At 36.8% G+C, this 72,089-nt stretch overlaps 1 pseudogene; it reads left to right on the forward strand.

The window, feature by feature from the left end:
• The first annotated feature begins 16,272 nt into the window (after positions 1-16,272).
• Positions 16,273-57,376, forward strand: LOC140497107 (cytochrome P450 3A12-like; annotated as a pseudogene).
• Positions 57,377-72,089: the final 14,713 nt, after the last annotated feature.

A 72,089-nucleotide genomic window follows, 5' to 3' on the forward strand; every position in this document is an offset into this window, starting at 1 on the left:
CCACCCAAGATAATGTGTATTCTTATTACCCCTTGACCCAATCTGCCCTCCCTTCTCTTATCCCCATCGTCTCTATTTTCTTGTAGGGCAATGTAGATTTCTATACCCCATTGCCTGTATGTCTTATTTCCCATTTGTATGTCTCATTCACTTGTCCCATTTTACATGCAACAAAGTTGTATGTAAAAACAATTTTTAAATTTAATTTTTAAAACCTTAGGTCCAATTTTCCCCCCTTTCTTCCTCCCCATTCATCCCCACTGAGAATGAAGCAATTTGATATAAATTATACATGCAAAACACTTCCATAACAGTCATATTGTGAAAGACTACATTTCCTTCCATCCTATACTGCCCTCCATTCACTCTATTCTCTCTTTTGACTCTGTCCCTCCTAAAAAGTGTTTACTTATAATTATCTTATCCTCCCATTTGCCTCCCCTTCTATCACCCCCACTCCTCCAGCTCCTGCTTGTTGCCTTCCCCCTCTTTTCCTGTAGTGTAAGGTAGATTTTCATACCAAATTGAGTGTGCACGCTATTCCCTCCTTAAGCCAAATCCAGTGACAGTAAGGGTCACTCTTTCCCTCTCACCTCCCTCCTCATCCTCTCCATTGAAAAAGCTTTTTCTTGATTCTTTTGTGTGAGAGATAATATACCCCATTCTATTTTTCCCTTTTTTGATTTCCTAATATATTCCTCTGTTACTCCTTACTTTTATTTCTTCAGATATCATTCCTTTATATTCAACTCACCCTGTGCCCTCTTTCTATATATATAATCCCTCTAACTATCCTAATACTGAGAAAAGTCTCACGACTTACAAATATCATCTTTTCATGGAGGAATGTAAGCAGTTCACCTTTAGTTACATCCCTTATGATTTTTCTTTCCTGTTTACCTATTCATGCTTTTCTTGATTCTTGTATTTGGAAGTCAAATTATCTATCCAGCTCTGGTCTTTTTAAAATTTTTTTTATCATAAGTTCTTGAAAGTCCTCTATTTTATTGAATGACTATTTCCCCCCCTGAAGTATTATACCCAGTTTTGCTGAGTAGGTGATTCTTGGTTTTAATCCTAGCTCCTTTGACTTCTGGAATATCATATTCCAAGTCCTCTGATGCCTTAATGTAGAAGCTCCTAGATCTGGTGTTATCCTGATTCTGCTTCCACAGTACTTGATTTGTTTCTTTCTTGATGCGTGCAATATTTTCTCCTTGAACTGGGAACTCTGAATTTTTGCAGCAATATTCCTAGGAGTTTTCCTTTGGGAATCTCTTTCAGCAGGTGATTGGTGGGCTTTTAAAATTTCTATTTTGACTTGTGGTTCTAGAATATTAAGGCAGTTTTCCTTGATAATTTCTTTTTTTTTTTATTTAACTTTTAAGATTTATTTTCACAAAGTTTTGGGTTACAAATTTTCTCCCCTTTTCTCCCCTCCCCCCCCAAACCCAAGCATTCTAATTGCCCCTGTGACCAATCTGCTCTCTCTTCTATCCTCCCTCTCTGCCCTTGTCTCCGTCTTCTCTTTTGTCCTGTAGGGCCAGATAGCTTTCTTTACCCCTTAACCTGTATTTCTTATTTCCTGGTGGTAAGAACATTACAGTTGATCCTAACACTTTGAGTTCCAACTTCTTTAGCTCCCTCCCTCACCACCCCTTCCCTTTGGAGGACAAGCAATTCAATATAGGCCAAATCTGTGTAGTTTTGCAAATGATTTCCATACTAGTTGTGTTGTATAGGACTAACTATATTTCCCTCCATCCTATCCTGTCCCCCATTACTTCTATTCTCTTATGATCCTTTCCCTCCCCATGAGTGTCGACCTCGGATTGCATTCTCCTCCCCATGCCCTCCCCTCTATCCTCCCCCCCACCCTGCTTGTGCCTTTGTCCCCCACTCTCCTGTGTTGTGAGATAGGTTTTCCTATCAAAATGAGTGTGCATTTTGTTCTTTTCTTTAGTGGAATGTGATGAGAGCAGACCTCACGATTTTCTCTTGCCTCCCCTCTTTGTCCCTCCACTAAAAAGTCTTTTGCTTGCCTCTTTTATGAGAGATAATTTGCCCCATTCCATTTCTCCCTTTCTCCTCCCAATATTTCTCTCTCACTGCTTGATTTCATTTTTTTTTGAGATATAATCCCATCCTCTTCAATTCACTCTGTGCACTCTGTCTCTATGTATATGTGCATGTGTGCATGTGTGTGTGCGTGTGTACTCCCACCCAGTACCCAGATACTAAAATGATTCAAGAGTTACAAATATTATCTTTCCATGTAGGAATGTAAACAGTTCAACTTTAGTAAGTCCCTTATAACTTCTCTTTGCTGTTCACCTTTTCATGGTTCTCTTCATTCTTGTGTTTGAAAGTCAAATTTTCTTTTCAGCTCTGGTCTTTTCATCAAGAAAACCTGAAAATCCCCCATTTCATTGAAAGACCATTTTTTTCTCCTGAAGTATTATACTCAGTTTTGCTGGGTAGGTGATTCTTGGTTTTAGTCCTAGTTCCTTTGACTTCTGGAATATCCTATTCCATTCCCTTCGATCCCTTAATGTAGAGGGTGCTAGATCTTGTGTTATCCTGATTGTATTTCCACAATACTTGAATTGTTTCTTTCTAGCTGCTTGCAATATTTTCTCTTTCACCTGGGAATTCTGGAATTTGGCCACAATGTTCCTAGGAGTTTCTCTTTTTGGATCTCTTTCATGCGGTGTTCTGTGGATTCCTTGAATATTTATTTTGCCCTCTGGTTCTAGAATCTCAGGGCAGTTTTCCTTGATAATTTCATGGAAGATGATGTCTAGGCTCTTCTTTTGATCATGGTTTTCAGGTAGTCCCAGAATTTTTAAATTCTGTCTCCTGGATCTATTTTCCAGGTCAGTTGTTTTTCCAATAAGATATTTCACATTATCTTCCATTTTTCGAATCTTCCCGCTATGTTCTGTGATATCTGTCTTTCTCATAAAGTCCTTAGCTTCCATCTGTACCATTCTAGTTTTGAAAGAACTATTTTCTTCAGTGAGCTTCTGAATCTCCTTTTCCATTTGTCTAATTCTGCTTTTGAAAGCATTCTTCTCCTCATTGGCTTTTTGAACCTCTTTTGCCAATTGAGTTAGGCTGGTTTTCAAGGTGTTAATTTCTTCAACATTTTTTTGGTTCTCTTTTAGCAGGGAGCTGATCTGCTTTTCTTGCTTCTCTTTCATCCCTCTCATTTCTCTTTCCAGTTTTTCCTCCACCTCTCTAACTTGATTTTCAAAATTCTTTTTGAGCTCTTCCATGGCCTGAGCCCATTGGGTGGGCTGGGACACAGAATCCTTGATTTCTGTGTCTTTGTCTGATGGTAAGCATTGTCCTTCCTCATCAGGAAGGAAGGGAGGAAATGTCTGTTCTCCCAGAAAGTAGCCATCAATAGTTTTATTTCTTTTCCCTTTTCTGGGCATTCTCCCCAGCCAGTGGCTTGACCTCTGAATATTCTCCTCACACCCACCTTGCCTCCTGGTCCTCCCAGCCAGCATTTGGGGACTGGGATTCAAATGCTGCTTCCCACCTTAGGGCTTTTGGCGGGGGTAGGGCTGCTATTCAGTGTGAGAATTAAGTTCAGATGGTCAGGTCAGGGCAGGGCCACCTCTGAGGCTCAGTTCCCTCAGGAGGTTTATGCACAGACCTTCCACAATGGATCCAGGCTCCCGCCCGCTTGGGGAGCCCCTGTCTGCAGCCACCTCTCAGCTTCTATCTCCTGGGGTGGCCTGAGCCATGGGCGCACCCCACTCCCCTCTTGACCCGCCAAAGAGACTCTCTCACCGACCCCCATCATCTGTGGGTGGAGGGGCTTGTGCCGCCACTGGAGATCCTGTCCCTGAAGCCTGCTCGGATCTGTACCTCTCGGAGCCGCGGCCACTGCAGGTGTGGGCTCGGCTCCGTGCCTGCAGCGCGACGGACCTTTTGCGAGAGGTTTGTAGGTCCCTCTGTGGGTGGAGGGACCCGCGTGGCCGCTGGAGATCCCGTCCCCGTAGCCCGCTCAGATCTTTTCCTCACGGTGTCGCAGCCGCTGCAGGGCAGCACTCAGCTCCCAGTCCCAGCGCCCAGTCCACAGCTCGAAGGACCCCCCACGAGAGGTTTGCAGGTCTCTCCGGAACAGAAATCTCCCTCGCTCCAATATTCCATGGCCTCTGGGTGCAGAATTTACCGTGAGTTAGTCCCCTCTAGCCGTTCTGTGGGTTGTGGGTTCGGAGCTATGTTTATGTGCGTCTTTCTACTCCGCCATCTTGGCTTCGCCCCCCGATAATTTCTTGAAAGATGATGTCTAAGCTGTTTTTTTGATCATGACTTTCAGGTAGTCTCATAATTTTTAAATGGTCTTTCCTGGATCTATTTTGCAGACCAGTTGTTTTTCCAACAAGATATTTCACATTATCTGCTGTTTTTTCTTTTCTTTGGTTTTGTTTCATAATTTTCTGATTTTTCATAAGGCCATTAGCTTCCAACTGCTCCATAATAATTTGGAAGGAATTATTTTCTTCGGTGAGATTTTGGACCTTCTTTTCCATCTGCCCAATTCTACTTTTGAAGGCATCCTCCTCATTGACTTTTTGCTTTTGCCATTTGGGTTAGTCTAATTTTTAAGGTCTTATTTTCTTCAGGATATTCATGATTTTCTTGAATCACTTTTATTTCTTTTTCCAGTTTTTCCTCTACTTCTCTTGCTTGATTTTCAAAATCCTTTTTGAGCTCTTCCATGGCATGAAACCAATACATCTTTGTCTTAGAGGCTTTGGATGTAGGAGCCTTGATTTTGACTTCTGTTTGTATATTTTGGTCTGACTTGTCACTAAAGTAAGATTCTATACTCTGATTCTTTTTCTTGTTTTTGCTCATTCCCCCAGCCATTTACTTGGCTTTTGAGTTCTTTGGCAAGGTAGTTCTCTGCTTCAAGTGAATGTGTGGAGTATACTGTAAGCTGCTTGATTCCCCCCTCAATCCCTAGACCTAGAGCTCCAGAAACAGCTACTTCCAGTGCCCCTGCTGCTGCTGTGTCTGACACAGGCTCCTCCACCTCCTCTGCTGCCTAGGACTGGGGTTGGACCACTCTACTCTGTCAAACAAGTCCAACAGGTTTTTGCCACTGACCTTCCAATTTGTCCTTGGCATTTTAAGGTTGTAAAGTCTGTATACAGCCATAGGTACCATAGGTTCAGTCCCTTGAGGACCGCTTAGATTCCATCTCTGCTGGCACAACCCAGGCTGGACTGTGCTCTGCACCCAGCACAGCATGATAGATGCTTCCTCTTAACCTTCCAGGCTGTGTTGGGCTGGAGATTTACTTTACTCCATCATTCTGTGGGTTTTGCAGCTCCAGCAGTTTTTAGTCATTTTTATAGGTATTTCATTGGATTTTGGAAGAGAGATCTAAGAAGTCCCTGTTTTTACTCCACCATTGTGGATCCATTGCCCTGATACAAAATTTTGTAAAGGAAATACTATCAAGGCAATAGTATATCCCAAAGATGGTACATTATAAGCAGTTGGGATTTACATCAGAATGCAGGGCAGGTGCAACATTAAAAATAAACAACAGTTATAATAAACCAACTAAAATATATGATTATTTAAATAAATCCAGAAGATACTTACGCAATGCAGACATTCGTGTTAAAAATATTATCAACATAAGTGAATCTTTCCCTAAGTAAATAAGTGGTACTCATCTAAAATGAAGAGCAAGTTTCATCTGTTGTAGGGAAAAGCCAAAAACCTTTCCAACAGGATGAAGAGGGAAGAAAGGATGTCCATTAACACTGTCCTTATTCAATATTATATTAGATTTGCCAGCTATAGCAAAAAGAAAAAGAAATGAATGGAATAGGCATTGGCATAGAGAAAGCAAGTTATCACTTTTTGCAGATGATATGATGGTTTACTTGTATAACCCTAGTAAAAGAAAATAATTTAAACTATTAACAATTTAGGCACAAATTCTACACTTAGGTCCACAAAAAATAGAAAATGACAACATTAATATTGTGGGTTATAATCTTAGTTATTGGGAGAAGATCTCACTATTTGACAAAACTGCTTGGAAAGAAATCTGGCAGACACTGGGTATAGAACAAAATCTCCTACAATGAACCAAAATAAGCTTGAAAATTGGTACATGACTTAGACATGAAAGATAATATCTTAAAGAATTTAGTGGAGCATAGGAGAAAGAACTTATCAGATCTATGGGCATTGGAAGAGTCCATGACCAAGCAAGAAATAGTTTCACGGGAGGTAAAATGAATAATTTTGAACATATAAAATTAAATGAGCTTTTACATAAACAAAGCAAATACTGCCAAAATTAGAAGAAAATCAGAAAACAGGGAAAAACATCTTTGTAGTAAGTCTCTCTGATAGAAATCTCTTTTTCTAGGCATATGAAGAACTAAGTCAAATGTATAAGAATTAAAATGGCTACCAAATTGAGATGTGTTCAAGGGATATAAATGGGTAGTTTTCAAAGGAAGAAATCAAAGCTAACAGTAGTCAACTGGAAATGCTTAAAAACATTAATAATTAGAGAAATGCAAATTAAAATCATTTTGAGACATTGTCCTCTAGTAAAAGCAATATTGTAATGATGGTCAAGTGTAAAGTTCTTAGTTACTTAATTTAAAAAAGTGATCGAAGACAATTTGAGGAAAAATGTTCTTTATTTCCAGAAGAGAGAGAGAGAGAGAGAGAGAGAGAGAGAGAGAGAGAGAGAGAGAGAGAGAGAGAGAAAGAGAGAGAGAGAGACTTACAGATATAGACAGAGAGAAGTGATGAACCATGAATGCAGATTGAAGAATACATTTTCATTTCATTTTTTCTTATTTTTACTGTCTATTTTTTTTTGCCATATAGCTAATATGGAAAATATTTTGCATGACTTAACATCAGTAATTGATATCATATTATTTGCCTTCTGAAAAGGCAGAAGAAGGCCAGGGGGAAAGATTAAAACTGGAAATAAAAATTAAAAAATGTTAATTTTTGAAATGTAGCTGGGAAATCTTTAACAAAATAAGTAAAACACATGGTAAAAACAACTCACATCTATTACAATGGCTAAGATGACAAAACAAAGGAAATGAGGAATGTCACAGGAAATAGGGGAAAATAGGTACACTAATGAACTGCTGTGAGAGCTGTGAACTTGTCCAATCACTCAGGAAAGAAACTTGGAAGCACACCTGTGATAGCATTAAACTGTGCATTTCCTTGGACTGAACAATATTGATATGAGGTGTATACCCCAGAGAGATCAAAGAAATAGTAAAAGGACTTCTATATACACAACTATTTATAGCAGATCTTTCCGTGGTGGCAAAATCAATTTTAAAATGGCTGAATTATAGTATGTAAGTGTAATGGAATATTATTATGCTGCAAGAAATGATAAAGGGAATAGTTTCAGAAAAACTTCAGAAGCCTTATATGAACTGATGCAAAATAGAGTGAGCAAAATCAGGGGAACATTTTACATAGTAACAGCATTTAGAGTAAAGGTAATTAACTATGAAAGACAGAATCAATTCAATAACACATCGCAGTTCCAAAGGACTTAGAACAATGCTATCCATCTCCAGAGACAGATGTGATAGACTTAAAGTATTTTTCTTTTCCCCCATCCCTCCCTCCTTCCTTCCTTCCCTCCCTCCCTCCCTCCCTTCCTTCCTTCTTTTATTTTGGAATATAGCTAATGCAATAACTTTTGTTGCAAGGCTTCTATTGTAGCAGGTTTTGTATTTCTTGCCTTTTGAATGGATGAGGGATGAAACTGAAATGAAAATAAAATTGAATGAAAACAGAAAAATTAAAAAGATCACTTGAAAATAAAGTAACTGGTTGGTTGGTTGTTCTACATTCTCAAAGAGGACCAACATGGCATCATTATGTGAGACTCAAATTACAGTGTGCTTGACTATGGCTGATCAAACCAGTATGAGCATGGAAAGTTCTACCACACAGAGGTTAGACACAAATAGTCCATGTGGACATTTGTGGTGGATTATCTAAATGTGTACATCTTGTGTTTCTTTTGAGCTGCTTCAATTCTGCTTTGCTCATAAGACAAAATACTTGGGAGTCTACTTTGCAAAACAAAGGAGTTATATGAACACATTGAAAATAATCTTTATGCAAATAAAAAAGATCTAAATAATTGGGAAAAATGGAATTATTTATGGGTAGGCAAACCAATATAATAAAAATGGTAAAATTACATATATTAATTCACTTTTCAGTGCCATGCCAATCAAAATACCAAAAGATTATTTTATAGAACTAGAAAAACAACAACAAAATTCATTTGAAGTTCAATTCAATTTAATTTTGTAAACATTTCTTATGTACCCATTATGGGCCAAGAATTAAGCTAAATGATGTACATAAAAATAAAAGAGTCTTTCCCCTCAAGGAACTTACAATCTAATTGGGAAAAACATAGAAACCAGGGTGATTGTAAGTGGAAATGAAACTACCAGAAGAGAAACCTGAGAATGATGGAGTCAAAGAGAGGGAGTGCAACTGATGGGACAAGTAACAAGAAGTCAAGAATATCCAGGGAATAAATGAAAAAAAAATGAAAAAGAAAGGAGCTTAACAGGGCCTAATTTCAGACCACATTACTAAAAAGCCATATTTGTAAAAAATAAACAAACAAATAATAGTCTTGAGCAACATATAGAGAGGATAATTAGCAGCACAAATTAGGGCCACAATATACAGAAACAAATAAGCATAGCAATCAGTTTTTGATGAAATGAAGACCCAGATTTTGGGGTAAGAACACAGTGTTCAACAAAAAGTGTTGGAAAAATATTTTAGTAGGGGGTGGAGCCAAGATGACAAAGTAAAAGCATGGACTTGCTAGAACTTTCCCCCTAAACCTCTCCAAATGCCATTATAATAACTCTAAACAAATTATAGAGCTGCAGAACTCACAAGATGACAGAGTGAAACAAATCTCCAGTCCAAGACAACCTGGAAAGCTGACAGGAAGCATCTATCACAGTGGGCTAGGAATGGAGCAGAATGAAGTCCAGTGTGGGCTGTGCCAGCATAGACAAGGTCACAGCAGGCCTCAGGGAACTGAATCACTGCCAACTGTGGCAATTTCAAGGCCTCTCAACCTACAAATGCCAAAGACAGCACAGAAGATTAGTTGGAAAACTCTGTGGGACGTGGTCTGACTGAGGTCCAGCCCCAACCCCAGGGCAGAGGAAGAGATGGTGCTAGAAGCAGCAGTAGCAGCAGCAGTGTCAATGACAGTAGCTTCTTCCAGAGCACTGACCCCACAGATAGTGGGGGATCGAACAGCTGATGCAAAACCCCTGAAGCCTGGGACAGTACTTGTACTCCCAACCCCAATCCCACCCCCACTGGAAGTAGAGTTCTACCTTGGCAAAAAGTTAGAAAGTCAAGTACTTGGATGGAAACATGAGCAAATCACATAAAAAAATCTCAGACTATAGAACCTTACTTTGGTGACAAAGAAGATCAAAACATACAATCAAAGGACAACAGAATCAAAGCATCCTACCTCAAAAGCCTCCAAAGAAAATATGAATTAGTCTCAGGCCATGGAAAATCTCAAAAAGTATTCTTAAAATCAAGTAAGGGAAACAGGAACAACTACTAATAGAAATGAGAGTGATGCAAGAAAATCATAAAAAATGAGTCAACAGCTTGCTAAAGGAAACCCTCAAAATACTGAAGAAGCTAACATCTTAAAAATAGACTAACCCAAATAGCAAAAGAAGTCCAAAAAGCCAATGAAAAGAATACCTTAAAAAGCAGGATTGGACTAATGAAAAGGAGGTCCAAAAGTTCACTGAAGAAAATAATTCTTTCAAAATTAGAATGAAGCAAATGGAAACAAATAACTATATGAGAAATCAAGAAATTTTAAAATAAAACCAAAAAGATAAAAAAAATTATAAGACAATGTGAAACTTCTCATTGGAAAAACCACTGATCTGGAAAGGAAAGACCAAGGAAAGATAATTTTAAAATTATTTCTCTATCTGAAAGGAATGATTGAAAAAAAAAAAGCCTAGACATCATCTTTCAGGAAATTATCAAGGAAAACTGCCCATATATTTTAGAACCAACTGGTAAAAGAGAAATGAAAAGAATTCACCAATCACCTCTTGAAAGGTTATCCCAAAAGTTAAACTCCTAAGAATACCGTATCCAAATCCCAAAGTTCTCAGGTCAAGGAGAAAATATTGCAGGTAGCCAAAAAGAAATAATTCAAGTATTGTAGAAATACAATTAGGATAACACAAGATCTAGCAGTTTCTCTATTAAAAGACTGAAGGACTTATGGTATTCTGGGGGTCAAGAAGGGAGGATTAAAGCCACAAATCACCAACCCAGCAAAACTGAGTATAATACTTCAGGGGAAAAATGGAATTTCAATGAAATAGAGGACTTTCTTGTATTCTTGCTGAAAAGACCGGTGCTGAATACAAAATGTACCTTTCAGATACAAGAATCAAGAGAAGCATGAAAAGGTAAACAGAAAAGACAAATCATAACAGACATATTAAAGTTGAACTGTTTACATTCTAACATGGAAATATGATATTTGTAACTTATAAGACATTTCTTAGTATTAGAATAGTTGAAGGAAATACACACATGCATACATATATACACACATATATGGAGAGAGATAATTGATATATTTATATCTATTTATATGTAACTATATAGACAGAAAGACAGATGACACAGGGTGGGTTGATTATAAAGGGATGATATCAAAAAATAAAATTAAGGGGAAAGAGAGGAATATATTGGGAGAAGGAGAAAGGGAATGGTAGAATGGGATAAATTATCTCACAAAAAAAAGAGAGAAAATGGTTTCACAATGTGGGGTGAGGAAGAGAGGGGAGGTGAGACGCAATGAGTGAACCTTACTCATACCTGATTTGGCTTAAGGAGGGAATAACCTACACACTCAGTTGTGTATCTTATCCTAGAGGAAAGTAAGGGGGAAAAGGATAAGGGGGGATGTAATAAAAAGGATGACAGATTGGGGAAGAGGGTAGTCAGAAGCAAACATTTTTGAAAAGGGACAGGGCCAAGTTGAAAATAAAATAAGTGGGGGGAGGATAGGGTGGAGGAAAATATAGTTAGTCTTTCACAACGTGACTATTATGAAAGTGTTTTTGCATAACTGTACATGTAACAACCATATTGAATTTCTTGCCTTCTCAATGAGAGAGAATGGGGAGGGAAGAAGGAAGAGAATTTGGAACTTAGAGTTTTAACAGATGTAAAAAACTTGGGGTGGGGGGAGGGAAGAGATGAGGAGAAAACTTGGAACTCAAAATCTTGTGAAAATGAATGTTGAAAGCTAAAATTAAACAAATAACTTTAAGAAATAAAAAGATAATACTTAAAAAAGATAATAAAAATATTGTAGCTGAAACCAGGCACAGGTCAGCATCCCACAAAATATACCAGGTTATGCTTAAAATAAAAACATGATTAAGACACAAAGGGTGACATCATAAGTAAATTAGAGGAGCATAGATAAATTATTTGTCAGTTCTATGGATAGGGGAAGAGTTCATGACCAAATAAGAAATAGAGAGGTTCACAGAAGGTAAAGTGATCAATTTTGGTTATATAAACTTTAAAAAGATTTTGAGTAAACAAAGCCAATGAGTTTAAATTTGAAGAAAGAAACTGGGAAAACATGTTCGCAAAAAGTTTTTCTGACAAAGGTCTCATTTCTAAGTAGAAAACAGATAAATTTATAAGAACACAGCCATTTGTACATTGAAAAAAGGTCATAGGAAGTGAAAAAACAGTTTCCAGAGCAATAAATCCATGCTATAGCTAATTATATTAAAAATTCTCTAAGTCACTATTAATTAGGCAAATACAAATTAAAAAATGTCTGGGGTGCCACCTTGCAACCCTTGACAAAAGGGGAAACGAAAAATACTGTAGTGGCTCTGGGAAATCAGGTAATTTAATGCACTATTGGTGGAGTAGTGATCTGGTCTAACAATTCTGTATAGACATTTGGAAATATGAACAAAATCTTCTTTTTTAATGTTTTTTTTTTATTTTTAGTTTTCCATATTCATTTCCACAAAATTTTAAGTTTCAAATTTTCTCCCCATCTCTCCCCTCCACCACCCCCTAACGCCATGCATTCTGATTACCCCTTCCCTCAATCTGTCCTCCCTTCTCACACCCCTCCCTTCCTTCTCTTTTTTCTTGTCGGGCAAGATAGATTTCTATATCCCATTACCTGTACTTCTTATTACCCAGTTGTATGCAAAAACAATTCTCAACATTAGTTCCTAAAACTTTTGCGTTCAAACATCTCTTACTTTCTCCCTCCCTGCCCATGCTCACTGAGAAGGCAAGCAATTCAATATAGGCTATATATGTGTAGTTTTGCAAAAGACTTCCACAGTGGGCATGTAGTGTAAGACAACTATATTTCCCTCCATCCTATCCTGTGCTCCACCTATTCTATTCTCTCTTTTGACCTTGTTCCTCCCCATAAGTGTTTGCTTTTAATTACTCCCTGCTCCTACTTGCCCTCCCTTCTATCACCCCCCACCTCACTCAACCCCTTCTCCCCTACTTTCCTATAGTGTAAGATAGATTTTCATACCAAATTGAGTGTGCATGTTATTCCCTCCTTAAGCCAAATGTGATGAGAGTAAGTTTCACTTTTTCTCTCCACTCCATTGAAAAAGCTTTTTCTTGCCTCTTTTATGGGAGATAATTTGCCCCATTCCATTTCTCCCTTTCTCCTCCTAATATATTCCTCTCTCACCTCTTAATTTTATATTTTTAAATATCATTCCTTCCTATTCAACTCACCCTGTGCTCTCTGTCTATATAATATATATATATATATATGTATGTATATGTATACGTGTGTGTGTGTGTGTATAATCCCTCCAACTACTCAAATATTGAAAAAAGTTTTGAGAGTTACAAGTATTATCTTTCTATGTTGGAATGTAAACGGTTCAACTTTAGTAAGTCCCTTATGACTTTTCTTTGCTGTTTACCTTTTCATGCTTCTCTTGATTCTTGTGTTTGAAAGTCAAATTTTCTATTTAGCTCTGGTCTTTTCATCAAGAATGCTTGAAAGTTCTCTATTTCACTGAATGAATATTTTTTCCCCCTGAAGTATTATACTCAGTTTTGCTGGGTAGGTGATTCTTGGTTTTAATCCTAGTTTCTTTGACTTCTGGAATATCGTAGTCCAAGCCTTGTGATCCCTTAATATAGAAGCTGCTAGATTTTGTGTTGTCTTGATTGTATTTCCACAGTATTTGAATTGTTTCTTCCTAGCTGTTTGCAACATTTTCTCCCTGACCTGGGAACTCTGGAATTGGCTACAACACTCCTAGGAGTTTCTTTTTTTGGATCTCCTTCAGGAGGTGGTCAATGGATTCTTTCAATATTTATTTTGCCCTCTGGTTCTAAGAATCTCAGGGCAGTTTTCCTTGATGACTTCATGACAGATGATGTCTAGACTCTTTTTTTGATGATGGCTTTCAGGTAGTCCCATAATTTTTAAATTGTCTCTCCTGGATCTATTTTCCAGGTCAGTTGCTTTTCCAATGAGATATTTCACATTATCTTCTATTTCTTCATTCTTTTGGTTTTGTTTTATAATTTCTTGGTTTCTCATAAATTCATTAACTCCCATCTGCTTCATCCTCATTGTTAAAAACTGTTTTCTTCAGTGAACTTTTGGCCTCCTTTTCTATTTAGCTAATTCTGCTTTTTAAAGCATTCTTCTCCTTATTGGCTTTTTGGACCTCTTTTGCCAATTGAGTTAGCCTATTTTTCAAGGTGTTATTTTCTTCAACATTTTTTTGAGTCTCCTTTAGCAAGGTGTTGACCTGCTTTTCATGCTTTTCTTGCATCTTTCTCATTTCTCTTCCCAATTTTTTCCTCCACTTCTCTTACTTGATTGCCAAAATCCTTTTTGAGCTCTTCCTTTGCCTGAGACCATTGTATATTTATTTTGGAGGTTGTCGATGCAGAAGCCTTTATTTTTAGGTCTTCCTCTGATGGTATGCATTGTTCTTCCTCATCTGAAAAGATGGAAGAAAATACCTGATAATCAAGAAAGTAGCCTTTTATAGCTTCCCCCCCTGTTTTGGGCATTTTTTGGGGCATTTCCCCCCCTTTTTGGGCATTTTCTCAGTCAGTTATTTGACTCTAGAATTTATTTAGATTCATTTTTATAGGTGTTTTATGGGTTATGAGGGTTAGCTTCTACAGGTCTCTCTCTTTCTACTCCGCCATCTTGGCTCTGTCCCCCAAAAGTTCTTAATCTCACCATATACTTATACATTTTCAATACTGGTTCTAGTCTATAACCCAAAGAAGTCAAATGTGAGGAAAATAACCCATATGTACAGAAAAATTTATAGCAACTCTATTTGTAATAGCAAATAATTGGAAACTGAAGGGATATCTATCAATGATGAATTGTTAAACAAATTCTGGTATAACAATATGGTGAAATAAGTATTGTGCTTTAAAAGAAAGGGGGTATGTTCAGAAAAAAAAAATCTGTGAACACTTGTTTGAACTGATGCAGAGTGAAGTGAGTAGAACCCAGGAAACAATTTATACAATGTCACAATATTGTAAAAATAGTCAACTCTAAAAGTCTCTGAAACTCTGATAAGCACTATGACAAATTGCATCCAAAGGACGCATGATTAAACACGCTATCCAGCTTTAAGGCAGACAGCTAATGGATTCAAAGTGCAGAGTGAAGGATCCTTTTTTTTAAACTTTCTTTTCCATTTGTTTCGGATGGTATTTCTAATAAAATTTTTTGCATCAATTGTAGTTGATTTTTGCAATTGTGTAATTGTAATTGGTTTTGTTTTTCTTGCCTTTCCCAAGGGTGGGAGAGAGAAGATAGAAAAGAGAATAAGAATTTGAAAATCTCTCAATGTGTTCATCCTTCATTGCCCAAAAAGACCATGCCATCAGAGAAATAATGACATGACTTGCACTTGACTTTGTTGCGAGTGAGAGAGGGCTGTGCAGGTCACCAGCCTCACTTCTCCTTCAGAGTCATCTGAATCCAGTGACCAGATATTCATCAGGATGACTAAGATTGACAAAGAGCTTTATTCTTTATCATTTGAGAGCAATTGCAGGAAGTGAAGATGCTTTGCTTGGGCCAGAGACAATTTGGGAAGGTATGTTAGCTGTCCTCAAATGTTTGAAATGTTGTCATATTGGAGAGGGATTAGAATTGATTCACATGGCAGCTGCACAGAACTAAGATCAACCAAGGAAGTTACAGGGAGATAAATGCTGGCTTACTAGGAGTGGCAGATCACCCAGAATTAGCATTGGGTTGCCTCAGGAAGTAGAGGGTTCTCTTTCTTTGGAGGTATTCAGAGAAAGTTTTGTGGTGTAGTGAGTAGCATGCCAGCTCTAGAGTAAAGAACACATGTGTTAAAATGCAGCCTTAGACGCTTACTTGCTGTGTGGCTCTGGACAAGTCATTTAACCCTGCTTGCGTCAGTTCCTCATTTGGAAAATGAACTGTTTGTTCAGTATGTTTGCCAAGAAAACCCCAACAAATGTCACAGTGAGTCGGACAGACTGAAACAAGTCAATAAAGTTGTATGAGACTGATTTGTACTTAAACTTCATACAACATTAATTCTACTCTGGTTTTGTCTCCACTATTTCTGATAAGGATTGGAGGTGTTTGTATTGTTGTTTGTCTTTCATTCTTGAAGAGGGCTATGATATCAGGAAGGTGATGCTATGACTTGAAAGTGAATTGGATTTAAGTGACGGAGGGCTGTGCAAGGTCACCAGACTCACTATTTTTCTCTGGAGCCATATGGGTCCAGTAGCCAGACATGCATCAGGGCAGCAGATGATGATCCCCAAACATGTTTTTATCATTACATAGTACAAATGATTAATTATTACAATCTGAACTTTACTGACCTTCAAAGAATACTGTGAATTTTTTCCCCTATAATAGGACAATTAAGAGGAACTCTGAGAACTTAGAGATAAAGACTTATATAGGAACCATAAAACTTCCCAGCAGGACCATAGTTTCATTGGCTGTTCCTTTAACTCCACCCTTGTTTTACAATCTACATATTCCCTTCAGAATTTGTCAGGGAACTACAACAGCTCTCAAAGTTCAGGTATTGAGGACTAAAACACAAAGAGACAGAAATAAAAAGGTGACTAGAGAGCATGACAACGAACATCATCCCAAGCTTAAGTGCTGGAACCTGGGCACTGCTTGTTCTCTTCCTGACTCTCCTGTTTTTGTAAGTGACAACCTCCTTTTTTTTCCTCCTACACTTTTTCAAGAAATTAGGCCCAGCTTCTTCATGACTATCACAGGACATTTTACAGTGACTAGTTTCTAGATTCACCTATTCTTTTTATAACGTACATAAGGTCATTTCTGTTATTTAAGATGTCTATAACTGAGAATTCTGACCTTTCTTTGTTTACAAAAATGAATTAACACACTTTTTTAGAAAAAAAATACCTAGGGAAAGCTATAAAGTCTTTGATCAAAGGTCATCTTGTGTTTTCCCCAATGAGCTTTGAGTATATTCCTTTGGTATTGTTTAAGTAATTTAAAAAGCAAAGAAACCTAAGTTCATGTCCATTGTCTGTTTTTCTTATTACTTTTCCAACTTTGCTCTTTTTTTATTTTTCATAGTTTAAAAGGTATTTCCTTATGTCCGAAGAAATTGCAGCTTATTTGCTAGCGCTCATCTTGATGAAAACACTGCAGTCTTTTCTATTAGCTGCTTTATAAGGATTATATATGAAATAGTCATGCATTTGCTTTTTCAAAGGCTTTTGGGTGGGGATGTCCCCCCAGATTGATCATTCTTGTTTCGCTCTATACATCACTTTTAACTAATCCCTGTCCCAGAAAGGCAAGGAACTAGAAAATTGGTTGTCATGGACAGGTCAGTGATGAGAACTTTTTTGTACAAAAATATCAGTTGATCAATTATGTCTATTGTTACAATCCCCCAAGACAATGAAACCCAAGTTCCTGTACTGGTAGGAGAATAGGTAGAGATCCAATTGCAGGTATTTCAGCACCCTAAACTTCAGCATTTTTAAGGCTTCTGATGGCTTCAAGGTCTATCATTCAATTATGCTTTATAGGATATAAACATTTTGTGTTTAGGTCTTTGTTTATTTCCTGGTATGTTGTTTAGTTTGCCACTTAATGATACAGTGGTCACTACCAAATGTTAGAGGAAAAGTCACAGAAGAACTTCATAAATTCTCCTTTTTATTTTTTCCTGCAGTCTCTGAATCATACTAATTTGTTCAGGTAGTAGAAGTTCATATTCATATACCTCCTGTATACTAGGATTTTCAAATTCCCCTATAAGTGAATAGAAGGAGCGTGGTGGCAGTTCTCTAAATGGATATAAAAATGGCCATCTTTGAACAAATGAAGTTGTTATTGAGCAGGGTGATAGTTTAATGTCATAATCCCAATACCCAGGTTTCTTTCTCAGACCTATGAGGAAACACCAGAAGGTCACAAAACTGGGGAAATGTGAACATTAGGTTCCATGGAAACCTTCTACATTCATGTCAAAATTGGAGCAACACTGATGACTTAGGAGGCACCTAGCAAACCAGAAAGATAACGAGCTCTGGAGTGAAAGGATCTAAATACAGATCATTCTCTTAATGCTTTCCTATCTATGTGACATTGGCCAATGATTGTAAATTACTGAGGCTCAGTTCCCTCATTTATATGATGAAGGAACTCTAAAGATGGACTTTGAAGCCTTCTCAAACTCTAGATTTATGATTCCATCATCTTAAGTCCCATATTGGAAATCAGAACTGCCGATGTGTGCTGCTTTTAAGCCATTGCTGGCTGAGGGTAATAATGTACTACAGTGTTTACAGTAGCATAAGATATGAGACCTAGGAAGGACCTTGGGAATTATCTTCGACAACACCCTTATTTTCTCCCTCATTTGACAGAAGAAGAACTTCAGGTTAAGAGAAAAGAATTAGCCTGCTTAAGAATGCAACACAAAAGAACACAAATATAGTATAAAGTATCATAATATGAAGCAGTATGTTTATGGAACCTACTCTGAGATAATAATCAGCAAATAGATATTGTAAGCAAGAAAAGAAGGGAAACCATAGCCTAGATAAGGAAATAATGTAAATATTGAATATAGAGAAGGTGAATGGTATAGCAACTAAGTTCTTTTAAAAAAGTATTAGAAATTTTATTGTGAAGTTGAAACCTAATGATTTGAGCCTTTGAAACAATAATCATACATTTACCCCATACTCCAGTCTATATTGAAGTCGACTGAAGTAACATAGAAAATAACAAGGACAGAAAATAATATAGTTTCCATCCAGGATTGCTAGAAATATTTTGCCATATTCGAGTTCACATTCTTTCCTTTGTTTCTTTTTTCCTATCTTTTGAAGGTGAAGTTTTGGTATAATCATTACATCATTTTACTTTGTTTTTGTTGATTTTTCTATGCCTCATTTCATAAAGTTCATTCCATATTTTCTTGTGTATATTAATTACAATGTGGAAGATTTTATCATATTTGATTATGATAATGTACCATAATTAGTTTAGCCAATTTTGAATATAATATGTTCCCATTTGTGCTTTTTAAAATAAAGAGTCAATGAATATATTTTCATGTCTATAAGCAATTTGAACATTTTATGTTTATTTCTGTGATATTGGCTCGCTTGATTAAAAGGTATATTCATTTTTATGACTCTTATTGGGATATTGCTTTCCAAAATATTTTCTTGATTCTGCAGATCTATCAAAAGTGTATTAGAGTACCTGATTCTTCTTAACCCCACCAAAAGTGAATAGGAACATTGTGAATCTAATTACAAGTTGTCCAACATATTCTGGTTTAGGACAATGAATTCAATGAAATCAGTAAATGGAAACATATGGGGCACCTCATCATCTACCATCCTGACTTGGACTGTTGCTAAACATCCTTATCAATGTTAAACACCTTCAGCAAGCTTGTCTTCTTATTCAGTACAAAAGTCTTTGAGAAATTAAAACTGTGGACCTCCCAAAGTATATTGGATAGGTACATGATGAGCTTGATTATGTGCATCAAATAATGAAGTAAGAAAGAAAGGAAGTGAGGAAGGATAGATTGAAGAAGGAAGGACAGTAGGAAGGAAACATGAAAGCAATAAAGAAAAAAAACTTTTTCAAGCATGTACTCTACTCCAGGTACTGTGGCACACACTTTAACTATATACACATTTGATCTTCACAACAGTCCTGAAAGGCTGTTATTATTATTACTATCCCCATTTTGCTACTGAGGAAACTGAGGCAAACAGAGTTTAAATAAGTTGGCTTCATCACACTTCTTCTTAGGGTTGATAGTTGTATTTGAACTAAGGGTTTTCTCTCTCTAGGTGCAGTGTGCTATTCACCAGGTCACTTAGCTCTGGAGAAGTAGTGGTACAGTCATATCCTAAAAGAGGTGTCTTACATCTCCTCCCACCTTACCACAATTATTTATTTTTTATGTCTGGGACCATAAATCCTGTTTGCAATTAGCTGTAAACGTGGTAGAGATATTAAAGAGAAAACATTCAAGAGTAATGGGTGAGCAAAAGTCATTGAATTTAATTTCACAATTAAGAGATTGTTGCTGCTATTGGAGGAAGCAATTTCAGCTGAATAATGAGATCATAAGCCAAAATGCAAGTCAAGTAAGGCTAGCACAGAATGGATCATAGATTCAGCCCCTCAGTCCAGGTCAGAACTTGGAGAAGGAGCCTGAAATAATCAACTAAAGGCTTGAAATAAAACAAGAACACACAAGCAGTAAATAAAAAAGAAGAATATACATATATACATATGCACACATACAAGTGTGTATGCATGCCTATTTATCTATATATGTATCTGTCTATCCTTAAAGAAAACTACAGATAGCAAAATCTGTGCAAAACCAATTAGAATCCCTAGAAGAAACAATTCAAGAGCTAAAAAACTAAATTAAGATGGCATTTTAAATTAATTAAGCCATACAGAGAAAAGAACTGGAAAAGAAATGAGAGATCTGGAGGACACAATTGGAAAGAGAATTAATTCTTTGTCATAAAGGGTACAAAATCTTATCCAAGCAACCTCTTCCTTGAAAATCAGAATTTACCAAGTGATGATAATGATTTTATGAGACAAGAAGAAATATTAAAACAAAGCCAAAAGATTTTTTAAAGAGAAGATCATATAAGGTCTCACGTATAAAAAAATGATCTGGATAATAGATCAATGAAAGATCATTTAAGAATCAATGGACCAGGGGCGGAACCAAGATGGCGGAGTAGAAAGACGCACATACACATAACTCCAAACCCACAACCCATAGGACATCTGTATCAAGTAACTCACGGCGACTTCTGGAGCAGTGAGGCCACAGAACAGTGGAGCGAAGGAGATTTCTGTTCCAGAGGGACGTGCAAACCTCTCGCAAAAGATCCGTCGTGCTGCGGAGGCGGAGCCCAGCCCAGCCCTGCCGCGGCCACGGCACCAAGAGGAACAGATCCAAGCAGGCTTCAGGGACAGGATCTCCAGCGGCCGCGCAGGTCCCTCCACCCACAGGTGACAGGGGTCGGTGAGAGGGTCTCTTTGGCGGGTCGAGAAGGGAGTGGGGTGCCCCCATAACTCAGGCCCCCTCTGGAGGCAGAAGCTGAGGCAGCGGCAGACCAGGGGTCCCCAAGCAGGCAGGAGCCTGGATCCATTGTTGAAGGTCTGTGCATAAACTCCCTGAGGGAACTGAGCCTGAGAGGCGGCCCTGCCCTGACCTGAGCACCTAAACTTAATCTCACACTGAATAGCAGCCCTGCCCCTGCCGAAGCCCTGAGGCTGGGGAGCAGCATTTGAATCTCAGACCCCAAGGTCTGGCTGGGAGGATCAGGAGGTGAGGTGGGTGTGAGGAGATTATTCAGAGGTCAAGTCACTGGCTGGGAAAATGCCCAGAAAAGGGAAAAGAAATAAGACTATAGAAGGTTACTTTCTTAGTGAACAGGCATTTCCTTCCTTCCTTTCTGATGAGGAAGAACAATGCTTACCATCAGGCAAAGACACAGAAGTCAAGGCTTCTGTGTCCCAGCCCACCCAATGGGCTCAGACCATGGAAGAGCTCAAAAAGGATTTTGAAAATCAAGTTAGAGAGGTGGAGGAAAAACTGGGAAGAGAAATGAGAAACATGCAGTCAGTATGAACAGCAGGTCAGCACCCTGCTAAAGGAGACCCAAAAAAATGCTGAAGAAAATAACACCTTGAAAAATAGGCTAACTCAATTGGCAAAAGAGGTTCAAGAAGCCAATGAGCAGAAGAATGCTTTCTAAAGCAGAATTAGCCAAATGGAAAAGGAGATTCAAAAGCTCACTGAAGAAAATAGTTCTTTCAAAATTAGAATGGAACAGATGGAGGCTAATGACTTTATGAGAAACCAAGAAATCACAAAACAAAACCAAAAGAATGACAAAATGGAAGATAACGTGAAATATCTCATTGGAAAAACAACTGACCTAGAAAATAGATCCAGGAGAGACAATTTAAAAATTATGGGACTACCTGAAAGTCAGGATCAAAAGAAGAGCCTAGACATCATCTTTCATGAAATTATCAAGGAAAACTGCCCTGAGATTCTAGAACCAGAGGGCAAAATAAATATTCAAGGAATCCACAGAACACCGCCTGAAAGAGATCCAAAAAGAGAAATTCCTAGGAACATTGTGGCCAAATTCCAGAGTTCCCTGGTCAAGGAGAAAATATTGCAAGCAACTAGAAAGAAACAATTCAAGTACTGTGGAAATACAATCAGGATAACACAAGATCTAGCAGCTTCTACATTGAGGGATCGAAGGGCATGGAATAGGATATTCCAGAAGTCAAAGGAACTAGGACTAAAACCAAGAATCACCTACCCAGCAAGACTGAGTATAATACTTCAGGGGAAAAATTGGTCTTTCAATGAAATAGAGGATTTTCAAATATTCTTGATGAAAAGACCAGAGCTGAAAAGACAATTTGACTTTCAAACACAAGAATGAAGAGACGCATGAAAAGGCGAACAGCAAAGAGAAGTCATAAGGGACTTACTAAAGTTGAACTGTTTACATTCCTACATGGAAAGACAATATTTGTAACTCTTGAAACTTTTCAGTGTCTGGGTACTGGGTGGGATTACACACACACACATGCACACACGCACACACACATAGAGACAGTGCACAGAGTGAATTGAAGAGGATGGGATCATATCTTAAAAAAATGAAATCAAGCAGTGAGAGAGAAATATATTGGGAGGAGAAAGGGAGAAATGGAATGGGGCAAATTATCTCTCATAAAAGAGGCAAGCAAAAGACTTATTAGTGGAGGGATAAAGAGTGGAGGTGAGAGAAAAACATGAAGTTTACTCTCATCACATTCTAAAGGAAAGAATAAAATGCACACTCATTTTGGTATGAAAACCTATCTTACAATACAGGAAAGTGGGGGATAAGGGGATAAGCAGGGTGGGGGGGATGATGGAAGGGAGGGCATGGGGAGGAGGGAGCAATTTGAGGTCGACACACATGGGGAGGGATAGGATCAAAAGAGAATAGAAGTAATGGGGGACAGGATAGGATGGAGGGAAATATAGTTAGTCTTATACAAAACAACTATTATGGAAGTCATTTGCAAAATTACACAGATTTGGCCTATATTGAATTGCTTGCCTTCCAAAGGGAAGGGTTGAGGAGGGAGGGAGGTAAAGAAGTTGGAACTCAAAGTGTTAGGATCAACTGTCGAGTAATGTTCTTGCCACTAGGAAATAATAAATACAGGTAAAGCGGTATAGAAAGTTATCTGGCCCTACAGGACAAAAGAGAATATGGAGACAAGGGCAGAGAGGGATGATAGAAGAGAGAGCAGATTGGTGATAGGGGCAATTACAATGCTTGGTGTTTGAGGGGGGAGGGGATAAAAGGGGAAAAAATTTGTAACCCAAAATTTTGTTAAAATGAATGTTAAAAGTTAAATAAATAAATTAAAAAAAAAAAAAGAATCAATGGACCACCTGAAAGCCATGAACAGAAAAAAGAGCACTGGAATCATATTTTGAGAAAGGAGGAGAGAACATTTCCTGGATTTCATTCAACTTGTAGGCAAAGTAAAAATTTAAAGAACTTGCCAAACAAGTCTGGAAAGAGATGTCTAGATGAATTCACTAGACAGCTTTGGAAAGAGATGTCTAAATGAAAATCCCTAGGAAAGTCAGAACCAATATCCAAAAGCTCCAAATTAAAGTAAACTCTTGCAAATGCAAAGAAAGAAAGAATTTAAGTAATGAGTAGTTACAGACAGGAACTTACAAGATTTAGCAGCTTACATTAAAGAGGAATAATGTATTTGGAAACATTGTCGTGTATCCAAAAGCAAACAGACAGTAACTAACCCAGAAAAACTGAGTTTAATTATGCTGAGGGGAAAAGGACTAAGGAAGAAATAGAGAACTTGCAGGTGTTCTTGGGGAGAAGACCAGATGAAAGCAGACACTTTAAGCCTCAAACTTGTGAGCAAAGAGATTTATAAAAAGGTGAGCATTGGAAAAGACTGGAAAAGTCTTTTAGGGATGAAGTGTTTGCATTCCAGTTGTCTGACACTTAGAATACAATCTCATAAGAACTGTAGTGCCAGATGAGATCATAGAAGGGGCAAAAAAGATCGAAGCCTTGGAAGTGATTTTTGTAAAGTTCTGATGACCTTGTTGTTGTTGTGTTGTGGTTGTGTTTGTCTTTCATTTTTGCAGAAGACCGTGACATCAGAGGAATGATGACATGTCTTGCACTGGATTTTGCTTTGAGTGAGGGAGGGCTGTGCAAGGTCATCAGCCTCACTTTCTCCTCCTGAGCCATATGGATCCAGTGGCAAGATTTTCATCAGAATGACTGGAGATGGCTCAGGATACAGAGGGGGACCTTGTCCATTCTGGGTATTCACTTCTAGGGAAGCTACAGGGGATGGTCCTTTTAATGAACAAAAGAAAAAATAGCTAAAGCAACCTGTGACTGAAAGAGAAAGTGTTACTATTGATAATCACTCTAAACCAGCCATTAAGTGGAACTTGGGCATTGAAAATGAAAAGCATTTTCACTAGAGGTCACTCCATAGACTCTGTCTGAAACTGAGACCTAGAGTGTTTAATGATCACTGTATGTGCACCCACAAGTGTACAAAGACAAAAAATAATGATCTTAAGAGAGAAAGGAAAGGGAGGATAGAGAGAAAATACTGGGGAAGAAAAGAAGAGGAATGGTTGGACATATATCATAATTAGAGGTGAAAGTAGACATCCATATGAATGAGGAAGGATGCGGCAAGGGTATGACTTAAACCTCAGTTTGAACTGAATGCAAAGCAAAGTGAGCAGAACCAGAAAAATAATCAATATTGTAATATTTGTTAAATGATCAGTTTTGGAAATCCTTAGAACTCCAATACCATAATGATTACTTATGATTAATGAGTCCAAAGGATTGGCAATTTAGAATACTGTCCATCTTCTGACAGAGATGATGGACTACCCATGCAGAGGGAGACATGCATTTATGAATATGGACAATGTGGGGATTGCATGACTGTTTATTTGTTATAGAGGTTTCTTTTCCTTTTTCTTTTCTTAGTGTGTGTTTCTGTGTGTGTGTGTGTGTGTGTGTGTGTGTGTGAAGAGGATGGAGGGAGAATGAGTCAATGCTTCTTAATATAAAATTATTCTTTTTAACAAAAAGTCAAGCCACAGCTTAGGAGGATACTGGATGGTGATGGTTCAAGGACTAGAGTTAAAGGTAAAGATGAAAATTAAGAATATGAAAAATAAGATGTGGAGAAAAAAGAATTTATAAGATATGGTTAGACAAATCAATTTTTTAGAATCCTTTATCATAGAAGTTTAATATTTGGGGTGATAACGAGATCAAGATTGTTATTATTCCTCTATGTGACTGATGGAAAATGAAAGAGTAGGACACGGAGGTTAAGATCAAGAATAGGGGGGCCAAGGTGACTAAATATTGATGTCATCTGGCATAAGGGCAGGGATAGATTGCAGGAAGAGTGAGCCAGCATCTGAAGTACTTGAGAAAAGAGAGGGGTAATCCAGAGTGTAACTGCTTCCAGAATGGGACTGGGGAAGATATATCTGGGAAGAGTGAAACTCAAAGGAGTACTTGCTAAGTGATGCCAGAGGAACATCTGGGAGTGAGAATAAGGTATAAGGAAGGACCGTACAGAGTCCTCCACCAGGACTAGTACATCTGAGGGCATGGGAATACAGGAGATGAAGGAAATGTGTTGATAATAGAATGCAGATCCAGAGGACCCAGTGGAAGAGTTGGGTAGAGGTGTATTGTTACCTGAGAGGGGTAGGACTGTGTTTATTTGTCCTTTGTTGCTGAAGAAGACCAAGCCATCAGATAAATAATGACTTGACTTGCACTTGACTTTGGTTTGAGTGAGGGAGGCCTGTGCAGGTCACCAGTCTCACTTCTCCTCCAGAGTCATATGAATCCAATGACCAGATATTCCTCAGGATGACTGCACATCATGACCCAGGAGAAGGCAACTAGGGTTAAGTGACTTGCCCAAGGTCACCTAGCTAGTGAGTATCAAGTGTCTGACATAGGACTGTAGTGTGTAGGGAAATGAAAATGGGAAATGGAGGCAAGGGAAGTGTGTGATTTTTGCTTAGTCATGTGGGAGCTCCCTAGCAAATGGAAGAGTAAATAGTAGTTTCTAGTTATAGAAAACTGCTCTTTCTCTTTCTAATTTCAAAGAGGGAGGGATATAAGTAGCTCTTCTTGTATATAAAGTCTTAAAAGTAAGATGTATGGTATCTAAATCTTTGGTGTTGGGGTGCGTCATTAAGTTGAGTGAAAGATATTGCAAACTGTGATTATGGTGTCCAGTTTTCTGGTTCTAAAGATGAGTGGTCTAGTATCTGAGGCACCAGAGCTGGGCTGGGTTTAGGTGAGGAAGGTTTCATGTCTGAGGCTCATGTCCTCATCTGTCTTGATTGTATGCAATATGCATTGAATGTGGACTGAATCTAGTCTAGCAACAGAGTCTCAGTCCTAGTCACAGCACAATAGAGTTAAGCTGTAGTGGTGATGGAATGAGTCTAGGCAGAGGCAGAATATATTGCAGCAGCAATGCTGATGATGGTTTACTTGAGGTTTGCCAAACTTGCGTACACCTAATGTGTTATCTCAGGTCTTACTGCATCAAGGAAATTCAGATTAGTCTTGTATTGTTCCAGGATCTTTATGGGAATCATGAAATATCTCTGGAAGTGCCCTCTTGGCACCTGGATCTGAGTGAAAGAGGTCTTACCTCAGAGTTACCTTTATAGCTCATCCTCTTGTGATTACTAACAAGTGGACTGTACCATTTATGTCTTTGGCCTTTGCCTTGGCTCAAATGTCTTTGAATTTTTTCCTTCAGTTTACAGATATGGGACCTGGACACACAAGCTCTTTAAGGACCTGGGAATTCCTGGACTAGCACCTGTTCCTTTCTTTGGCACTTTTCTTTCTTATCACAAAGTGAGTTTCTTTGAGTTCTCCTTTATTCCCTTTGTTCTTATATTTGCTCTTGGCTCAGGAGGCTTGGGTACAAATGCCAGCTCTGATGCTTATTTCCCTATGTGTCTTTGGGCAAATCAATCATTCTTTTTAGGCCTCAACTTCTTCATCAGTAAAATGAGAGGCTTAGATTTTTGAGAATAGAATCTTCTGATTCTTTGTAAGACATCAGATTTCCTAAAGATAAGTTACAGTGCACTTGTCCTTCAGAATGGAGTGAGTAGTGGTATTCAGGTCCTTTTTCCACTGGACAAAGGGCTTAATTAACAAGTCTTGGGGACTGAATGTTTTACAGTAAATTTTGCCTTAGTCGTTGCCGGTGTTAATACTCTCTGGCAGATTTAGTCATTGGTTCAAAGGGAATTACTTTTTGAGTCCTGTGCCCTTGGGGCTTTAGGGGATGATGATTAGACCTGTGATTTAACTGACACAAAAATTCCCAGGTGAGGAAAAAGGCTATTACCACCTGACTTTCCCAACTTTTAGCCTTAGATAGTTATATATTGCATCAATTAATTACCTTGCCCAGGGTCACCCAAGCAGCATATGTGAGAGAAAAAGCTTGAACTTTTAGTTTAGAGTCTGGTTTGGAAAGATCTCTATGCCTTTCCACTGACTATGAATTTATCTCCATTCATGCACTAGGTTAGAAGATGTGTCATTTGCTGGAAAGAACGAGAATCCAAAGACTTGGACCAATGGGTCAGTGGCTGAGCTAGGGCAACTATCTGTCCTTCAGTTTATTGATTACCTCATTAATTGTGAGAATCAAATGAGACACATTAACTACTTAAAGAGGCCTATTCCCTGAATGGGCATTACCTCACTAAGGACCAGGGTCTCCCATTGCATCCTGGGCCATCTCCAGTCATCTGAATGAATATCTGGTAACTGGATCCAGATGACTCTAGAGGAGCAAGTGAGGTTGGTGATCTTGCACAGCCCTCCTTCACTCCAATCAAAGTCAACTGTAAGTCATGTCATCATTTCCCTAATGTCATGGTCCTCTTTGAAAATGAAGGACAAACACAACAATAACCTTATCAATGATGAGAATCAAATGAGACACATTGACTCATGAAATGGATGTGAAATAGCTTTAGAAATGTAAGGTACCATTAAAAGTAAAAGGGATTTGTCAAAGGATTTCATCATGATAATTATGTAAATTGTGATAGGCATTAAATCAAGAACACCTAACATGGTAAATGAGAATTTTTTGTTTAACTATTTTTAAAAAAAATGCTTTCTTTTTAACTCTTTATGTTTTAAGTATTTTAAAACATTGTTTTGAGAAGGGGTCCATAGGCTTTTACAGACCACTAAAACGGTCTATGACACTTGAATTGTTAAGAATTTCTTCACTAGTGGAAATACAAAGATAAAAAAGTCAACGGTAGGTGACCCCATGAAGTCTATTTTCTAGTACAGAGAATGACTTCTATTAAGATAATTGTAATTGAAATGAGAATATAGTGGGACTATAGTGGAATTGATACAGTGTTTCAATCCATCTCATTAAGTGCCTACAATGTTCTAGAGGCACTAGGTTACAAAGAAAGTGAATAGAACAATCCCTACTTTAAACAGTCTTTCATAGCAGAGAAAAAAGCTATTAGAATTAAAATGAAGAGACCAAGGAACCAGGAGAATGAGTATTCTAAGTATTTTTCTATTATGCCTACACTTTTCAGTGGTCAGTCACCCATAGTTCCCCACTCAATCTAAATACATTTGTGAAGATAGAGGTTTTGAAGATCTATTTAATGCTACAGGATTCTAGTTCAGGCTCATAACAGATGTACCTAGTATGATATTGTCCTGGGTCATGGATTCTGTACATAAACTCTTGTTTTAGTTTAATGCCATGATAATGTGAATTTTGAAGAAATAAGGAAACATTGCATAAAATGCTTACCATGTAAAGGCCTGCTGAGAAATGCAGATGCAAAGATAGAACTGAAAAAGAGTTCCTGCCCTGAAGGAGCTTCCATTCTCTTGTACAATTCAACATGTAAAAAAGAATAATATTAAAAATGATGATTAGAGAGGTAATAACATATAGAATGATGAGTGTAACCACTATTTCTTTGAGAATTAATTTTACTTCAAAAGACTATTCTTCCACTTTCCTTAATTCAAGGTCTAGAACCACATTAATTCTAACTAAATGAATTTGTGATAATACATACCTAATAAATATCGTTCTTAGTAAGTATGAGGAGTTAAATAATAGTGTTATTTTTAGAAATGTTAGAAATTTTGTTTGATACATGATTATATATGTAACTGCAAATTTCATGGTGTCACATGAACTAATCTTACTTTAATTTCCATGAGTAACCAAGGATACACTGGTTAACATTAGTGTAGCACCTATAGTGACTTACTCTATCAATCTTGACCCTTCTCTTAGTTACCCCAGATTCTAGAGATTTGGGAAGAGGGCCAGAATCCTATTCAAATCTTAGCTCTTGAGCACTAACATGAATGTTTTACTTTTAGTAGTCAGCCATAGTACACACGGTCCGTAAGAGGGAATATAACTAAATAGTAAGGAAAATTAATCAGCCAGATATCATGGCCTTTATAGCCTTTGGCTTCACTCTCCCACTAACACGCTAAAATTCTTTGAAAACAAGAGATCTTCATTGGAATTATGCCTGGACAGCTACATATTGGTACACAGATGAGTAGAGCACATGCGTGAAGGGATAAGCATATGGGGAACACATACGAACAAGATATATATATATATGTGAACAATACATGGGTAACACATATAGGTATGTATATATGCATACACGTATATGCATATAGACATATCATGTCAGCAAAGCTGTGCTACTGCCTATGTCCTTTGCTAATTTGATTGTCCTACTCCATTAGATTTATTCCCTCCCAATCATCTTCCACCAGGTCTTTCCTTTTTGGGTTCTATCTTACTTGCTTTGCAACCCCAAGATTGTAAATTCTATTTTAAACTCTGAGGAGGGTAATCTGTTGATTGGTTTTCAGGAATCATACCACGCCAGTACACTTCTTGTATTGTCTTCATAATCATGGTCATCCATTCTCATCATTTTGGGTGCAAATATCCACAATGCTTCATCCTGAATACTTTTGCTTATTCTAATCACTCCAATTATTTCCCAGACCCAATTCAACTGAATTTTCCATCACCTGTTGCTTCTGTCCTTCAAAGAACTGCCATCCTGTCATCTATCATCTTTTCTACACCTCTATAAATTTTTCTACCAGCTTGAAGTCTAATTTCTTCCTTTTAGAGAAACTTGACTATCTCCTGAAAATACCATTTCCCTTAAAATACTTTCTTTTCTATCTCCTCCACCCTCTACCCAACACTCATATGGTTAGAAAATGGAGAAGGTATATTCCTTAATCATCACTGTTGCTTCTAGATCATTTTTTTTACTGTCTCTTAAATACTTTCCCCTTTGTTATCTGTTTATCTCCAAGTAACTTCCCCAACTTTTTCATTGACCGTCATACTGGGCTCATCATCTTCTCCTCTATTCACTCCCTGCTTTTGGCTGCCACAGAACATTTTAGTTATTAGCCTGACCATGCAAGTTCTCAACCACTGCAATTCCAAAGAGCCCCTTTCCTACCTCCAGCCAGCATGTTCACACATTGAACTTATCATCTCACCAATACCAAAATCTTAAAGTGAAATGTGACAATTTAACCACCAACTTATTACCTTTCACCTGATTACACTCACTCCCATCAAACTTAGTAGTCCTTTTTGTTGTACATGGTGGTCCTTGGCCCATTCCCATTTTTCTATTGTGCTCGCTCTCCTTAATGGTTTTTATTTGACCAAAAATTTTGATGCTTAAATGCTTTCTTACCTCCTCTTCTCGTATCCCTCAAATGTTTTCCTTCCACCAATCCCAACTTCCATTCCTTCCCTTTAGAGTGAATCCCAATAACTTATTTCTCTACTTTTATTATAGGACAAAAGACCATTCATGGAGAAATTGGGTCAGTTTTGCCCAATTCAAATTCATGGTACATAACTTTAGATGGGAACCTAGGTGTCGCAGTGCATAGAGTGTCAGGTTTGGAATCAGAAAACTGAGTTCATATTCATCCTCAGACACTTACTAGCAGTGTGACCCTGAGCAAATCACTTAATCCTGTTTGCATCACTTTCCTCATCTGTAAAATGAGCTGGAGAAGGAAATGGCAAACCACTCCAGCATATTTGCCAAGAAAACCACTATTAGAGTCACAAATAATTGTACAAGACCCCAATGACTGAAAAACAACAGCAATATTGTATTATATTTTTATTTATTTTGTTAAGCATTTTCCAATTTCGTTTTAATTTGGTAAACAAGAATTTTAAAGCTGCGTGTAGATCACCTGTCAGTGTGAAACTTCTGATCTATATGGTTGTCCATTTTTATAACTTTGAGCGTTATATTCAGCTCCTTTTTTCCCCTCTTATTTCAAAATCTTTCAGCTTCCTGGAATTTTCAATTCCATCTTGGCATCATCTCTCAAATCCCTTTTATAATCCCATTACCATTGCTACCAATCTTAGTACAAGTTGTTATTACTGCTTATATAGAATTTTGTTGTGGCCTCCTAACAAGAATCTTCCTGCCTCCACTCTCCCTTCTACTTGTTCCATTTAAAAATTATTTATTTTTAAAAACTATTTATTACTTTTTAGCCTTCAATTAAAAAAATTTGAGTTCAGAATATTCTCCTTCTCTCCAGTCTTTCCCTGACCCATTGAGAAGGCAAGTAATATGTTATAAATTGTATATGTGAAGCCATGCAAAACATATTTCCATATTAACATGTCCCAAAAATACCCCACAAGAAAAATAAAGGGAAAAACAATTAGTTTCATTAGTTGTCCCTTGGGAAGTGGATGACATTTTTCATCATGAATGGGTCCTTTGACATTTTCTTGAATCATCTGGTCCATCCTTAACATAATTACCAGAATAATTTTTTCTTGTGTCTGTTAACATTCACATATGTGCACAAAATTTCTCTTTGGCTCCCTATTGCCTCCTAAGTAAAATTCAAAACCTATTGTCTAATATTCAAGACTCTTCCTAGCATGTTACCACCTTATGTTTTCAGGCTTATTTCCTATTAGTACCCTCGATACACTTTATTTTCTAGCCAAACCAGGGTCATCCAGACCCTGGTTCTGAAACACACTTGCCAATCTCATGCCACTGTGACTGCTCAGGTTGTTGGCTATCATTGAAATGCCCTCTTCTCTTCCTTTTCTTACTGAGTGCCTGACCATTCTTTAAAGTTCAATGCAAATCTTACCTATTCCTCTTTCCCAGCATACCACTCAACAAAAACAAGAGCAACAATAAAATCTGCTCTATGATTTTCCAATTCCTTTCCCTATGTGCTTTTATTTGATCTGCACAACAGCCCTCTAAGGTTGATGCTACTTTCTTCATTTTTCCAGTGAGGAAAGTGAGTCTGAAAGAGGTTACTGACTTGCATGAGGTCACAGAGCAGGAAGTGTCTGAGGCTGGATTCTAACTTAAGCATGCACTAAGTATTTCATAAATATTCTTTTATGAGTTTTATGAATTTTATTTAGATTCTTGATTCACTTTCATATCTCAGAGTAGAGCAAACACAAGGTAGCAGCAGTGAGCTCATGGACATCAATTGATGATTTTTGCTTGCAACCTCCGTTTCCAGCAGTATAACTTGGTGACTGATGTAATTTGTTCCATTTGGGGGTATAGATTTTTTGATGGCAGACAACCTGTCCTGGCCATCATGGACCTAGAGACTATCAAAACAGTGATGGTAAGAGAGTGCTTTTCTGTCTTCACTAATCGTCGGGTAAGTGACAGTGGAAGAGGATGTTGGCAGCAATGGGAAAAACATGCTAAGGGTCACAATTTTTAGGCCATCTAAAAAGAGTAGCTTCAAAACCAGGGCAGGAAACACAGCCTAGCTGAGGGCAATGAAGCTTGAGCCGGAGAGAGAGAGGCATCTTTTTCTGAGTGATTTGAACCCCCATCAACATCTCTTGGTCCCAAAAACCTTGCGAGTGGTGGTGTCTCCCAAACAACTGGAATTGCTTATAATGCAGCCCCTGGGCTGTTGTTAAGGGGAAAGTTCACTGAGGAAAATGGGCCTGCTTTCCTCATCTCCTCAGGCAATTAACTTTTGATCTGCTGCTTCCAACAGACACATGGACACAAGAGAATAGTCCTGAATGTACCCCTGAGCCTCCTTTCCTGTCTTTGGCTAGGCACTCCTAATTATGATCTTAGGGAAAAATTCTGTGGAGGAAGTACTGTCCGTCCGCATCAGTTGTCAAACAATTATCTTATATGTGACAGGCCAGTCAGAATAACTGAAGCAATTGATGCCATGAGGAAAAGATAGGAAGTGATGTGTGCCAGGCAGGTTAAATTATCACCACCGCCACACCCTCAACACCACTTCGCCTCAGACACTGCGGGTGACATTCTAGGAAATAACACCCAGGACCCCTGGGAAAAGCAGTGTTTTTAACCTAGTATACCCAGTCATCATTCTGGGAAGCACCCTCTCTAGTGATGCAGCCTGGAAATTGCTCCTGCAGTTCAACTGTCACAGCTTTTAAGTATTCAGAAAAATACATTCTTGTCACCAAAGTGCATGGGCTGTAAAGAGTCAGATAACAAACTATAAATATTTAGAAAGAATTAGTTTGTATGTTGGAAAGTGTTAATAGACCTCCAGTTTTGGTTCCACCACTTAATAAAAGGATGGTCTTTCTTTTTACTGTTTTCTCCTAGAATACTGGTCTAGTTGGGAATCTGAAGAATGCTATCACAATTGCTCAAGATGACCATTAGAAGAGGATTCAAACAGTATAGTCTCCAACAAGTGGAAAACTCAAGGAGGTAAAGAATTGGACATCGGTCAGATTCTAGAAAAGTGAGTCCAAGGGAGAGTAAACAAAATAAGTTCCAATGATTTTCTCCAGTAAAAGTCTAATTAATAGGCCCACAAGTTTGTGCTTCATATAAGTGAATATTTTGTTTCCTATTTTTTGTGGTACAATGGAGAGAGCATAGTCTCTGAAGTTAGAGAACCTGATCTCCAATCACAATTCTGATGTCAAGTACCTGAATAACCATTGGCAAGACTCTTAAGCATACTGGCTGCAGTTTCTTCTTCTTTAAAATTTAGTGGTTTGACTACATGGCCTAGAAGACTTCTTTGTACTATAGATACATGCTTTTTTTTACATTCTAAAAGAGAGAAATGAATATATGAAATACCATTGTACTTCTTGAGAATTGGGATTGAATTGGTTTGTTCTGGAACTGGGTTTTCCACATACAACTATTCTCATTTGGCGTTTAGATGTTTGACATCATTAAGCAATATGGAGACATGTTAGTGAAGAACATGAGGCAGGAAGCAGAGAAAAACAAGCCTGTAGCTCTGAAAAAGTAAGTATGGGGTGATAGTGAGAGGAGTCTGAGGAGCAACAGGACACCCTCCTTGCCTAAGCCTCTCTCCTGTCATCTTTCCTCCAAAACCAAACCATCCACTTTTAGAGTTATTCTGTTGACTTTGTAATTAACAAACCAAGTGTGAAGGACAACATGGTGAGATCTTCCCCTCTGAGACTAAACACCTTGATTAAGCCATTGACTGTTGGTCACTCTACTTTTGCTCCTATTTTCTTTGTCTTTTTCTATCTTGAACTCTCTATAGCCTGGCTTCAAAATTTGAGACTTTGCTTGTAGATTTTTTGGGAACTATTTTCTTCTGGGTTCATGCTTTCTAGCATCTCTGTAACCATACTAGCCTTTTAAAATGGATTCTTTTTGTCTGTTAGTTTTTTCCCAGTTTCTTGACTCTATGTCAGGTCAAGGTTCTACACACTTTGGAGGAAATATCTGGGTTGGATCTGTTTCTGTTTTCTTGGGTTATTAGTCATTTAGTTATACCAGGCTCCAAAGGCCAATGCATGCTGGGAACTTAGGAACTTTTGATGCCCTAATTGATCTTAGACAGGGCAACATCTGATCAGTTCCTTCCTTGACCAAGTGAGGTCTGAACTTTGTAGGTTTCTGACCTGTATTTGGGTCTAAGCAGCAATAGACTGCTCCTAGACTGAGACCCTGTAATCCAGTGGGAAAACTCTCCTAGTTCACAATGATGGAACTGTATAGGCTTCCCTGTGGGTCTGAGATTCTTTTAATTATTATTGCTCAGTGGGCTTCACATTGGAGTTGAGAACAAACTATTTTTCTGTGGTCTAATGCACATTGCTGTTGCGTGTTTCTGAACTTCCCCCTTGCTTGATGGGGCCTGTGACTCATCCTTACCCCTGGGTCCTGGTCCTTTCCATAGTCCATATGGCGTCTGTCCCCCAGAAAGGTGAGGAAGTGATTAATCTGCCTGTTTTCAATGCATATCCTGCATGAGTTCATAGTGTTACAGTAATTTTCTTAATACTTTTATTTTCCTTGGACAAAGGCTCTAGCTGCTGGAAGGTTCCTTAGGGTTAATTTCTGGTCAGTGTCTAAAGAGTTTTATACGTGTCCCTGGACAAACGACTCACTGTTTTTTTCCTTTCTTGGATTTCCCTATCATTAGCCACTCTGGTCCATTTTCTAGAGTAGTTTTGGGGTGGAGGGAGCATTCTGTGCTTCATGCTTCTTTTCCACATTAACTCCATCTCTATTACTGCTCTTTTAATTTTCAAATCAATGACTTCTTGTGGATTTTTATCCTTGTTGCCATATAGAAGCATCTGACATTGTTGATCACTTTCTGGATTCTCTCTACTTTCTGTGTTTTGTGATTCTGCTATTTTTGTCCTCTACGTGTCTGTCTGACCATTCTTTATCAACTTCCTTTGCTGAATGTCTATTCATGGAACATTTACTATTTGTGCCTTTGTCATTCAAGAATAAGTTATTGTTATTTAAGTTATTAAGCAAAGACATGAAAAAGATACCTTATTCAAAACAACTCTAAGCCTGTCAACACAAATCAGGAACCACATAAGAAAATTATATAAGGAAAATTGAAAAAAATTATGGAGATAAAATCGCGTTTAAGTGATTGGAGAAACATTGGGTGTTCATGGGTAGACAGTGCCAATAAAAGAAAAATGACATTTTTACCTAAATTAATTTATATATTCAATGCCATCCCAATTAAATTATTAAAGATATCTTACTGAATTAGAAAAAAATAACAAAATTCCTTTGAAAGAGCAAAATATCAAAAATATCAAAAGAGCTAAAGAAAAATGTAAAGGAAGCAGCTTTAGCAGCACCTGATCTTAAATTATATTAGAATGTAGTTATTATCTAAACTATCTCTTATTGGCTCCGATGTAGAAAGTAGATCAATGGAAGAGAGTAGACATACAATTCACAGCTGTGAAGCATATAGTAACTTTGTATTTGATGAATGTAAGCACTCAAGATTTTTGGATAAGAATTCATTATCTGGTAAAAATTGTAGGGAAAACTGGAAAGCAATATGTCAGAAACTGGGCATAGAGCAATATCTTACATAATTTACCAAAGTAAAGTCAAAATGGATACAAGACCTAAATATAAAGAGAGATATAATAAGAAAACTTGTAGAACTTAGAACACACTACTTATCAGACTTATTGATTAGTAAACAATTTGTGAATAAAAGAGAGCTAGAGAACAGAGTAAGTTATAAAAAGGACGAATTTGGCTGCATTAAATAAAAAAGTTTTTTTTAACAAGTAAAACAAATGTAGCCAAGATAAGACAGAAAGCATAAAATGGGGGAAAATTTTTGTAGACCATTTCTCAGATAAGGATCTCATCTTCCTCTCATTATCTCATCTATTAAGAACTTTGCCAAATCTATAGAAATATGAGTCATTCCTCAATTAAAAACTGGTCAAAGGATATGAATGGTTTTCTAATAAAGAAATAAAAATAATTTAGTCATATGATAAGTGCTCTAAATCATTATTTTAAAGTATCTTCCTTAAATTGCTGTTATATAAACAAGCAGTACCCTCATTTCTTTCAACTGACCCTTTTTTTTGAATCACCTCATCATACTAGTCATTGTACACCATTTGCCTCTGAAGTATCAATGTCCCTTTCCAAATGTGATACCCAGAGCTTTGAACACAATACTATAGGTATGGTCTGACCAGTGCAGGGTACACCAGGACCATCACCTCTTCCATTCTGGATAATATGTCTTTCTTCTTGAATTTGCAGGGCCCATTAAGTTCCTAATTATTATTTGTTAGAACCACGCAATTAAAACAACTTTGAGATATCTCTTTATACCTATCAGATTGACTGAAATGATTGAAGAAAAAATGACACATATTGGAGGGGATGTGGAAAAACTGGGACATTAACTGATTGTTAGTGTATTTGTGAAATGATCTAACCATTTTGGAGAAAAATCTATAATTATGCCCAATGAGTTTTAAACTGACTATATGCTTTGACCCAGCAATACCACCACTAGGTCTATTTTCAAAGATGATTAGGGAAAAAGGAAAATAACCTCTATGTTTTAAAATGATTATAGCAACTTTCTTTCTGGTACAAAAAACTGGAAATTGTGAGAATGCCCATCAATTGGGGAATGGCTAAGTTATGGTATATGATTGTGATTGAATATTACTGTGCTCTGAGAAATGATGAACTCAATAATCTTAGAAAAAAATAGGTAGACTTGCACAACATAATGAAGAGTGAAATGAACAGAATGAAGAGAATGTTGTAAACAGTAATGGCAATATTTTTGATGAACAAGTCTGAGTGACTAATTTTGGCTATTATACATAACCAAATTAAATACAAAGGACATATGAAGGAAGACAATATCTGCATCCAGAGAAAGAACTGATAAATAAAAGTATGTATAGAACGATTTTACACATACACACACACACACACACACACACAAGCACATGCATATACACAAACACAAAAGTGTCTAATGGTAATCATCTATAGACTGATAGGGGTGGGTAATGAAAAGAAAGCAAAAAATATAAATTTATATCATAACTTTATTATGTACTTAAAAAGTATAGTAGGTTTTACATAATGGATTTGTACTTTCATGTGGAAGCATATTTTTTCTTATCCTATGTTATGGAAAAGTTTGTTTTATTTCATAAATTAAAAATAAAATAAATAAATAACCAAAGAAAAACATGAAGATAAGAGTTGAAACTGTAGTGGAGATAATTTGAAGAAGAGAGAAGAAAAAGGGGTTAGAGGTATACCTGTTAGTACCTTCTCTTATGTGACCATCTTCTACTTCTTTGGTATTTATCTTCTAGATATTGATTTATATATGCATGTATTTATGTATGTCTGCAATCCCTACTTGAATGTAAGCTTTTGATTTTTTGTGGTAACAGAAATGTTTTAATTTGTATTGTAGTAATCAATAGTGATTTACAGCATTTTTTCATATGACTATAGATAGCTTTGATTTCTTTCTTTGTTTTTCTTAAATTTATTTATTTAACTTTTAAAATTCATTTTCACAAAATTTTGGGTTCTAAATTTTCTCTCCATTTCTCCCCTCCCCCCATTCCAAAATGCCGAGCATTCTAATTGCCCCTATCACCGATCTGCCTTCTCTTCTAACTCCCTCCTTTCTTTTGTCCCCATCTTCTCTTTTGTCCTGTAGGGCCAGACAACTTTCTATATCCCATTACCTGTATTTTTTTATTTCCCAGTAGTAAGAACAATACTCGACAGTTGTTCCTAAAACTTTAACTTCCAACTTCTCTTCATTCTTCTCTCCCCACCCATTCCCTTTGGGAAGCAAGCAATTCAATATAGGCCATATCTGTGTAGTTTCACAAATGACTTCCATAATAGTCGTATTGTGTAATACTACCTATCTTCCCTCTATCTTATCCTGCCCCCCCTATTTCTTCTGTTCTCTCTTTGGATCCTGTCCCTCCCCAAGAGTGTTGACTTCAAATTGCTCCCTCCTCCCACTGCCCTCCCTTCCATCATCCCCCCCCTACCCTGCTTATCCCCTTCTCCCCCACTTTCCTGTATTGTAAGATAGGTTTTCATACCAAAATGAGTGTGCATTTCATTCCTTCCTTTAGTGGAATGCGATGAGAGTAAGCTTCATGTTTTTTCTCTCACCTCCCCTCTTTTTTCCTCCACTGAAAAGTCTTTTGCTTGCCTCTTTTATGAGAGATAATTTGCCTCATTCTATTTCTCCCTTTCTCCTCCCAATATTTTTCTCTCTCACTGCTTAATTTCATTTTTTAAAGATACAATCCCATCCTATTCCATTCACTCTGTGCTCTCTCTCTCTCTCTCTCTCTCTCTCTCTCTCTGTGTGTAATCCCACCAACTACCCAGATATTGAAAAGTTTCAAGAGTTACAAATATTGTCTTTCCATGTAGGAATGTAAACAGTTCAACTTTAGTAAGTCCCTTATGACTTTTCTTTGCTGTTTACCTTTTCATGCTTCTCTTCATTCTTGTGTTTGAAAGTCAAATTTTCTTTTCAGCTCTGGTCTTTTCATCAAGAATGCTTGAAAGTCCTCTATTTCATTGAAATACCATTTTTTCCCCTGAAGTACTATACTCAGTTTTGCTGGGTAGGTGATTCTTGGTTTTAGTCCTAGTTCCTTTGACTTCTGGAATATCATATTCCACGCCCTTTGATCCCTTAATGTATAAGCTGCTAGATCTTGTGTTATCCTGATTGTATTTCCACAATACTTGAATTGTTTCTTTCTAGCTGCTTGCAATATTTTCTCCTTGACCTGGGAACATTGGAATTTGGCCACAATGTTCCTAGGAGTTTCTCTTTTTGGATCTCTTTCAGGAGGGGATCAGTGGATTCTTTCAATGTTTATTTTGCCCTCTGGTTCTAGAATCTCAGGGCAGTTTTCCTTGATAATTTCATGAAGGATGATGTCTGGTTCTTTTTTTGTCCATGGCTTTCAGGTAGTCCCATAATTTTTAAATTGTCTCTCCTGGATCTATTTTCTAGGTCAGTTGTTTTTCCAATGAGATATTTCACATTATCTTCCATTTTTTCATTCTTTTGGTTTTGTTTTGTGATTTCTTGGTTTCTCATAAAGTCATTAGCCTCCATCTGTTCCATTCTAATTTTGAAAGAACTATTTACTTCAGTGAGCTTTTGAATCTCCTTTTCCATTTGTCTAATTCTGCTTTTGAAAGCATTCTTTTCCTCATTGGCTTTGTGACCCTCTTTTGTCAATTGAGTTAGCCTATTTCTCAAGGTGTTATTTTCTTCAGCATTTTTTTGGCTCTTCATTAGCAAGGTGTTGACCTGCTTTTCATGCTTTTCTTGCATCTCTCTCATTTCTCTTCCCAGCTTTTCCTCCACCTCTCTAAGTTGATTTTCAAAATCCTTTTTGAGCTCTTCTGTGGCCTGAGCCCATGGAATATTTATTCTGGATGTTTGGGATACAGAAGCCTTAACTTCTATGCCTTTCCATGGTGGTAAGCATTATTCTTCCTCATCTGAAAGGATGGCAGGAGATATCTGTTCACCAAGAAAGTAACTTTCTATGGTCTTATTTTTTCCCCTTATTTGGGCATTTTCCCAACCAGTTACTTGACTTTTGGGTCCTTTGTCAAGAGTAGGGTATGCTCTGGGAATCTGTGAGATCTCAGTTCCTCCAGGGTGGCACAATCAAGCATTTACTTGTCTGGACTCAGAGAGTGATTTTTATGCCCAGAGTTTTAGCAGTTACCTTCCCACAGTCACCTGGTCTCCAGTTTCCAAGTCAGCACTGGGGGCTAATTTTCATGTAAGCTGGATGGGCAGGGCCACCATTCAGTTTGAGACAAAGACTAGCTAGGCTAGGGCCTCCATTGAGGCCTGAGGTAAGACTCAGCTCTTCAATGCCCCAAGTGGTTTTTACGCTCCAACAATGGAGCTTCCTTATGGGCTGCTGTGCAGGCTCTGTGGCCCTGCCTGCTGCCAGAACTATGGGAAGGCCCTTCTCCCTTCCTGGCCAGCTGATATAACCCTGTCACTGACCTTTGGAACTTGTGGGCCAAGGGATCTGAGGACCCGCTACTGCGACTGGAGATTCTTCCCCCAGGGTGTCCTCCTCCCAGAGTCTCATCATGCTGCACCGCTCAGCCAAGGCTGGGCTGGGCTCCATGCTCGGCTCCATGCCTGGCTCCATGCCTGGCTCCATGTCTGGCGCAACTGACGTTTCCATGGGCCTTTCAGGTTACCATGGGCTGGAAGTCTCCTCCACTCTGTTGTTCTCCACTTCTGCTGCTCCAAAATTTGTTGAGAGTCCCTCTCTACAGGTATTTTATGGGCTGTGGGGAGGACCCTGTGTAAGTGTGTCTTTCTAGTCTGCCATCTTGGCTCCGCTCCCCTGAATATAAGCTTTTTGAAGCCAGAGAATGCTTTTGTTCTTTTCTCATGTCTTCAGTGCCTAGAATAGTGCCTGACACATAGTAACCACTCAGGAAATGATAGCTTATTAATTATAAATAGGGAGTATTGACACTATGGGGAGGAAAATGTACTCCTGGCACAGCTATGCCTTTTGTCCCATAAACCTCCAATCTATCATTCATTCATTTAGTCATTCATTTATAAAACATTTTTTGTATTTCTAGGTACTCAATGAAAAGAATCAACATTTTTTTTTTCCTGGAAAATTGCACCTATAGATTCTACTGACCATTTTCAACTCTGGCTTTTATTCCCTGCAGGCTTGAACATAGAGCACAGTTGGGAAACCTGGACAGACCACATTAAAATATAATTGAAAATATATAATTAAAAAAATAAAATGGAATATAGGTAATACTAATATGTGGTTTTCTAATTTCGCTATATGGCCCACAGGTATCTTTCAGAATGGTTTATTTGCCCCAGTTTCTAGTGAGTTTGACACCACTGGTTTAGAGGCTCACTTCATGTATTTGCTTGGAGAAGAACGATGTGATGCCTCTTCTGAATCTTTTTTTGCTTTCTTTTCTTGGCATCTTTGGGGCCTACAGCATGGATGTGATCACCAGCACTTCATTTAGTGTCAATATCAATTCCTTGAATAACAAGAATGATCCATTTGTCAGAGAAATCAATAAGTTAATTGGATTTAATTTTCTAGATCCACTCAGGCTTGCAATAAGTAAGTTGACTCTTCTTTACAAAAATGAAAAACAAAAAAGTTAGTGGTCTTGATATTTGTGAAGATAACTCAGTAGATTGGATCATAAATTTAGAGACTGACAGAAATTTAGAAGCCACCAAGTCTTCCCCCTTTATTTAAAAGAGGATTAAGCTGATGCATATAGAGATTACAGCACAATCTCAGGAATTTTGGATATTCAACTCTTTAATTCGTTAGGGAGGGAAGCCTTTCAGAGAGCCACTGACCTAAATCCTCAAGGTGATTATTTGCTGGTTGGGCCAGTCATGCTTAGCTTAGCAGTTAACCTGGAACTAGGAATGGACACAGTACACCTGCTTTTGGAGAGAAATTCCCTTCCAGTGTTGCACTTTTCATTGATTCCCACCAGTTCACAAACAATTGGTGATATCAAAAAGGAAATGAGTAAGCCATATTACAAATATGTAAATCTGGTATCTAATCTTGCCACATATGCTCTAAATACAGATGCTAATGTCTCTAATAAAATTCTACAGTTTCATAAGTATTTTTTTGTTTTCTATTTTCCTCAGCAATCTTTCCATTCCTTGTTTCTTTGTTTAAAATATTGGACTTATCTCTGTTTCCTAAAGAATCAGTGAATTTCTTTTTAAAATCAGTTAAATAAATAAAGGAAGAACGAAAGAAAAATTCACAGATGGTAAGTAGGTCTTTAATCTTCAGAATAAGAATATGTGTACATTATAAATAATTACATTCTTTATCCTCAGAGTAGAGCAAACAAAACTTGTGTTCCATTTTACTTTAAATTGTTTTTTTGTCCACTATAATTTTAATTCAATTCTAATTGTCAGATTTTTTTGAGGACATATTGTAACCTGAAGAAGTGCCACTTTGTGGCCTTTAACCTCATTTCCAGCTCTAACCTTTACACCCCTATTATTTAATATTTGTCAGACCTAGTGATCTGCATCTCTGGGGGTAAAAAGTTACTATACAAGCTCTTGATTACTTTACAACCAGAGAGAAGGGATAAAACACATACATGATATTATATTGAAGTTAGTTATGTGATGTGTAGCAGGAACCCAAGGAAGAAGAAAACACCTTTCTCCTTTATTTAGTTTGAAAACAGGCTTTGTTTACAATACAAAGGCTATATAAAAATGGGCACAAGAAGTGTAATTGTGCCAGTTGTTGTACTCAAATTCTTCGTATGGACTCTTGGCCCAAATTCAGAACATTTTTCATTTTTCCACAAAGCTCCTACTTTGAACACTTTTTCTGAAATAGCTATGACCCTTAGTTCTTGAAGGACAGGTCAGAAAAGTGCAACCTATTGTTGACACTTGCAAGATGTATTCTTCAAACTTGGACTTGTTGGTTCATTGCATGTTTGCATCTAGCTGAGTTTGAAGAGAGATGTCCATTGGTTGACCACAATGTGACCAATTTCTTTGCTTGTAGTCATCTTGGAGATCCAGCCATGAAGTTATTGTAAGATTTTGATCAGTAGTGTTCATATTAATGCTATTATAAGTCATTGAATCATTATCTTTCTAACCTTTCTGTGAGACTTAAGAGAATTAATTTGCTGAAATACTTGATATTTTCTTTTAGGTTTTTCAGGGTCTGCTTCCTCCCATAACCATGGACTGGTGATTAGAACATATTCTTTTAAAATTCAGGAATCTGATTTTAAGACCTTATTTCACTCACTTGAGGCTCAGACTCTTTGACCCTCCAGGGTCCTTTGTAGAAATACCTTAGGTAGAATTCCACCATTGCCACTGAGCTGAAATCACAACATTTCTAACCATTTGGCACTTCACTTGTCTGTCCTACAGTAGATGCTGTGTTCAAAGCTAATTTCTGTGTTCTCAAGTCTTTTCTCAGCATTAACGTTTTCCATTTTTTTTCTAGCACCAGGTTGATTTACTTCAGCTTATGTTGGAGTCTCAGACTTCTAAAAATTCAGAGACTCACTCTTACAAAGGTAACTTCAGCATGAGGGTGGTCACAAACTGGCATCCTGAAGCCATTATCTGGGGAAGTATGTAAAAATTTCCAGTTTGCTTAGATGATATACCAAATGGCAACAACAGTGACAATGAAGATGATGATGATCTTACAGGGTTCAAGATTTGCAGAGCACTTTACATATACTGCTTCATTTGATCTGCATAATAATTCTGTGCTTGGTGTCATTCTTATTCATATTTTAGAGAATTTAAGCCATTTTCACAGGACTACAGATAGTAAAATTTCAAAGTAGAATTTGAACTCAGGTCTGATTTACCTCTAAGTTCAATACTCTCTGTTATTTCCTACTCATCTCAGAAAGATCCTTAACATTTGTAGGATGAGCTAAATGGAGACAATTTTCAAAAGTATATTTGAATTTGTGAAGGTCAAATTAATCTGAAACTTGAATAGTGGCACAAGAATTGTTTTTCATTTGATATGTAGGACAATAATGAAGCAACATGAGGTGGGGCAAAACACAATTTTTTCAAGAAAGAAAATCCATGTTCTTATTTTAACTGTTCTACTACGTACTTGTGTGACCCTACATATATCACTCCACTCATCTAGACTTGCTTGTCATAGGTAAAAATAGGGATTTGGCCCAGATGAATATTCAACTGTCATCTAGATCTAAATTCTATAATTTTACTCTGCTCCCTGCTTTTTTTGTGCTCAGCTACCTGGACAACTGGGTGGCATACAAGGTAGAGTACCAGAGCTGGGGTCAGAAAGACTCATCTTCCTGAGTTCAAATCCATCCTCAGACACTTATCAGCTGTGTGACCCTGAGCAAGTCACATAATCTTGCTTACTTCAGTTAATTCATCTGTAAAATGAACTGGAGAAGCAAATTGTAAACCAGTGCAGTATCTTTGGAATGAAATCCTCAGCTAGGGTCATGAAGAGTCAGACATGACTGAAGCAATTGAACAATAGTAACACATGAAAGAAGAAAAGAGTACAAGTTTCTCTTCTCTATAAAACTTGTGGGCAGTCTTCTCAAACTATGTCTTAATTAGCAGTGTTCAATTTAACCCTTCAAACAATATTGCCTCTTCTGAACTGTACTCAAGCATTCTTACCAGAACTCAGCCTGAAGGAGGCAGCATATTTTAAGGAAAGAGGGAACTGGAGTTGGGAGTCAGAAGGCCAGATTCTAGTCTGAGCTTCAGCTACTTACTAGCTCAGTGACTTTGAAACAGTCACCTTACTGCTCTGAGCCTCAACTGCCTAGTCTGAAGAATGGAGAGAGGCCTTCTTGCACTAGCAATTTTGCAGGCTTGTTATGGTGGTCAAATGAAGTAATGTAAGCAAAATGTAAAGACTGGGGAGTATGTATAGAAATGTAATGAATGTTTACTGCTAACTTCTGGACCACTTCCCTTCATGGAGCCCATCAGTGATAGAATGTAATGGGATACTATGAGAACAGCATGTCTCTGAAGTCTGAGGCCCTAGGTTCAAATCCTCATTCTCTCACCTATGAGACTTTGGGAAAGTTACTGAACCTCTTCAAGGCCTCAATTTACTCAACTGAAAAGTCAGTATGCTGGACTATATGGCTCCTTAGGTCCCTTCCAACTCTAAATCTGTGATCTCCCTTCAAACATCTTTCATATTTGTTTCACTCCATACACAATCACCCTAGCACAGGCAAATCCCCTCACCCTTGGACTATTGTTAGAGCTTCTAGTGTTTCTATACTATGATAGAAAATGTGTTAAAAAGAATCGAGAATTTGCTGAAATGAAATGTCACTTATCATTTAGAAACAACAACTGAGGATGAGGCAAGTGTTTAGAAAGAATAGAACAGCTTTAGGAGAAAAAGGCTTGAGCAGCCATGGCTAGAATTAACCTCTTTCTTTGTGATGATAGATTTTGGTGAAAAATTCCCATCATATCAGTGAATGTATTTCATATCTTTTCTGAGTATTATGGAGAGTCAGTGCTTTTCCTAAACTCTTATGATGTAACTGACTGATATAAGAAAGATATGATGACTTTGACTGAATATCTCTCTTGCCTCTTTTTCAGAACTGAGTGATGAGGAAATCCTGGCCCAATCCATTATCTTTATTTTTGCTGGCTATGAAACCACTAGCTCAGTTCTGTCCTTCCTTTTTTACAACCTGGCCACCCATCCTGAGATCCAGCAGAAATTTCAGAAGGAGATAGATACAGTTTTGCCCAACAAGGTGAGAGGATGAGAAGGACAGAACTATTCACACCCTTCCTTCCCAACTTGCTTCTTATTCACCCGTTTTTCTCATCTCCTACTAGAATCACTGTCCAAATCACCTGTGTTGACTGTTTGACCATTACTGACACATGACGAGGGCTTCAAAAGGCAAAGATATTTTGAGACACCATATATTTACACGGAGTTCTTGCAGAGAAGAAAATTTCTCAGGAACTAGTGCAACCCTTGGAAAAATGCTAAAAATGCCCACTTGTCCTCTGTTCGTAAGCCACTTCACAGCCCTTCTTCCATTTAATGGCACTTATTTCTCATGTGTTCTTTGTGACTTTGAGTCTCTTCTCTACTCCTCACTTCTTTCCCCTTCCTTTCTTTCTTATTCTGTTTTTTTATCCCTTGGTAGTCCTTTCCTTCCCTACTCTCCTCACATCTCTTCTCAGACACTCATTCAATCTCTGATGTGACTGATAACAAGGGTTATAAATTTTTCCTGGTGTCAGAAAACAAAAGGTCTTATGAATTGACATTGGAATTGTCTGTACCCAGGAACCTCTTTTTGATGCACCAGGGTCACCTATCTCTATCACTTTTGAACATGTAGGATAATCACTGTATGGGAACACAAGTAGGTATTTCCCTATGAAGTTAAAGGATAGCCTTGAGAATGTATCGAAATCCATTTAAACAGTAATGAGTGATTGAGCTAGAGTGGTGGTAGTAGGAAGAAAGAGAAGGTAAATTCATAAAAGTGTCTCTTTAGATCTCTTTAACCACTTAGAAAACCAAACCTGAGCCCCTATAATGGTGCTGAGAACAACATAGAGCACATAAATGAATGCGGACAGATTCTGTCTCATCTTGGTTTGGAACCAGATCTTTTTTTGTATATTAATCATTTTCTCTAGTATTCTACAGTTTGCCAGGATATATTTTTTTCTTGGAGGTAGATGATGGCTACTAAATAGTGATTCACTATTGTCTTTCCAAGCCCCATAATATCCTCTAAGCTAGATAGAAGTGTAAGAAAAGGATGATGTGATGAGAGATGACTTTGTTAATATATAACTGTCCATGTTATCAGTTGAGAAGGATGTTGGAAAAACTTCTCTGCCCTTACCTCAAATATCTCTTCTAAATCTTACCATTGCAGATACGTTCTTTTGAGTCTTTTTTCTTGTGAAATACCTTGGAGGTATATTAAGTTGTTATTAAATACTACCAGAGCATCCCAACATTATGGTGAGCTGAAGGTGAGGACATCTAGAGTCTGGATAGAAATTAGTCATTTTTGAAGGATTGGTTGTTTTTCTTCATTCTTGAAGAGGACCAAAATGACATCCCTGTCCTAGAGTCAATTTACAGTGTGTGTGACTGTATCTGATCAGACCCATATGAGCTTGGAATGTTCTACCACAGGTCAGGTGCAAATAGTCCATGTGTGAGTCCTTGTGAACATTTGAGATGGGTTCTCTAAACTTGCGTATCTTGTGTTTCTTCTGAGCTACTTCAATTCTATTTTGCTCATAGAGCACAGTACCTTCTCTGATATGGGAATGTCATGTGAAGTGGTCCAGAGCCAGTGTCCCCCATTTCACACATTCTAAAGTTCTTAAGAGAGACCTTGAGAGTGTCCTTATATTGCTTATTCTGATTGTCATGTGAATGATTGCCCTGTGTGAGCTCTCCATACAATTGTCTTTTTGGCGAGCATATCTTTCACATTCCAATAACATGACAAGTCCATTGGAGTTGTGCTCTCTGAAGTAAAGTAAAAATTTGGTTGCCTGGAGAAGTTAGTCAGCATCGTATGTCAAGTTCATGATAGCATGCTTGCTAGGGTTCTGGATAATGGACAATGTTCTTGTGCTTTGCCAGTCACCTTTGGAGTGAAACAAGACTGTGTGCTTGCTCCCATGCTTTTTATCATGATGTTTCCAGCCACATTGCCAAATGTTTTCAATGAGGATGAACATGATATCAAAGTTAGCTTCCTCACTGATGGTAAATTCTTCAACTTGAAAAGGCTATGAGCCAAGATCAAAGTGGAGAGAGTATTGGTGCATGATTTTCTGTTTGCAGTTGATTGTGAACTCAATACAGCTTCTGAAGCTAAGATGCAATAATGTATGGATTGATTCTGTTCCTTGTGCTAATTTTGTCCTAACAATTCGCACCAAGAAAACACAGGTTCTTCACCAGCCAGGACCACACCAACCATATGTGGAACCATCGGTTACAACAAATGGTGAAGTTTTGAATGCTGTGGATAAGTTCATTTATCTTGGTAGTGTACTTCTCAGAGATGCATATATTGAAAATGAGATTGCCAGACCTAGTTCAGTGTTTGGGAGGTTTCAAAGGAAAATATGGGAGAAAAGAGATATTAGACTGACTAACAAACTGAAGGTCTACAGAGCCATTGTGCTGACTTAAACATGGTTGCATGTCTGTGAAACCAGAACAGAATACCAGCACCATGCCAAGAAACTGAATTGCTTCCATTTGTATTGTCTTAGGAAGATTCTGAAGATCATTGGCAGGATAAGATACCAGATACTGAGGTCCTTTGGAAGGATAAGCAGAGATGACCATAAATGGAAGCTGGGGAGCAACAAAGACACAGATGGACTCTTCTCAGATTTCAAGTGCTTCTTAAATAAACTTAACTGACCTTGTCTAGTATTCCACCCTAGATTTCATGGTTGGCCTGGTTTGTTCCAAGAGACAACCAGGAAGAACAGAAGAAACATATTCATCTTAGCACTTCTAAACACATTCATCCTTCTGAGGTTTAAGAATTTTGTCACTGGGTTAAAAGGGCTCATTTTATTAAAACGTTTATATAGATGGAAATCTCACATTGACAGAGCTCAGAAGTTTTGAATCCCTTTGTTAGTACGTTGAGGACCACAGTGACTCCCTACATTCCACAGATTCAATAGTAAAAAAATATATTTATAGCTTTCTTCTAGAAGGTATTACCGTAACATCTGAAGATAATGGGGTTGGTATAGACTCATTCTCAGACCAACCTTAGTACTTAGAACTTAGTACTTAGAACTGTTCATTTTCTTCCTAAGAAGGAGTCACGTATGATGCCCTGATACAGATGGAATATCTAGACATGGTGATACATGAAAATCTCAGAATGTTTCCCATAGTTCCTAGGGTTGAAAGGGTTGCTAAGAAAACTGTTGAGATCAATGGCCTAAGGATTCCTAAAGGCACAGTGGTGATGGTCCCAGCCTTTGTCTTTCATCATAACTCAGAATGCTGGCCAGAGCCAGAGGAGTTCCACCCTGAAAGGTAAACATTTATTTATTTTTTTTAAATTGGGGAAAAGGTTACTCATCATAATCAATTGTGATGGTTTGGAGAGAACATTGAGTTGGAAGACAGGATCAGAATTTGAATGCTGTTTTTATCTTCCTTGGATTGATGACTCTGGGCCTGTAACTTAAACTCTCACACAACTCAGCCTAATATCTACAGTAGCTATTTTCATATTTTACATATAATCACCTTAAGCATTATTGTCTATTTTATAGATGAAGGAATTGAAGCTTATATGTATTAAATGACTTGTCATTAGCTCTACAGCCAAGAAATTCAGAAGTAGGTTTTGAATACTGGTCTTTGTTAGAGTTTCCAAGTTGAAAAACAAAGGTTTAAACTGTGTACCAAATGAGATCCATTCCGACTTTAAATTTTTCAATACGTGACTCTTTTAATTAGTTATTCTATTGGTTGTCTGTTCTTGGATCAATGCAAACATGTGTAATTATTTCATGAATCACTTATTCGTAGATGTTTACAAGCCTTTAGCAGTGACTAAATATTTTAGGAAATGTCAGAGGACATGGTACTACATTTAGAGTCAGGAAGACCTGAATTCAAAGCCCACCTCTGATACCACTTAGCTGTATGGCTAAGGACACTAATGATCCCATTCTATATCATGATTCTTCCAAATATTTTCTTCTCTCCTCTAAACACCCATTGCTCTCTTTCCAGTCTCTCAGCCGAGAACCTTCCCTCATGTTTTCCTGGAAAAAATGAGGCTGTTCACAGTGAACTCTTTCTTATCCCCTCTTCCTTATGTCTCATCAATCAGATGCTTTCTGCCTTAGCTCTCTTTTATGCCAATATCATAGGATGAAATAACCTTGTTCCTTATCTAACAATCCCATCTTTTTCTAATAGATTGCCCCATCTACCATCCTCACTCATATACTTGTTTTTAATCTGACCCTGTCTATTGACTCATTTCCTACTGTCTACAAAAATGCATATGTGTCTTCTATCCTGAATAAACCTCCACTTGATCCTTCCCTCCCTGCTATTGTCCTTTATCTCCTCTATCTTTTGCAGCTAACCTCCTCAAAATGTTTACAATACAATAAAAAGCTACAAAGAAGATGTCTCTACTCTCTCCTTTTATGTTCTTCATCGCTGGATTTTTAATGAATTATTTGAACTCTTTTGTTGTTTTCTTATTGTTCAGTCATATCCGACTCTTTATCACCTCATTTGGGGTTTTATTGGCAGATACTGGAATGGTTTGCCATTTGCCTCCCCAGCTTATTTTACAGATAAGGAAATGAAATCAAGCATAGTCAAATGACTTTCCCAGGGTCACTCAGATAGTAAGTGTCTGAGGTGAGATTTTAATTCAGGTCTTTCTGACTTCAGAACTAGATCTCTATTTACTGTGCCACCCTGTAGCCCCCCAAAGTTTTAGTCTATTTGAAATACTATTTATTGCAAGAAGAGAGCAACAGTTTCACTTCTTACATTTCTTATTAATTCAAGGTTTAACATCTTTAAAATAATTTGATATTAGAATGGATTGTTGAGAGTTTGTTGATATTTTTGCCTTTCAAGGCTAATTTGGGATTTCCAAAAAAAGGCAAATAACAGATTGGGCTCCATGACAGAAAGAAATTATTCTGAAGACAGACAAGTGATTCTTTAGATGTTGTCACTGTCTTCTTAAGGTAGATCTCTTGATGTCTCCTTTTCATATTTTATGTTGATCTTTAAAATTTTGACTTCCAAATTCTCTTCCTCCTTCTGTCCACTTCTCGAACCATTCAGAAGTCAAGCAAAATGAATCAATTTTACCTGCAAACTAATGAAAAACATATTTTCACTTTAGCCTTGTGCAAAAAATGCAAGAAAAATAAAGTGAAAAAAAAAAAAAAACATGCTTCAGTATCCAAGAAGAGTTCATTGTTTCTCTCTCTGAAAGTGGATAGTAATCATAGTAACTTTGGAATTAATCTTTGATCATTGTATACTTTGGCATTAATCTTGGATCATTGTATCAGGTAGAGTAACTAAGTCTTTCACAGCTGATTATCATACAATTTTCTCATTGCTGTGCAAATTGTTCTTCATTGTGCATCACTTCATATAAGTCCTCTCAAGTTCTTCTGAAACCATCCCCTTTATCATTTCTTACAACATAATTGTATCCCATCATAATCATATAACAATTTATTCAGCCATTCTCCATTTCATAGGTATCCTTTCCATTTGAATTTTTTGCCACCACAAAACCACTGCTCTAATTATTTTTTTACATATGGGTTTGTCCTTGTTCTTTGATCTCTTTGGTATACAGATAAATAGTGGTATTGCTCAGTCCAAGGGCTTATAGATTTATTATCCTTTGGGTATTGTTCCAAATTGTTCTCCAGAATGGTTGAACCAGTTCACAACTCCATTGACAGCGTTCTAGTGTACCTTTGATTCACCACATTGACTATAGCATTTGTCTTTTTATCCTGTCAGATTAGCCAATTTGAGAGGATTGAGGTGGTACCCCAGAGATGTTGTAGTTTGAATTTCCCTAATCATGATATAGAGTATGTTTTCATGTTATTATTGATAGCACTGACTTGTTTTTCTTTGACTTTTTTGTCAATAGGGCATTGCTCTTATTTTTGTAAATTTGGATCAGTTCCTCATATATTTGAGAAATGAGACCTTTATCAGGGGAACTTGCTATAAATTCCCCTCACCCTCAATTTTCTGCTTTCTTTCAAATTTTGACTGAATTGGTTTGGTTTTTGCAAAACTTTTTAAATTTCACATAACCCAAATCATCCATTTTACTTTGTGATATCTTTTCTATCTCTTGTTTGTTGATAAAATCTTCCCTTATCCATACATGTGAAAGGTAATTTTTTTCTCTGCTTCCCTAATTTGATCATGATATCACTCTTTGTGTCTAAATTATGCTCTTATCTTTTCTTTACTTGGCTATACAGAGTGAGGTGTTTATGTATACCTACTTTCTGTGAGACTGATTTGTGGTTTTCCTAGAATATTTTTTAAAATAGTTTATCAAACACTGGATTTCTATGGTCATATACTTACATATATTGTGTACATAATCTATTTCACTGATCAATCACTCTATTACATAGTACCAGAATATTGTAATGACTATAGTTTTGTAATATAGTTTGAAAGTTGTTGCCACTTTGCTTTCTTCATTCACTTTTTTGCAATGATTATCTTGATATTCTTGTGTTTTTGTTCTTCCAGATGGCTTTTGTTCTTTTTTCTCCTATGGTGATAAAATAATTTTTAGTAGTTTGACATGAATAATTGAACTATTTCAGGTAAAATTGCCATTTTTATTATGTTGGTTTGGCCTACTCATGAGCAATTAATATTTCTACAATTGTTTAGATCTACCTTTATTTGTGTGAAAGATCTTTTGTAATTATTTTTGGAAAATTTCTGTGTGTTTTTTGGCTGGCAGATTTCCAAATATTTTGTATTTTCTATGGTTGGACATATTAAAGGAAAGTTCTATTTCTATCTCTTTTTGAATGCTAATGATTTATGTGAATTTTTTAATATTCTGCCAGTTTACTAAAGTTGGCAATTATTTTGAATAGATTTTGTTAGCCGATTTTCTAAGATTCTTTAAGTACTCTTTAAGTAATCATCTTCAAAGAAGGATAGTGTTTTTTTTCTCCCTCCCTGCTTATTCTTATTGCTTCAATGTATTTTTCTTGTTTATTGCTATAGTTGACATTTTTGGTATAATACTGAATAATAATAGTGGTAATGGACATGTTTGTTTCACCCCTGATCTCATTGGGAAGGCTTCTAGTCTATTTCCATTACAAATAATCCTTGCTCTTTGTTTTATATAGATACTATTTATTGTTTTAAGAAAAGTTCCTTTTATTTCTATGCTTTCTAGTGTTTTTTAATAGGATTAGGTTGTATATTTTGTCAAAAACTTTTTCTGGATCCATTCATATAACCACATGAAAATTGTTTTTGTAATTGTTATGATCAATTATAGTTTTTCTAATACTTAACCAGTCCTGTGTTCCTGTTACAAGTCCTACCTGGTCCTAAAAATATTTGAGTTATATTACTTATAGTTTTCTTTCTAACATTTAATTCTGTATCAATGTTCATTAGAATATTTTGTCAATAGTTTTCTTTCTGTGTTTTGGATTTCCCTGCTTTAGATATCAAGACTGTATTTGGGTCACAGAAAGAATTTGGTAGACTCACTTTTTAGCTATTTTTTTCATTTAGTTCACATAATATTGGAATTAATATTTCTTTAAATGTTTGCTAGAATTCACTTGTAAATTGATGCAGTGATATGGATTTTATCTTAGGTAGCTCATTTATAGCTTGCCAAATTTCTTTCTCTAAGTTATGGTCATTTAAGTATTTTATTCATTCTTCTGTTAATCTGTGCAATTTATTTTTTTTTTTATAAATGTTCATCCAGTTTACATAGATTGTCAGTTTTATTGGCATATTATTGGAAAAAACCAGCTCCTAATAATTGCTTTAATTTCATTTTCATTAATAATGGAATCACCCTTCTCATTTTTAATATGGTAATTTGGATTTCTGCTTTCTTCTTTTAAAATCAAATTAAACAATGATATATCATTTTTTTTGTTCTCTTCCTCAAACCAGATCTCCATGTAATATTTTGATTTGAAGGTCTTTTAATTTACATGTTCTTAAATCTCTTTTTTGATTTTTAGGTTTTTATTTTGGTGTTTAAATGGAGATGTTTAATTTGTACTTTTTCTAGCTATTTTGGTTTCATGCCCAATTCATTGATCTGCAATTTCCCTCTTTTTTGATCTACTGTTTTAGAGGTATAAAATTTTTTCTATATTTTGCTTTGGCTACCTCCCATCAGTTTTGAATATTGTGTCATTGTTGTCATTGTCTTTAATGGAATTATTGATTGCTTCTATGGTCTTTTAGCTGACCCACTCATTCTTGAAGATGAGATTATTTAGTCTTCAATTAATTTTTAATCAGCGCTTCAAAATTCTTTATTGAATCTAATTTTTATTTTGCTATGTTCCAAAAAAGGTTCATTCAATATGTCCCCTTTTCTGAATTTGTTTGTAGGGTTATTATGCCCAATACATGACTGTGTGTTAAATTCTGTTGTTATCTTTGGGCTGTAAGAGCTCCTGGTATTGCTGCTGCCATGGCCACCTCTAAGGCCCATCATTGGTGTCACTGTCATGCTCTGCTTTTGTCTATCTCCCCCCTTCTCCACTCCTGTGATGTAGACTTCTCCTTCTGACCTCTTAAGTTGTCCTAGGTTGGAAAAAATATCTCAACCCATACTTTTTTTGAATATGTCATTTTAGAATTTGATTTTGTGTGCCATATTAAAGTTGTTTAGAGGACAATGTTGGGAGAATTCAGCTGGAACGCTCCCTTTTCTATGACGTCCAGGCATTGTCTCTGCTTCTTCTTTTCTTAATCTCTTAGAATTCTGCTTCTGATCTTATCATTTCACTCAAACTGCTCTCTCCAGTTACTAAAAACTCTTAGTTTCCAAATGTAATGGTTTTTTCTCAATCCTCATTTTCCTTGTCTTCTTTGCAGTCTTTGGCATAGTTGACCATTCTTTTCTTTGAATTTCATTTTGCTATAGGTTTTTGGGACTTCACTCTCTCCTGCTTCTCCTCCTACCTATCTGACCACTCCTTCTCTATCTCTTTTCCCGGTTTTTCTTCCAGATTACACCCTTTAATTCCTAGACGTCCCTCAGGGTTCCGACCTGGACTGTCTTCTATTCTCCTGCTATGCTACTTCACTTGGTTGAGCTTATCAATTTCCATGGATTTAATTCTCATCTTTATGTCACTTATTTTCATATCTACCTTCTTTGCCCCAAATTCTCTACTGACTTTTTAAATATTTAAATATTTCTAACTTATCTTTTACATAGTTTGCACTGTATAGATTTTTTTTTCAATTTGTCTCTACTATTAGATTTTAAGCTCCTTGAGGGCAAGGAATGTCTTTTGCCTCTTCTTGTATCCCCAGCACTTAGGAGAGTCAGCAAATGGCAGGCACTAAGTAAATGTTTATTGATTGATGCTTCTCTTCCAAAGTCAGATTCATTATTCTAACTGGTCTAGCTCTTCTTTTTACCCACTCATCTCTTTTTTCCTGTCATTTTTCCAGTTCATTTACTTTTTGTTTTCAACATTAATTTCCATAAGTTTCAAGTTTTCTTCCCCTTCCTTCTCTTTCCCTCCCCAAGATAGCAAGTAATCTGATATGGGCTCTACCTGTACATTTCTATTAAATACATTTTCATTTTTTCCTGCCATTTTGAAAAACCAGGTTTAGCAAGGAAAACAAAGAGAGCATGAACCCCTATGTGTACCTGCCCTGTGGTATTGGTCCCCGAAACTGCATTGGGATGAGATTTGCACTTATGAGTATGAAAGTTGCTATTAGCCGACTCCTGCAGGAATTCTCCTTCAGAACTTGTAAAGAGACACAGGTGAGGAGTCACATCTTCTGTTTCAACACTTAGGATGGTTTTTATTGAGATGATTTTATTTTCAAAGTAGAATAATTGCCTATGGCATGTGGACAAATTTAATTTGACACAATTTGCCTATTTATTTTTAGCAGGCTATTAAGAATTAACTAACCTTTATTAAGCTGGAAATATTCATAAAGCCAAGAGAGAAACAATTAAGCTGTTGTTTCCTATGTAATTAATTTGACTTAACTATTGTAATAATAACATGAACACCAAATTATGGATTGCAAACAATACAGTTTTTGAAGACCAATGTATAGCAGCCCCTTTTTAATTCATTCATTTTATGTGAGAAATATATGCAATATTAAAGTGATAGGAGTAAATAAAATCTTTTAATTTCAGTAAGATTCTTGATTCTATTGCCACAGACTAGTATTAATAAAACCTGAATATATAGTTAATACATATTTCTTGATTTATTGTTTTGTTAAAGTCTTTGAGATCAAACCTACGTTGGGACTCTATTGTAACTATACCAATTTAATATTCCTTTGTATGGCATTTCAGCTAGTTTGTCTTCATTTTTATGATCTTCCCCCCATATTATTAACATTTGTAACTACTTCTCTTTTTTTGCTGTTTATTATTGGATACTTATTAAACTTTTATTATTTTTCTTAATTGTTGCAGGTTCCACTGAAGCTGAACAAGCAGCCATTGTTTTCACCAACTATACCCATTGTCCTGCAGGCCATACCAAGGACCAAGATGGCAAACTAATACTAGATATTCTCCTTGGTATTCTACTCACCCCTATCTACTATCGTGCCTCAGACTTCTCTTTTATAGTAAAAAGACAATGAATCTTTAGATTTCAAAAGCAGTTCAATTTACCTTATGAAGCAAACAAAGAAAATAAGTGAGTCTTTTTTTTTTTAACCACAAGAGATTAGTCCTTACATATTTAACATGGTCTTTTGGAGTTTGGATACTATTGTATAATGTTCAGTGGTGTCAAATCACATAAAATGATCAAGATAATCATGATCCAAATGAAATAACCTTCCCCCCCAAATTAGTACCACTTGATATTATTGATGTAGTGATGCAATGGATGAACATGGAGAAGCCATGAATTGAGTACCTGTTCATTATTTTTATGAACAATACTCCTTGACAAATAATAGTGAATGCAGTAATAGTGTGAGGAGGCATATTATTTTAAAATTCTGCATTCAATCCAAGCAACACATTTTTTGCTTTCTGCTTTTAAAGTTTTTTTTTTTTTTCTGTTTTGGTCTGTCTCTTCTTTCACAACACAACTCCTATGGCAATACATTTTGCATGATGGATCATGTGTAACCTATATGAAATAGCTTCCTGTCTTTGAAAGGGGCAAGGTGAGGGAGGGCAAAAGAAAATAAAAAAAAATGAATGTTAAAAATTGCCTTCACATGTAATGGGAGAAAAATAAAATATCATTTTAAAAATATTATCCATTGGACAGCTATATTGCTACAGACCACAAAAGACATTTCTGGAAAACTCTTGTTTGATGTCTAGCATCCAATATCATTTAATTGGATGGGTCATGTGTAGGTTTTGATTATCTTAGTATTTTTATTTTGCCCATTAGCTGATCAGAATGTTCATACAGAAGTGTACCTTAACCATTGACAGCTCTGGTAAGGGGACAAATAGTTCAGTTATTTCTCTTTTCCTTATGCATTCTTTTCACAAACATTTGAATGTAAACCTTGACAAATGATTTAAGCTTTCATGGATCAACCTCAGTCTTAGGGATTCCTTAGGAATCACACTTTTTTGGTTGTGTTTCCAATTAGGATTTCACCTTAGAACATCAGCGTTTGTTTCTTTTCTTATTCTTTATGCAAGTGGTAACATGATCTTCAGTTTCCACCCAAATATTCATGCTAACAATTTACCAAATGCAGAATAGGTTTTCTTTCAAGTGACAAAAAGTGTAAAAGAAAAGCATTTATACCTAAGCTCATCAACAGTCAGAACAACTCCTTACATATCTTGTTGGCCTCTATTTCACCCAGGGATAGCATGTAGTTGAGGTACAATCAAAAAAGGAAAACATTTGGTGCCCACTAGAAAGGTAAACCTTATCAAAGTTTGTTCCTCTTTACATAGTCCTATCCAAAGCATGGTCAATGGAATTTTGTTTTTTAAAATCTTCCCTGTGCCCTAATAAATTTAAGTCATTTGCTATTAAATAAGAGCTCTTGAATTATTGAAAGAAAAGCAAATGATGAGCTATAAAAGGGTACAGGTGGAAAGAGTAGGTGTTCTTCCAGCAGGAACATTCTAAGATGTGTTTGACTCTTTTTTTCTACCATCTCTAATCAGTAATCAATTTTTTTGTAATGTTTCCTGTATTTATTTAGTTATTGACTATACATTTGACCATTGTAGTTTAAACCTACATTATTTCATCCTACATTCCTGTTGTACTGGAGTAGGTTTGTAACTAGTGTCACTCCCTTGAATCTCTCCCTACTTGAATTCATCTTCTCCATTCCAACCAGATTATTCCTCCTAAAATGTTACTTCTCCTAAAATGCCATTCTCATCAGCTTTTCCCATTTTCCATTGTCTATAGGGTTAAATACAAGCTCCTAGTATCTCATGCACCCATCCATCACTAAAAATGACCTTAAATATATTTTTCCAAAGTAAATTTTAATGTGGTGAACAGCTAGGTTGCGTGGTGGATCGTGTACTTGACTTGGAATCAGAAAGACTCAACTTCATGAGTTCAAATGCACCCTCAAACACTTACTAGCTATATGACTCTGGGCAAGTCACTTAATACTATATGTCTCAGTTCCTAGTCTGTAAAGTGACCAGAGAAGGAAACTGTAAACCATTTCAGTAACCTCAGTACCCTGAACTTCAGCGAAAATAAAGAGAAATCAAAGATCAACAGACATGGCTTCCTCTGCCTGATCATAATCAATACATATATCACAAATCAACAGACAGGTCCAACTGTCTGACCATAGTTACCAGAGAGGGAAATACTGAAATCTGGGTTTTCAAAGTTGGGGGGCTCCTTCATGGCTTTCCAGAGTCCTCATTTGGCAAAAAACACTTTCAGTCAGTAAACCCCAAAGTAAAACCTCACCCTTAGGGTATTCGTACACTTTTGAGAGCCATGACCCAGTGCCTCAATAAAAAAACAAAAACAAAAGGTACTTGGGTCCCTCCTACAAAACGACTCCCCTAATCAAGATTTCCTCAATAGGGAGGCCCATCGATGTGTGGGAAAGATCTTCTTTAATCACAATATTCAATCAGAGACACTTTTAGTAAAACAAAAAGAGCAAAAGATTCTACTTTGCTTGGCCTTACAGATGGTTTTTGGGGAGTGGTAGATGTAGGGATAGTTGAGAACCTGTTGTGATGTAAAAAAATAGGAAATACCAATAAAATTATAAGAACTTTCAAAAAAACCCCTAAAAAATAAAAATACTGAAAACAAAATGCAAGATTAACAAATTCAAATGTTTAAAAGTTAAATTACAAATAAAACTACAAACTGTTTCTTAAATCCGTAATCAATTAATGCATTCAATTTTGAAGAGAAGAAAGAAAACCAAATTGCCTGTATCAAAAATGAAAAAGATGACTTCACAATCAAGGAGAAAAAAAAAGTTACTGGGGTTTATTTCAGCTGAGTATATGCCAATAAAACTACAATCTAAATGAAACAGAAGAATATTTACAATATATGAACTTCTTTATAAAGAGAACAGGAAATAGATTACTTAAAGAATTCATCTTAGAAAAGGAAATTAAACAAGCCACAGCAAATTCCCAAGGGGAAAACAAAACACCTGATCAAGACTAGATGGGTTTACAATAAAATTCTACTAAAAGTTTAAGAACAGTTATTTTTGTAAATAAAGCTCTTCCCTCCCAGGGAAATGCTGAATGGAAAAAAAATAACACCCATATATTTTTCCATTGCATAGAACATCCATCTATTACTATTTGAAAAATAGTAAACAGATCTTACCAAGTTCCTTCTATGAAACAATTATAGTCTTAATATATTCACTGGAGTGTGTCAAAACAGGGAAAGAAAACTATAGACCAATTTTCCTTATGAATATTGATGCAAAAATTTTAAAGAAAATATAATCAAAGAGGTAATACATCTCAGAGATCATACATTGTAATCCAATTGGACTTGTATCAGGAAAGAAGGATAGGTGCCATATTATAAAAAAACTATTAAAATAACTGACAATAGTAATAATGAAACCAACCAAAAACCACATGATTATTTATTATTTGGTTTTGACACTTTTATTTTCCTAGACTTAAAAGTTTATCATGCAAAAAATTGATGGCATAGAATGCAACTGAATTCTTTTAAGTACATAAAAGAAAGTAAGTTTTATATACATTTTAAGATTTCAAAACAGTGTAATTTAGAGACCAAGGAACTTTTTAATAATTACATGAGATTATCAGATTATTCAAATAAATACAGAAGTTTTTTACAAAATAAAATCTTCCCTGTTAACAGCATTATAAATCATAAACATAAATAGATCTTTCCTTAAAAAGATAAATTATGTATATCTAAAACAATGAATAAGCATCATCTGTCATGGGCATCAGCTAGAAATCTTTCTAATAAGATCAGGAGAGATGCAAGAATGCCCTTTGCCATCATTGCCATTCAACATTATATGTGAATTGCTAGTTATATCAATAAGAAAAAGAAATTAAGGGAATAAATATAGGCAAAAAGGAAGCAAGTTATCACTTTTTGCAGGTGACATGACGATTGATTTACAGAACTCCAGAGAACCAACCAAAATTATTTGAAATCATTATTAATTTAGGTACAGATTAGATACACAATGTCACAATAGAAAATGATGACAATAACTTCATGAATTACAGAATCAAAGATTTCAGTTATTGGGACAAGATCTATTTGGCAAAAATATTGGAAAAACTGGAAAGTAGCATGTGAATCAAGAGACATATACCAAAACCTCTTACTACGTACCAAGATAAGCTCCAAATTGGTACATGATCTAGATATAAATGGGAATATGCAAAGGAAGCATGGACAAATTACCTGTCAGATCTATGGTAGGGGAAGAGTCCATGACCAAAGAAGAGATATAGAGTTTCATGGGAGGTAAAATAAATAATTTTGAACACATAAAATTAAATGAGCTTTTGCACAAACAAAATGAATCCTATTAAAATAAGGAGATCAGGAAACTGAGAAAATACCTTTGCACCAAGTTTCTCTGATAGAGATTTCATTTCTAAAATATATAAAGAACTATATAAGAATAAGAATGAATCTCTAACTAATAAGTGGTCAAGGAATAAAACAGGCAGTTTTCTGAAGAAGGAATCAAAGCTATCAGTGGTCATATGAAAAAGTTCAAAACCATTAATTGAAGAAAAGCAAATTAAAACCATTCTGAAGCACTGTACACAGTAATTATAATATTGTAATGATGATCAACTGTGAAAGACTTAGTTACTCTAATCAAGACAACGATCCAGCACAGTTCCAAAGGACCCATTACGAAAAGTGCTCTCAATTTCCAATGTGGCTATCATTGAACTCTGGGTGCAGATTGAAGCATACTTTTTAAGCTTTCATCATAGCCTTTGCCTTTATTGCTTTTTTCACATGGCCAATATGGAAATATATTTTGCATTTCTTCATATCAGTAATTGATATACTGCTTGCCTTTTTAAAGGCTGGGAGGGTAGTGGGAGGAAAAGAGAAATTGGAACTCAAAAATTCTTTTTTAAACATTTAATTACATCTCTTTATTTTCCTGTGAGATTTTAAAATGACTTCAAATACTTCATACATTCAAAGGAAGCTTAATTTTAATGTAGTTATTAGGAACTTTAGTATCTTACTTTTAGCAGTTCTTTATCCAGTAATGGAACTGAGATGGATATTCCAAGTCCCCAGAAGATTATTATAGGACAGTTTGACAGGGTCCCACTACAAAGATGCTACTTCTCTAGGCAGCACCATTTTTGGATAGTCAGATGGTTTTCTTAATCTCCCATACTACTTTTCTTTTTTCCCACTGAATAATATTTTATTTTTTCCAATTACATATAAAGACAGTTTTCGACATTTACTTTTTAAGATTTTGAGTTCCAAAATTTTTTCTTCCTCCTTCTACCTCTCTCCTCAGGACTGAATGCAATCTGATATAGGCTATATATGTGCCATCATATTATATATATTTCTACATTAGACACATTGTGAAAGAAGAATCAGAATAAAATGGAAAAATGAGAAAAAAACAAAAAAAATAAAAGTAAAAATAGTATGTTTCAATATGCATTCAGACCCCATAGCTTTTTATTTTCATCTCTTCTCTACTCTTTACTTTCTTTCCCCTTCTCTTCTTTCATATTCTTTTTTCTTGTCCCTGCGTATCTTCCCTTTCGCTGCTCTCCTCTTATGTCCTCTTCTCAGATTCTCATTCATTCTCTGATGTGATTGGTAGCAGGGTTTATACACTTTTCCTAGTACTGGAAGACAGAAGATCTTATTAATGGACATTGGTGTTAGCCTTTTCTCAGGAACCTCTTTTTTGATGCACTAGGATCACTTGTTCCGATCACTCTTGGACCACGCAGAATAATCACCATTATGGGAACATTTACATAGTCATTCTCCTATGAAGTTAAGAGATGGCTTTGAGAATGTATTAGAACAATCCCCTTAAACAGTAACGAATTACCAAGCTAGAAAGGTGGTAATAGGAAGGAAGAGGAGGTAAATTCATAAAAGTGTCTCTTTAGATCTCATTGACCACCTAGCAAAACAAACCCAAGCTTGCTGAGTGATTCCCTCAAACACCTTCAAGTCCCATAATATTCTCTAATATAGAAAGTGTCAGAACATGATGATATTATCAGAGTCGTTCTTGTAAAAAGATAACTGTCTACATTATCTGTCATGATGAATGCTAGGAAAGCCTCTCTGCACCCCACCCTCAAGTGTCTTTTCTAAGTTTTACCATTGTAGATGCATCCTTTTGAGACTTTTCTGTTGGGAAGTCCCTTGGAGGTATATAGTACTAAACTGTTATGAAATAATTGCAGATCATCCAACCTTGATGATGAGCTAAGAGTGAAAATGTCTAGAATATGGACAGAAGACAGTAATTTTTGAAAGGATATGCAGAGATGATCAGAAACAGAAGCTTGGGAGCAATGAGAGACACAGAAAGTTTCTTCTCAGGTTTCAAGTGTATCTAAAGAAAATTTGACTGAGGTGAATTTTGTTCACGCTTTCACTGTAGACTTAATGATTGGCCTGGTTTTTTCCAAGAGGTAACCCAGAAGAACAGAAGGAAAATATTCCTCTCAGCACAAATTCCTTCTACTGAGGTTCAAGATTTTTGTCACAGTCTCCAAAGGGTTCATTTTATGAAAATATTTATAACAATACAAATCTTACTTTGACAGAGCTCAGAATTTTTGAATCACTTCACTATCAAGTTGATAACTACAGTGATTTCCAAAAATTCCATTGGTTCAATAGTAAAAATATATTTATAGCTTTCCTCCAGAAGGTATTAGTGTAACATGTGGTGACCAGATGTACATTTGGAGTTAGTATAGACTCATTGTAAGACCAGTTGAGTAAAGGTAGCTGTGATATGTCATCTTAGTACTTAGAACTTAGTATTCAGAATTTTTGTTCTCTTTCCAGGAAGCAGTCACACATGATTCCCTGGTACAGATGGAGTACCTATACATTGTGATGTATGAAAATCTCAATCTATTTCCCATAGATCTCAGGACTAAAAGTGTTGCTAAGAAAACTGTTGAGATCAGTAGAGTGAGGATTCCTAAGGGCACAGTGGTGATGGTCACACCTTTTGTCCTTCATCCTGACCCAGTTCTGCAAACACTTATTCTTTTAAACAAGGGAAAAACTTATTCAACGTGATCAATTGAGAAATTTTGGAGAGAACATTGAGTTGGGAGACAGGATCGGGGTTTGAATCTTGCTTTTGTGTCTTGCTTAGATTGGTGCCTCTCAGTCTGTAACATAAACTCTCACAACAACCCTGCATAATGACTACAGTAACTATTTCAGTAGCTTGGATATAGCCACTTTAGGTATTGTTGTCTCTATTTTATAGATGAAGGAACTGAAGCTTATATACACAATTATATTCAGTTTTGTTGGGTAGGTAATTCTTGATTGTAATCCTAGTTGCTCTGCCTTCTGGAATATCATAATCCTAGACCTTCATTCCTTTATGTTGGTAACTGATGAACTTTGCATGATCTTTACTGTAGCTCCATAATATTTGAGTTGTTTCATTCTAGGTGTTTACGTTATTTTCTCCTTGACCCTAGAGCTCTGGAATTTGATTATAATATTTTTGAGAGTTTTTATTTTGGGATCTTTTCTGAAAGTGATCAGTGGACTCTTTCAATTTCTACTTTCCTCTCTGGTTCTATGATACCTTGGGAGTTTTCATAGAAGATTGTTTGAAATGTGCTATCTGGACTCTTTTTTGATTGTGACTTTCAAGTAATCCAAGAATTTTTGAATTGTCTCTCCTCAATCTATTTTTGAGTTCAGTTGATTTTCTGATGGCATATATTTTTTTTTCTGATGATTATAAGTATTTGCATTTCTTTTTTTTATTAATTAATTTATTTAACTTTTAACATTCATTTTAACAAAAATTTGGGTTCCAAATTTTCTCCCCTTTTGTCCCCTCCCCCACCAAACACCAAGCATTCTAATTGCCCCTATGACCAATCTGCTCTCTCTTCTATCATCCCTCTCTGCCCTTGTCTCCATATTCTCTTTTGTCCTGTGGGGCCAGATAACTATCTGTACCTCTTTACTTGTATTTCTTATTTCCTAGTGGCAAGAACATTACTTGACAGTTGTTCCTAACACTTTGAGTTCCAACTTCTTTACCTCTCTCCCTCCCCACCACTTCCCTTTGGAAGGCAAGCAATTCAATATAGGCCAAATCTGTGTAGTTTTGCAAATGACTTCCATAATAGTTGTGTTGTATAAGACTAATTATATTTGTCTCCATCCTATCCTGTCCCCCATTACTTCTATTCTCTTTTGATCCTGTCCCTCCCCATGAGTGTCGACCTCAAATTGCTCCCTCCTCCCCATGCCCTCCCTTCCATCATCCCCCCCACCCTGCTTATCCCCTTATCCCCCACTTTCCTGTATTGTAAGATAGGTTTTCATACCAAAATGAGTGTGCATTTTATTCCTTCCTTTAGTCGAATGTGAGGAGAGTAAGCTTCATGTTTTTCTCTCACCCCCCCCTCTTTATCCCTCCACTAATAAGTCTTTTGCTTGCCTCTTTTATGAGAGATAATTTGCCCCATTCCATTTCTCCCTTTCTCCTCCCAATATATTTCTCTCTCACTGCTTGATTTCATTTTTTTAAGATATGAGCCCATCCTCTTCAGTTCTCTCTGTGCACTCTGTCTCTATGTGTGTGTGCGTGTGTGCATGTGTGTGTGTGTAATCCCACCCAGTACCCAGATACTGAGAAGTTTCAAGAGTTACAAATATTGTCTTTCCATGTAGGAATGTAAACAGTTCAACTTTAGTAAGTCCCTTATGACTTCTCTTTGCTGTTCACCTTTTCATGCTTCTCTTCATTCTTGTGTTTGAAAGTCAAATTTTCTTTTCAGCTCTGGTCTTTTCATGAAGAATGCTTGAAAGTCCTCGATTTCATTGAAAGACCATTTTTTCCCCTGAAGTATTATACTCAGTTTTGCTGGGTAGGTGATTCTTGGTTTTAGTCCTAGTTCCTTTGACTTCTGGAATATCCTGTTCCATGCCCTTTGATCCCTTAATGTAGAAGCTGCTAGATCTTGTGTTATCCTGATTGTATTTCCACAATACTTGAATTGTTTCTTTCTAGCTGCTTGCAATATTTTCTCCTTGACCAGGGAACTCTGGAATTTGGCCACAATGTTCCTAGGAGTTTCTTTTTTTGGCTCTCTTTCATGCGGTGTTCTATGGATTCCTTGAATATTTATTTTGCCTTCTGGTTCTAGAATCTCAGGGCAGTTTTCCTTGATAATTTCATGAAAGATGATGTCTAGGCTCTTTTTTTGATCATGGCTTTCAGGTAGTCCCATAATTTTTAAATTGTGTCTCCTGGATCTATTTTCCAGGTCAGTTGTTTTTCCAATGAGATATTTCACATTATCTTCCATTTTTTCATTCTTTTGGTTTTGTTTTGTGATTTCTTGGTTTCTCATAAAGTCATTAGCCTCCATCTGTTCCATTCTATTTTCTTCAGTGAGCTTTTGAATCTCATTTTCCATTTGGCTAATTCAGCTTTTGAAAGCATTCTTCTCCTCATTGGCTTTTTGAACCTCTTTTGCCAGTTGAGTTAGCCTATTTTTCAAGGTGTTATTTTCTTTAGCATTTGTTTGGGTCTTCTTTAGCAGGGCGCTGACCTGCTGTTCATGCTTTGACTTCATGTCTCTCATTTCTCTTCCCAGTTTTTCCTCCACGTCTCTAACTTGATTTTCAAAATCCTTTTTGAGCTCTTCCATGGCCTGAGCCCATTGAGTGGGCTGGGATATAGAAGTCTTGACTTCTGTATCTTTGCCTGATGGTAAGCATTGTTCTTCCTCATCAGAAAGGAAGGAAGGAAATGCCTGTTCACCAAGAAAGAAACCTTCTATAGTCTTATTTCTTTTCCCTTTTCTGGGCATTTTCCCAGCCAGTGACTTGACCTCTGAATATTCTCCTCACACCCACTTAGCCTCCTGATCCTCCCAGCCAGCCCTTGGGGTCTGAGATTCAAATGCTGCTTCCAGCCTCAGGGCTTTTGGCAGGGCAGGGCTGCTATTCAGTGTGAGATTAAGTTCAGGTGCTCAGGTCAGGGCAGGGCCACCTTTCAGGCTCAGTTCCCTCAGGGGGTTTATGCAGAGATCTTCAACAATGGATCTAGGCTCCTGCCTGCTTTGTGAGCCTCTGTCTGCTCCCACCTGTGCTTCTGCCTCACGAGGGGGCCTGAGTTATGGGGGCTCCCCACTCCCCTCTCCATCCACCAAAGAGACCCTCTCACTGACCCCCGTCACCTGTGGGTGGAGGGACCCACGCAACTGCTAGAGACTCTGTCCCTGAAGCCTGCTTGGATCTACTCCTCTTGGTGCCGTGGCCGTGGCAGGGCTGTACTTGGCTCCCAGTCCGCGTCGCAAAGGACCTTTTGTGAGATGTTTACAGGTCCCTCTGGAACAGAAATCTCCTTCACTCCAATGTTCTGTGGCCTCTGGTCCTGCAGAATTCGCAGTGAGTTCCTATTTACAGATGTTCTATGGGTTGTGGGTTCGGAGCTATGTGTATGTGCGTCTTTCTGCTCCGCCATCTTGGCTCTGCCCCCCTGATGGCATATTTAACATTTTCTTTCATTTTTTCATTCATTTGACTTCAGTCATTGACTCCCATTCCCTCAGATTCACAGCCTCAGAGTTATACTTGACTTTGCACTATCTCCCCTTCCTCCTTCCTTATACAATCTTTTCCCAAGGCCTGTCAATTTCACCTAAGCAATATTTTAAAGAAATGCTTTCTCTTCTCTGGTGCTGCAACCACTCCAGTGCAGGGCCTCATCATTTCACATTCAAACTAGTATAATAGCTTTCTGATGGGTCTACTTGTCTCAGTTCTCTGCCCATGTCAATTCATTCTTCATTTAACCATGACAATGAATTCCTGAAGTCCTAGAATGATCATGTAATCCTTATCCTCAATAAACTCAAATAGCTCCCTAGTGTCTCCAGGAGGAAATACAAAGTTCTCTATTTGGCATTCAAAACATTTCATCCTTTAGCCCTCTACTACCTTTCTAGTCATTTTCCATGTTACTCCCTGTCACTTATACTTTAATTCAGTTTCACTGGCCACTTGGCTATCCCGCAAACAAGATATTTCATCTCAGCTCCAAGCACTTTTGCTGACTATTCTCCTTGTCTGAAATGCACACCTTGTTCTACTCTGACTTCTGACCTTTCTGGCTTTCTTCAAATTCTACTTACTACAGGAAACTTTTCTTAATCCCTCTCAATTCCAGTGCCTTCCTTCTGCTAATTATTTCCTATTTATCTTGTATATGTCCTGCACTGTATAGACCTCATATTGCCTCTCCCATTAGATTGTAAGCTTCTTGAGGGCAGGGAATATCATTTGCCTCTTTATGCCTCTATGGCACTTAGCACAATGCCTGGTACCTAGCAGGCACTCAGTGAATGTTTTTTTATTGTGAAGGATTGATGCATCTCTTTCAGAGTCAGACTCATTGTTCTTCTGACAAGTCTTGGATTCTTTTTCACTCATTTCTTTTCTCCTGCCATTTTGAAAAAAAAAAAAGGTACTGCAAAGAAAACAAGGAGAGCATGAACTCCTATGTGTACCTCCCCTTTGGTGCTTGTCACTGCAACTGCATTGGGCTGAGATTTGCACTTGTGAGTTATGAAAGTTGCAACTAGCAGACTCCTGTAAGAATTTTCCTTCAGAATTTGTGAAGACACATAGGTGAAGAGTCATATCATTTGTTTCAAAATCTAGAATGGTATATTATTGAGTTGATTTTATTGACAAGGTAGAGAAATATATAAATATAAATATCCTATGCCATATGGACAAATTCAACACAATTTGTCTATTTATTGTAAGCAGGCTATTAAAGAGTTAACTTACCATTATTAAGATGGAAATATGCAGAAGATCAAGAGAAAAACAATTAACATGTTGTTAGCTACATGATTAATTTAATTTAACTATAATAACAACAATAGAAATAAGAAATTCTTGGTTGTAAAAACATAATTTTTCAAGACCAATGTATAACATCCTCTTTTGAGATAACTCTGGAGGAGAAATGAGGCTGGTGACCTACACAGCCCTCCCTCACTCAAAACAAAGGTAAGTGCAAGTCATGTCATCATTTCTCTGATAGCATGGTCTTCTTCAGCAATGAAGGACAAATACCATCCTGTGAGTAGATGCAGCTGGCTGATAGGCGACCCAGCTAGCTGGGTAACTCAACTCCTCTCCTGTCTGCCTACCCCCTTCTCCTCTCCAAAGGAAGGTAAATTTGGATGGCCAAAAGATGCCCAGTTGACTTGGATTTTACTGGCTCCTCTCCTCTCCTCTCTTCTCCTCTTCTTTCCTTTCCTTTCCTTTCTTTTCCTTTCCCCAAACCTTACAGTTACTGCACTCTGAAGCTGGGACATCAATGGGCCCTTGCCTAAGGGCTCTTCTGGACCCATCTAGCTTTAGAGTGATTAACTGCTGCTGTTTCCCTCCCACACAGATGACTTTCTTTTTCTTGGCCTCATTAAAGGGACCATGCCCTTGCTACTTCTTAAACTGACCTATTTAATGAATGGGCGTTGCCTCACCCTAAGTGAGTACCTGCAAAGACCTTGGCCTAAAGGGTCCAAGGTCTCCCAGTGCATCCTGGGACATCTCCAGTTATCCTGATGCATATCTGGTCCCTGGATTCAGATGACTCTGGAGGAGAAGTGAGGCTGATGACCTACACAGCTCTCCCTCACTCAAAACAAAGTCAAGTGCAAGTCATGTTATCGTTTCTCTGGTGGCATGGTCTTCTACGGCAATGAAGGACAAACACAACAAATATAAAAGCCCCTTTTAAATTTCTTTGTTTTAACGGAAAAATTGGCCATTAGCCAGTCATTTAGCCACTCGACTCAATTTTATCTTCATTAAAAGGGAAATAATACTTGTTATTATGAGAAAAGCAACTTTTCAACTTAAAAGTGCCAAATAAACATGAGCTGTGTTGATGATCAGAATAAAATATGCTCCACATCCAGGCAGAATTGAAATTAAATAGTCTGTAATGTACACAATATCTTGAGATCTCCTTGTTTGTTTCTATATTGACCACAGACTCACTGTTCTCCTAACTGGGAATGACAATCCATTATTTCTTTACCTATCCAAATGATGATATTCTTCTAGATTTACCTTAAATCTTTTCTTATTCACTGAAGTTCCAGTGATCTTTGACTTATGCTGCACTTATGTGATTTTCTATTCATTTGACTTGTATTGCTTTTTTAAGTTAATTTTGATGTATGATTTTTCTGTTTCCATAAGGAAACCATAAACTCCTCAAAAGAAAAAGGCCATTTACTATTCTTCATTTAAATTCCCCACTATGTGTAGCTAAATATCACACTTTTAGTTGGCTTTCAAAAATTGTTGCTGATTGTTAAAGACAAAAGCACTACTACTTGCAACATAATAGAAATACATAAAAATAAAATAAATATCCCTGATCATGGTGGTACAGTGGTTCTAACACTCTGCAAGGAGGACAGATAGTACATTAATTTTGTTTAGTTTTCAATCAGCTAATCAAAGCATCTGAGTATTGGTGAATGTGCTAAGCTGTCATTTACGGATGGAAATTCAACTTCATGAGAGAAGGGGAAGACAAGAGGCAGAATAAAGCTGGAGATGCAGCACTAAAAAGACAAATAGCAAGTAAGAAATTAATATCTGGTGGCAAAGAATTAGAAATGGAGGGAATTTCAATCTACTGATGAATGGCTGAACAAGGTGTGCAACATGAATGTAATGCACAACTATCATGCTATAAGAAATGATGAGCAGGTAGATTTAAGAAAACCTGAAAAGACTTACATGAACTGATGCTGGATCAAGTGAACAGAACCAGGAAAACATTGTGCCATGATCAACTTAGCTTTGACTTAGCTTTTCTCAACAATATAATGATCCAACACAATTCACATCCACATAAAGAACTACCAAATTTGAATGCAGACCAAAGCATGCAATTTTTACTTTTTGTGCTTTTTTGTAGTTTTTCTCTTTTGTTCTCTTTTTTTCATTCAAAACATAATTAATATAAAAATGTTCAATGTGATTGTACATGTACAATCTATTTCAAATTGCTTGCCATCCTGGGGAGGGAGAAAATTTTAGAATTCAAAATTTTATAAAATTGAATGTTGAAGAGTGAAAACTAAATAAATGATTAAAAAAGAAATTAAGAAAACAACAAATTTTATTTTAAAAAAACCAGAATGACAAGATTGTACCCAAAGATAAAGAAAAAGCTCTTGATTATATGCAATGCTGATTTATACCATAAAACAACAAACAGCAAGGATATATTCACTGAAAAGCTTTTTTTCATATTTTAATATTCATACATTTAAATTCAAGGGCTAATATTATTTGTCGGGAGGAAATAACAAAACTTTCCAAAAATTACATGACTAACAGAAAGATTCTTATTATTAGTTCATTTAATTTTAAAAATTCTACCACCAGACATAAGAAAAGGTGAAAAAAATTTAAGGTTGAATATTGACAAAGAGTATATTAAATTATTCTCATTTTCAGATTGCATTGTGGCTTCCTTAGGCAACCCCAGATCATCAGTCAGGAAACTAATTGAGATACTGCCTACATTAAAGTAATAGTTTACAAAACAAACGCACCAAAATTAACATTATTTCTATACTATAATTACAAAAATTTTAGAGAAAAGAACAGAAAGAAAAGTCACTCAAAATCTTTCAAAAATGTCACAAAAATCCTGATGTCTAGCTTCAAAAACAAGGTGAAGACTTGTGTGAATATAATTGTAGCTTTGCCTATAAGAAGTGAAGCAAAGTTTAGTAGATAGAGCCTAGAAAACAATTCACATCTTTACCACAACAATCCAAAGGGAAAGAACAACAGCACCAAAAAACCAAAAGTAAACACAATAAAATTGGGAATATCAAATGAGACTTCTATGAAGAGGTATGAATATGTTCTTAAGCCACCACTCAGTAGAGATAGAAAGTCCACAGGTGTTACACAATGCATGTGTTTTTGGACTTCAATGTATTGATCAGTTTGCATGAAATTTTTTTCACTTTAAAAATGCTATTTGTCACATGTGATGGCTTGAGGAGAGTAGTAGGTGCAGGGATTGTTGGGATTTTGTGGTGATGTAAGAAATAGAAAACATCAAAATTATAAAAAACTTCAAAAAGCAATTAAACTAAAAAATAAAAATTCTGAAAATACAAGGAAAGATGAACAAATTGGAAAGTTAAAAAACT

Source organism: Notamacropus eugenii, chromosome 3 (assembly GCF_028372415.1).
Source record: "Notamacropus eugenii isolate mMacEug1 chromosome 3, mMacEug1.pri_v2, whole genome shotgun sequence".
In the NCBI taxonomy this organism is placed as follows: Eukaryota; Metazoa; Chordata; class Mammalia; order Diprotodontia; family Macropodidae; genus Notamacropus; species Notamacropus eugenii.